Source organism: Gorilla gorilla, chromosome X, assembly GCF_029281585.2.
Source record: "Gorilla gorilla gorilla isolate KB3781 chromosome X, NHGRI_mGorGor1-v2.1_pri, whole genome shotgun sequence".
Lineage (NCBI taxonomy): Eukaryota > Metazoa > Chordata > Mammalia > Primates > Hominidae > Gorilla > Gorilla gorilla.
The window spans coordinates 36,678,897-36,750,985 of record NC_073247.2 but is presented as its reverse complement, the minus strand read 5'-3'; the positions used below and the strand labels follow the sequence as shown (position 1 = coordinate 36,750,985).

Sequence of the window (72,089 nt, the reverse complement as noted above, 5' to 3'; positions counted from 1 at the left end):
TGGAACTGTGAGTCGATTAAACCTCTTTTCTTCATAAATTACTCAGTCTCAGGTAGTCCTTTATAGTAATGCAAGAATGAACTAATACAGTGCCTATGTTAAAGGAATACTTATAACCTAATTAAAATATTAGGTTTAAATGTCCTCATCCAAGAAAAGAGCAAATGAAGGGAAATAATATTTGAATACTGTCCACTGTATTAGTCGCGATATGATGATAAGCCATCCTACCATATTTTTAAAAACTCAAGACCTTTTCGTATCAGAATTAAAAATGTTTATTTTTGCACACATTTTATGACCAAAACTGCTCCAAAAAGTGTCTGAAAGAACCAGGCTGATGAAGGGTCTGCTAACTTGCAGCTGCACTAAAGGTAATGCTGGCCATTCATTGTTACCATGGGAGGGGAAAATGAACTGGGTATTTGCATGTGGTGTTTGAACAGGCTTGGAAGTGGCAAATATGACTTTTACACTTCTGCCTGCATTCCTCTGTCCATAACACAGTATTGTGGAATGCTGAGAAATGTAGCTCTCCTGTGTACTCAGGAAAAGAAAATGAACATGGATTGGATGAACATATGGCATGATCTCAGCCATAGCCATCATGATAGTAGTATCTTTGCTACATTATTGCATTCGGTCATCATAAAAGCAGTATGATAGTAACTATGATCCATGGATGAGGAAACTGAGACTCAGAGACGTAGCTTAATTTACTTGAAGTTAAACAGCAAGTAGATGGCAACATAGAGTTCGTTATTTAAAAAACACACTAACACATACACACACAAATACACAGACGTGTGATTTAGACAGAGAGTTTTGAAACACTGACTTGATGTGAGTGATTTGAAATCATAGACCCTCCATTGAGTATATTAACTATTAACTCAAAATAGTTATTCTGAAAAAAAATCCTAAAATGAGTATAACCTGAAATTAAAACTCCAGCATCAATTTTTACAGTCATGACAAATGGAAATCTCTGATTAGCATTGTTACCCTAGATATCAGCAATAATATGAAGAGTCATAGTTTTTAGTTATTGTTATCTGTTCTTTCCACTTTGGTAGTCAAAAAAATCTTGGAATTTTGACAGCCTTCATCACAAAGCAATATACATGCCTATTTCTTGCACCTTTTGAACTTTAATGTCTTAACTTATTATTTAGTGTTTTAGATGTCACAGAGGTCCATTTAACTGCCTGAACAATTTAGAGAATAATTAGTAATTAAGCACTATTTCTTATGACAATAATAACTCTTGCAAAGCAGTAAAACAAAATGAGGTATCTGATGAAATTTATGACTTAACAAATATACTTTAAAATAGTAACATAAAGTAATATTCATCAGCAAAAATCTCTGGGCATTTCAGGACTACATAAACCAAAACAAAAAGTGGAATTTATGTACATAGCCATCACATTTGCTCCACATTGAAAGATTATTTAACATCAATTTTTTAACCCAACCACTGACCTCACAGTCCAGAAGTATAATTTCTAAATGCTTGTCCTGAGTTTTTTGACTGGATTGTTGCCATTACCTGAAACTCCTTATTTTAGATAATACAACAAGGCAAGGAGGGGATTTAAAGTGTGTCTTCTTGTTAGTACCTTTATGGTCCCTCTTCACTTCTCACATTCTATGGACCTTTATTGTTCTTAAAGGTTAAAGGTATTCATTTGTTCTACATAGTATTTTTTTTTTCTATTATCTGGCTTGGAAGGATAATGCAGTGAGCTGATTATGTGAATATTCTGTTTGAAGAATTGATAGAAATTTCATGCAAACATAACCAGTTTCCAAGAGCATGTGATTCAACACAAAATAGCAACTATAATTCAACATATAATGCTGTTAATCTGTTGATTTGCCTATCTTATACATTCACTGAGTATTGATAATATGCCTTATGCTGTCCTGCACACTGGGAATAGAGATATTTTCAAAAGATAATGTATGTTATTTAATCTTATTTGATTGTTCAAATTAAGTATCAATATTTTAAAGTATATTAGGAGCATTGTTAATTACTGTGCAAGATAATTTAATGGAATTCTAATTTGTGGTATTTTTGTTATTTTCACAATATCCTAGCAAAGACTACAAAATAGAAGACATTAATTAATTATTTTCTTTATTACCTCAGCCATTTAATGATTTTTACTTCCAGCTAAATAATCAGATAAAAAATTTAACTCAATGACAGGTAAGTATAATTATTTTCTTCTACATAAATACATTTTGGATTATACGTGTGGGATGATCTGACTTAAATTATATATATATATACATTATATTCAGCACAATACTTTCATTTTATAAAGAACAGTGTGCTATATCATTTTAAAGATTTTTGTTAAGAAATTTACTTACCCTTAGTTTTCTGCAATTAATTACAGAAAGTTCTCCCAGCTATATAGAATTATGCTATGTAAAATGAAATTCAAAAGACAAGTAACTCTTATTTGCAAAATGAATAACTCCCCATCTGCAAAGGCTAAAAACAAATTAGTAATTTGAGGGTTGGAAGAATTTTAATCAGTATGCTCACATGAATGGAAGTCAAAAGAAGAAATTTTAGCTTCTGTTTTATGCATTGGTCCAAAGAAATTGTTTCTCTAAAATAAATTTTATACACCACTGGACCACATCATGAACTAGTCACATTTGATTCAAAAATAATCTTACTATAATGGGAACTACCCCTACAATTGTCATATGCCAAACTCTTAAATTTCCAAATATTGCTTTAAGAATAGTATCATATACATGGATAGCAGGTGGCTTAGATCCGTGCAGTATTTCAGCTTTGTGGCCTAAATTTCAGTTTTCACAAGCAGCTTTTCATGCAATGAAAGTAATTGTACATGTTAATTCTAATGGGACTCCCATTACTACTCACAATATGCACTGTTTGTAAGAATGGGCATTATTATTTTGCTATCTAGTGTACACGCAGAAGGCTAAATGCCATCATAAATTATATATTACTATTTTTGAAATCAATATTTTAAAAGATTTTATTTTTTTAAATAATTACATAGAAGTGGTATTCTAGACAAATTACTTGATTTATGTAAATTGGCTCTGGTCTCCTGGTAGGTATATCATAGATTTCCAAGGAAAACTAAGAAGTTCACCATTCCATAAGCTATGTGATTATGGATGCAAGTTAAAATATGAATGCCATTACTAATTTTGTGTGACATTTTGCAAACCACATAGCTCTATATTTATTGGGTCGAATTTTAAAATGACTTATTAATCCAAGACTAGTAACACTGATGGAAAAATAACTCAAAGAAAATAATGTATGATTGTATGAAAAAATGTATTTAAATGCTCTATTATTTAAATATTATTGTAGAAGGGAATGCACATTTCTTAAACAACTTTTATCTTTTAAAGTGTGAATTCAATGAGACCAGAAAGAATACTGAGAAAACTAAAAATCAATCATAAAAGCCTTCACTTTTGTTTACAATCCTATTATGTACATAGTGATATTCAGCCACTTTTTGTTTCTTGAGCCAGCAATACACAAGCCTTTTGCCACTGCCATTTCAAACATGAGTTGAAAAATAAAATATACATTGTGAAACACTTCACAATCATAAAAGTTAAGGCTGTTTCTTGTCAAAAATAGGGGATTGAAGTGAAGTCAGTGAAAATGGTGGAGTAGAGAACTCCAAAAGTCTATTCCTAAACAACACTTCTAATACATTGGCAGAAATCATCAGAATCAGTTTTATTAGAACTCTGGAAATTAATCACAGGTTTACAACAACGAGGGAGAATGGTTAATAAAGAAAAGGTGGCACAATCTTGGTAGAAGACGTTTGTGGAATTTTAACTATCGCTGGCTTTTATAGTCGGTGGTGGCCTTGAGGGTGGGAGTCTGCATTCCACATCTGGATTCCTCATGCCAGAGAGAGCAAAACAGATGTTGTTCTCAGGGAATTGTAGTTGTTTTTGCCTGTCTGCTGACTCCCTGAAGGATGGGCTCAAAGGACTCTTTATTTTTCCTAAATCACAGCTCTTCTAGGGTGGGAACAGTTCTGGAGCAGGTGTCAAAAATCACTTAAAGGCAAATATATTAGTCACTGCCACCCTAGGCAAGGGATAACAGTTGGGGCAAAGAATAGGCAAACAAAAAGCGTGGGAAGAAAAGAGTGATTTGCTTTTTGGAATAAAGGCTTCGAAAAACTACCACATACTTCTGGGAATCTAAAAGGCCATATGCATGCCGAGAACTGCTCAAAAAATTACCCAAGAGCCCCTAATCTCTCACCTCAGGTTCACCTCTATGCTCTGTACAAGCAGGACGGAAAGTATAGGCAAAGTTGCCAGACTGAGTGTAGAAGGCATGCTCCAACTCACACACACACAAATACACACACACACACACACGCACAGAGAGAGAGAGACATCATCACTTTGGGATTAGTTATCAACATAAGAATTTGGGGAGGACACAAACATTCAGTCCATGGCAGGCACCAAACCATAGATCCTGAAAGCTTAGAGAACACCAAACAAAATAAATTAAAAAAAAGAAAGAAAGAAGAACAACTGGGCATATCATATTCAAATTGCAGAAAATCAAAGATGAAGAAAAAATCTTAAAAGAGAAAAAAAATCACCATACCTATAGAGGAGCAAAGATGTGAGTTACATTTGACATTTCCTCAGAAACCATACAAAATATATGAGTGGTGTGAAATATTTAGTGTTGAGAGAAAAAAAAGCCATCAACCTAGAATCTTACTGATATGGTTTGGCTCTGTGTCACCACCCAAATCACACCTTGAATTGCAATCCCTGCAATCCCCACATGTCAAGGGTGGGACCAGGTGGAGGTAATTGGATCATGGGGGTAGTTTTCCCCATGCTGTTTTCGTGATAATGAGTGAGTCTCCTGAGATCTGAAGGTCTAAGCATCTGATATTTTCCCTGCACGCTCTCTTCTCCTTCCTGTTGCCTTGTGAAGAGGTGCCTTGCTTCCCCATTAGTCTTCCACCATAATTGTAAGTTTCCTGAGGCCTCTCCAGCTATGCTGAACTGTGAGTCAATTACACTTTTTCCTTTATAAATTACTCAGTCTTCAGTATTTCTTCATGCCTGCATGAGAACAGACTAATACAATAAACTGGTACTACAGAGAGTGGGGTGCTGTTATAAAGATACCAAAAAATGTGGAAGTGACTATGGAACTGGGTAACAGGCAGAAGATTGAAAAATTTGGAGGGCTCAGAAGAAGACAGGAAGATGTGGGAAAGTTTGAAACTTCCTAGAGAGTTGTTCAATGGTTTTGACCAAAATGCTGATGGTGGTATAGACAATGAAGTCCACACTGAGGTGGTCTCAGACGGAGATGAGGAACTTATTGGGAACTGGAGCAAAGGTCATTCTTGCTATGCTTTAACAAAGAGACTGGAGGCATTTTGCTCCTGCCCTAGAGCTGTCTGGAATTTTGAACTTGTGGGAGATGATCCAAAACTGGAACTTACATTTAAAAGGGAAACAGAGCATAAAAGTTTGGAAAATTTGCAACCTGATGATGCAACAGAAAAGAAAAACCCATTTTTGGCAGATAAATTCAAGCCAGCTACAGAAATTTGTGTAAGTAATAAGGAACCAAATGTTAATCACAAAGACAATGGGGAATATGTCTCCAGGCATGTCAGAGGTCTTCATGGAAGCCCCTCCCATCACAGATCTGGAGGCCTAGGAGGAGAAAATTGTTTTGTGGGCCAGGCCCAGTGCCTTACTGCTTTGTGCAGTCTTGAGACTTGGCACCCTGCGTCCCAGCCATGGCTAAAAGGGGCTAACTTACAGCTCAGGCTGTTCCTTCAGAGGGTGCAAGCCCCAAGCCTTGATGGCTTACATGTGCCCTTTGGCCTGCAGGCACACAGAAGTCAAGAACTGAGGTTTGAGAAACTCTGCCTGGATTTCAGAGGATGTATGGAAACGCCTGGATGTCCAGACCAGAATTTGCTGCAGGGGTGGAGCCCTCATGGAGAGCCACTGCTAGGGCAGTGCAGAAGGGAGATGTGAGGTCAGAGTCCCCACACAGAGTCACCACTGGGGCACTACCTAGTGGAGCTGTGAGAAGAGGGCCACTGTTCTTCAGACCTCAGAATGGTAGATTCACTGACAGCTTGCACTGGGTGCCAGGAAAAGCCACAGACACTAAACACCAGTCTGTGAAAACAGCCAAGAGGGGAGCTATACCCTGCAAAGCCACAGGGACGGAGATGCCCTAGGCTGTGGGTGACCACCTCTTGCATCAGCATGACCTGGATGTCAGACACGGAGTCAAAGAAGATTATTTTGGAACTTTAAGGTTTAATGACTGCTCTATTGGACTTTGGATTTGCATGGGGCCTGTAGTCCCTTTGTTTTGGCCAATTTCTCCCATTTGGAATGGGTGTATTTACCAAATGCCTGTACCCCCATTTTATCTAGGAAGTAACGAATTTGCTTTTGATTTCACAGGATCATAGGCAGAAGGGACTTGCCTTGTCTCAGATGAGACTTTGGACTTAGACTTTTGAGTTAATGCCAGAATGAGTTAAGACTTTGGGGGACTGTTGGGAAGGCATGATTGGTTTTGAAATGTGAGGACATGAGATTTGAGAAGGGCCAGGGGCAGAATGGTATAGTTTGGCTCTGTCCCCACCCAAATCTCATCTTAAATTGTATATCTCATAATTCCCATTGTTGTGGGAGGGACCTGGTGGGAGATAATCGAATCATGGGGGCTGTTTCTCCCATACTATTCTCGTAGTAGTGAATAAGTCTCATGAGATCGGATGGTTTTATAAGGAGAAACCCCTTTTGCTTGGCTCTCACTCTCTCTTTGCCTGCTGCTATCCATGTAAGACGTGAGTTGCTTCTCCTTGCCTTTTGTCATGATTATGAGGCTTCCTCAGCCACGTGGAAATGTAAACCTCTTTCTTTTGTAAATTGCCCAGTCTCAGGTATGTCTTTATCAGCAGCATGAAAATGGACTAATATGCCAGCTATGCTGAGCTGTGTGTAAATTAAACCTTTTTCCTTTATAAATTACCCAGTCTTGGGCAGTTCTTTATAGCAGTATGAAAACAGATTAATACACTTACCCTGTGAAATTATCCTTCAGAAGAGAAGGAGAAATAAATACTTTCTCTGACAAACAAAAATAGAGGGAATTTCTTGCCAGTAGATCTACCTTGCAAGAAATCTTAAAAGAAGGTTTGAAAAGAAGGAAAATGATAGGTCAGAAACTTGGATCCACATAATGGAAGAGAAGTCATAAGTGAAGGTAAAATAAGAACTTTTTATTTTTCTTATTTTTGATTTGTCTAATAGATATCAATTTGTTCAAAATAACAACTCTGTATTCAATGATAATAGCTTATATATAAGTGAAATGAATGGCAGAAATGATAACAACAGACAGGAGGGAGAAATTAGAAATATTTTGTTATTTTAAGGTACTTGCAATATCTTTGAGGTGATATAGAATTACTGGAAAGTATACTTGGATTGGTTGTAAAACTATATCTCTACTGATTTCCTGTTTTCAAGGTTTCAGGATATAAGGTCAAACATTGATCACTTTTCTAAATAAAAGAAATGAACAAGTAAAATTTGAAATTTAAAACACATTACCATTGACATAATACCTCAACAATGAAATCTGTAGGTATAAATCTAACAAAATATGTATAAGATCTATATGAGAAAAACTATGAAATTCTGATGAAAGAAATCATAAAAAACACAAAATTTGAGAAATATTCTATTTTCATGGATAGAAATTATTGTCAAGATGTCAGAGTTTCCCATTTTTATAAGTTCAGTGTAATCCCAGTCATATTCTCAGAAAGTTATTTTGTGGATGTCAACAAACTAGTTCTACATTTCATATGTAGAGAGAAATGACCTTGAGTAGCCAACACAATATTGAAGGAGAACAGCTTCAGAGGATAGACAGTACCTGACTTTGAGACTTACTATAAAGCTATAGTAATCAAGACAGTGTGGAATTGGCAAAAGAATAAACATATAGATCAACAAAGGATAATAGCCCACAAATAGGAAAAGAAGAGCTAACTATACCCAAAACTGACAGAAGGAAGAAAACAATAAAGGTTTATTGTGAAGATAAATGATAGAGCTTTAGTTTCTAATTTCTAAACAGGGCATAATAATAGTATAGGCCTCATAGGTCTATTGTAAGAAATACATGACATGAATCAGATAAACTATGTCTGCCACATGGTAACTACCCTGTAGGTATGAATTGTTTTTTCTAAAAGGGAATAAAATGCAAATATCAGTGAGGTTTCAAAAAACCTCTCCTCTAATTTTATTAATACATCCAACTAACAAGGGGTTGCACTGAGGAAATACAGAGTATGCACATCTAACACAGGCTGACAAGAGGTGGTGGTGAGGATAGCGAGGGAAGGCTTCCTGAGTATCCTGCTGTCACACCTCAGCTCCATCACTAGGCATGGCTTATGAGCAAGGTTAAAAAAACAAGACCAGGGAGATTAAACAATAAGGAAATTTACACAAATGGACCTGGGGAGAAGATATGATCAGGTATATAAACCTCACTCTCCAAAGTGAACTTTTACATTGAATGGGGTTGTTATGGGGTGGAGATGGGGCACAGTTGGGATGGGACAAATAAGGGTCATCTTCAGAGACTAGGAAACCTCTGAGTTAGAAGACCGGTGATTCTGATTTATTTTTTCCATTGGGGGCAGTGGAAGAGGCTGCGAAGAAGAACTGGTTAGCACGTCAAGACACATAATTTGACAGAAAAACACACTGGGAAGGCTGAGGTGGAGGATCCTGTAATGTGGTATTGTGCTACATATGGATAAAATACAGCTGCTGGAACAGCATCAGCTTTCAAGGAACCCTCGTGTGAAGACAGAAAGAGCCTGAGTAAATGAATCCAATTGGCAATCCCAAAATTGTGTTTTATTTCTATTTACATTTATTTTACCCTCTTTAGGCCTGGTTTTAGAATGTTGGCTAAAGAGTTATTTTTATCTTACATGAGATATTATGAATAGTGGGAAGAGCACTTAAAGAGGAGACACAGAGACTACTTCAGGCCGGGAAGAGTGGAGACAATTTGAGATCTACACAGATTACAACAGTCCAACCTTTGTCACTTACTAGCTATGCAATATTGGGGAAATTTCCAAAACTTTGATTCTTGAGTTCTGCATCTGAAAAATTAGCTTCATTTTGCAAGGCTGTTGGAAAGGTCAGAGATAATAAATGCAAAGAACCTAGCCAACCTCTCCACATGTATTAAACCTTTAGTAAATGAAAGTTGTTACCATTACTGGTGCTGATTGCTACCTTACCTTCTAGAGTTTTAAAGAAACTATTGAGCAGTTCTCAGGGAATCTGAGGTACTTAGGACCCAGAATACCAAGAGTCAAAATTACTACTTAATAAATAGAACTAAACAACGGAGAGAAAGTTATTTAGTATGAATATGGGCCAATTGTTTCAATCTGAATGCCATTCAAATGACCTAGTAGTTGTGTAAGGGGCCATATACTATTATGTTATTCTCCTTTGTTTTGCTCCCAGCTGTATCTTCAATCAACATCCCAATTGCCACTCATTTCACAGCCACAAAACACTCAGCCCTTGCCAAATTATATTCAAGATATTACAATTTTATTGCAATGTACTTGAATTGGACTCCCTCAAGCCAAAGGAAAGCGTGCCAGCCAACTGGTTTCCAAAGATCAGCTCAAAAGAATATAACACTTATTTTTCAGTAAATCTTTTGAGAAGATATAGGTAAAACAACTACTTTGCAAACTGTGTTCAAATGCAATGGGAAAGGGTCCGGAACATCTACCTTGGACTCTACCAATGGGAAGTTTCTTTACTGTTTATCCAGGATTCGAGGGCCATTTTGCATTCCAAGATTTAGTCTCTGAGACACACTATCTAAAGGGCTGACCCTTGTTCCCCATTCCCAAAGTTCTAACTCCCCATGACATAGCAAAATTTAAACTTCAGTCACTCTCATGAATTTGCAGTTTCCCTGAACAGACTTGCCTTGAGGCATTTACACTTAACTGCCACTTTACTACACTCATGTGGACCACAACCCTCTTCATTCTTTCTTTTTATTTGTCCTTCTGGTATAGCGTATCTCACAATATTCCTTGTGATACTATTGCTCCTAGACATGAAAATCCTGACATCTTCAGCAACAGCACAGTGTATTCCAAAGAGCAGATGTCCAATTAATGTTAAGGGAATAAATGAGCCAATGAGCACTGTATCTAATTTAATAAGATTTAATTTCTCCTAAATTCTTAAATAAGATAAGCAAATCCAGATGTAAGTCATTTAATTTTACAGACCAACAGACTAAAAATAATAGGGAAGACAAGAATTGACAATCTTTTACTTTATTTTGCTCTATTTCTTTGCTGTTGTTGTTTGGACATAAGTTTATTTACATCAAAGTCCTTATAAAGGCCTAAAAATCTGATTTTGTGGCACATATTTTGCTCTATTTCTTGAACCCAATGGTTTTATTGCTGAGTAATCTCACATTTCCAGAGAAACACCTATTTCAATGCCATATTATCCTGTTCTGGATCACAAAATGAGATGGAAAGTTTCTCCAACTTGTTTCACAAAATATAAAAACTCCTACTTTTAAACTCGATACACAGCAATAAATGTGTAAACCACACGATCCATAAACTCATACTCAGAAATGATTTAAACTAATTTTTAAAGAAACATTTCAAAAATAAGAAAGAGAAGGAAAGGAAGGAAGGAGGAAGATCTTCAAGTTATCATATAAATAGGAATACAAAGTTGATATGCATCCAAAGTGAAGGAAGTGACCACTACAGAGTTTGAATGCTCTAAATCATGAGGAGAGCAAGTAATAGTCTTCAGAGGAGGATGCAGAGTGAAGAGCTGGCCAGCAGGTCAGGTTCCAGAGTTAGGGGTGCACACTGGAGAAATTCCAGGAGAAAGGTGTTGTAATGATGGAAACAGCAAGAGCTGGATGAAGTAGCTCCTGGGCAGAGTTAGTTCTCAGGGATACCATGGGCCTCAAAGCAGCAGGATCCCAGGTTAATGAAGTTTAAAGACAATCTCCAAATTCTGATGTATTCTCACACTTAACTTCCTTGTATAGGCCTGCTTTTAGTACTTTGACTACAAGTGTCTCCTTTTTTTTGCCTGAAATACATTTTGGAATAGTGAGATTAAAAGGTTCATTAAGAGACAACATGTCTGCCTCAGGTGGGAAGAGTGGAATGGTTTAGACTCTAGACAAATTCAGACCAGGACTCTTGTCCTAGCTCTGCCATTTACCAGTCTTGTGAACTTGAGAAAATTGGAAGTTTATTATCTGCCAAATGAATTTGGTAAGCCTTATCTTGTAAGACCATTAGAATGTATGTACTACATATAAACCACATGGCAAGATGACTGGAATATATTACCCAATATTTAAAGAATGGCAGTTTTTAATATTATTATTTTGATTCAAGATGATAGAATCCACCACACTTGGAAGTTTTTTTTTTGTTGTTTGTTTGTTTGTTTTGGTCCAGATGTTAGAGAATATGGAATACTCTTGTACAAAAATGTTGAATCAGCCAAAAATTATCCCTAGCAAGTAAAGCTATGTAAATATTGTCCGTGAGGGCACCTGTTGTTTAATTCAGTTGTGGGGTTGTCTTCCCCAGCTAGATGTAACTCGAGCTCCTAAAATTGGTGTCAAGGCACAAGTTCTCGTATCCTTCTCAGGTGCCTTTCCATCCCAAACCATCTTTGTTTACATTCCTTATACCCTTAACAAAATCTAGCCCTCTTTTAAGAGTTTGCCAAATTATCCTCAATATAACTAAATCAAAATGTCCTTTTAATGCACCGGGATCTAGCTCTCCCAGTTCAAGGCAAAAACTGCCAACATAGTGGCTTCTGTGCATTTCCTCTCAAAGGATTATCATTCTTATTCTTCAGAAACTCCTTGTAGAACATGTGTTTAGAACACCTAATTTGCAAACTATGTTTACCTGCACTGGAACTAGAGCACCATACACCTTCCTACCCTGCCCACGTGGAGATTTGTGTCTGATTTACCCACAATCCCAACAGAAGCAATTTTCCATTATAGAGTGAACTTTGTATTTCCCCAAAAATTCATGTAATGAAGGCCTAGCTCCCAACATGATATTTGGAGTGGGCCTTTGAGAGATAATTACGTTATAAGGTGATGTTATAAGGGTAGGGACCCCATATTAGGATTTGTGTCTCTATAAGAGGAAGAGAGACTAGAACTCACTGTCTCCCCTCCTTGTAAGGAGACACAGAAAATGTGACTTTATGCAATCCAGGAAGAGTACCCTCATTAGGAACTGAATATGTTGGCTCCTTGATCTTGGACTTCCCAGCTTCCAGAACTGTGAGGAATCAGTTTATGTTGTTTAGGCCACCCAGATTATGGTATTTTGTTTATAGAAGCCCAAGTACAGTAACTCTTGGGTTTTTATCTCTCAACTGAAGCACACCCATCGAGGGTATGGCTGCTACTCATCAATTCCAGAACCTCAGCTAGCCCACCAACTTAAATGAAAGTTACATTCCACCGAGGACTTGCAGTTTTCCAAAGACCCAAACTGCCTGGCTTAGGAAATTCCCTCTTGGTTGCTCTCATAAGGAACACCCTCATCCTCACTCATTATTTTTAATTTAACTATAGGTCATAAAGGGCAGTTAAATGATCGTAGCTCATAGGCTCAAAACTTCTATAAGCAGGGAGTGGGTATTTATCTGAGCATCTCCAGTATTAGCACAGAGGCTTCTGGAGAGCAGATGCTCAATTAATGTTTGGTCACTAGAAGAGCCAGTGAACACAAGGTCTAATTCCTAATTTATTAAGATTTTTTGTTCCACTTTATTGAATAAGCTAAGAGAAGCAAAGTACAAATCAGTTAATTTTACAAAACTAAAGATTAAGAAAAATCAGAGAAAACAAGGATTAATCGTGTTTTATTTTTTTCTCCATTGTATTACCCTACTTATTTTACTGTGTGATTACTTCAAATTTTCAAGAAAATCTTTCCTGTGATGTCATATCTTCTTATCTGAATGATCAAAAGTCCTCAGTCCTCAGTAGAGGTAGGAAGATATGCTGGACATATGGCTCTGGAAACTGCACTAGCTTTGGCAGTAGCGCCAGGCATGGCTGCATCTATGGCTTGGGCTCTCTCTTCCTCATCTCACAAAGCCTCTTCATAATGGGATGTGGAGACACTAGGGACAGTATCACTGACCTTTGCCAAAACTTCAGGACTTTCATCTTACTGGTTTCAAGATGTGCTCTTAAATCCCAAAGGAATTCATAGCGTGCAGGGTCACTGTTGAGCAGTACTCCAGGTACTTTTTAGCCTCATCAAATCCTGAGTGATGAGCTTCTTGGGCTCTCCATAGTGTAGTGCTTCCTCCCAGCATATGTTCACATCATATCTAGGAATTTCCAGATGTCTTCCCCAATGGCACAGTTGCTCTTTATGAAGATCACACTCAGAAGATTTATCAGGAGACCAGTCTTGGGTAACCCCCTGCCACCAAACACCCTCCCATTGTTGGGAACTTTTAGCTTTACAAGGTCATAACAAGGTCATATGAGTGATGGGTTGAATTGACTTCCTTCATATTAACGTAAAGGCAACCTAATGCACTCAGAAGTTCTTCTGAGGATCTCAGCATACTGATTTCGGTATTTTTAGTTGACAACCTTCAGCATATCTTCCTTTGTAATGGGCTGTTTCATTTTATACTTGTAGAGCAGGAACTGCTCCAACAACCCAGCTTTCCTGGTTTGAGGGTCTCTGCATGAGTTCTCACTGGAAGGTGGGGCCTCAGCCGTGCTTTTCTCTTCCTTATCTTGGCCATTGGGAAATTTATCAGATCTAGTGCAAAAAATGCCTATTTAAGTAGTGGTGGATGAGGCTTTCTGAGGCCCCTTCAAAGTGCTACATGACCCAGCAGTAGGTAGGCTCTCCGTAACACCTCCACAAAGAAGAGGCGAAGAGGGAGGAGACTCTTCTGCTGCCACTACTATTGCCTGAGTACCCCCATTACCCCTAGTCTTACTTTGAGTCTGGTGACATTTCTCATGGACATGGAGCTTACTTTTCTGATACCAAGACATGATGACTCTGGTTAGGCAGAGTAGGAAAAAGTGTGGACAGGATGGCTGGCAATGTGGGCACCTGAAGGAGGGAGAATGAGATGGTGTGAGCACCAGCAGCAGGGAGAGACTACCATGGCTTTAACAAAGGCCACAGCTACAGGTTTCCAAGAGCACTGCTTTAGGAACCCATGGAGCTCCTGTTCCCCTGGTCAGCCTCTCCACTGAGAACCCTGTGGATAAAGTTAGAGTGAGTTTTAGGCTGCAGCCTGCCAACCCTGCCTTAGGTGTACTGAGATGGTGGCAGGGGCTGGTAATGGGGGTTCTCTGTTTTGGAGTGTGGGGGTCTAAGTCCATAATCGTAATCATCATATCAACTGTTGGCAGGCCCTGGTTCCCCTCCCTTCTGCTGCTCTGAAGTTGACACCTCAAACCAAAGCCAGCACCTCCCTGAGACCCCAGACGATAAAGTGAAGGAGGATCTCAGTCCACCATCTCCGTCAGAGGGCACCCAACTGGGAGCTATATGGAGGTCTCTCTGTCATGAGATGCTTGGGTCTTCAGTTCTCATTCTAGGAATCCACCTGATCTCTAGGTAGTTCCTGGAAGACTTCCCTTTTGCTGACTGGTGGCTACAATCATACACCAAAGATTTCATCTGCCTTAGATTTTATATATATAAAGAAGTAGGAAGGAGCCTCAGCCTGTTAGTCCTGCCCTGGTCCTTTAGGTACTGAGTGCAAGGGTGGGGCACAGATGCTTTGTTATCTATTCAATGGTGGGTGGTCCTCCCAACCCTTCCTTTGTCTCTTGGCATGGCCCAGGGCTTCTCTATTCCCACCAGAATCTCCTGAGACTCTCTAGTAAGATATGGGTACCACCTCACCTGCCTGTGGTCTTCCAAGGCTGAGAATAGGGGATGAATTTGGTGTTCCCCTCCGACACCATGTCTTCACCTGAATTCCTAGTAATACCTGGAAATCCTCCTACTGCAGACCTCAGGCCATCTACTTTAGACAAAATCCCTCACCATCATTACCAATAAACGCCCCCATACCACAGCAGGAAATGAGTGCAAGTCATGTAATCAGTGCACAGGCATCCCAGGGTGCCAGTAGAGCAGGGGTTCCTTCAGTCCTCATGTAGGGCACTTACTTTGATTCCTGGCTGCACCTTGGCTGCTTTTCTTTGCTGACTTGAGTACTCTTCCCTTAGACCAAGGCCCTCACATCTCTGAGACCCCCTTGAAGAAGTCAGCCTGGCCCAGGGCTTCCCAAGTTTGATGGCAGGAGCAGGCTTTGTGCTACTGTACTCTTCTGAGATCAGTGGTCCCTCAGAAATCACGCAGGCTTCTGCTGTTGATTCCCTGAAGGGCATGGTACTCCTTCCTTTGCTGACCTTAGCCCTCTGTCCCCTGCCCACTCCAGGCCAAGGACCTCAGCTCCCGGTATCATCAATTAGGAAAGGAGAGCTCACATATACTTGACATCCATGTTCGGGTACTCAGGGAGCTGCAAACAAGAGCTTGATGGGATTCTCCACCTAACCTTCCTCACCTTGACTGCTGCTAGGGTTTGCTCCTTCTCCCTCAGCTGCTCTGGGTTCACGTACTTTTACTAAGACCCTCACCTCCCCGAGGCCCTAGAGGCAGAAGTGAGCACACATCTCAGCCTGCCTACTCTGCTCAGTGCCCCCCAAGACTGAGAACAGGGGTCAGGCTTTTTGGGGGAGAAGGCCCGGGGCATGCTTCTGAGGTGGGTGGTTCTCTTACTCTCATTAGGTATTCTCACCTTGACTTCTGCCTGAGCCTAAGACCCCTCACTAGCTTGCACTTGTGCTAAGGTGGCCTGCCTTAGGCCACGCCCCTCACCTTTCTGTGACTCTCGGGTGGAAGTGAGTCCTACCCATATTCCCAGTGAAAGTGTTCTCAAGGCTGACTGCAGGGGTGACATCTGTGGTGCCTTCTCTGTTCTGGAGTGGGTAGTTCCCTCAGTCTCACAGAGGATTCCCAATTTGACTTCTCTTAGAGCCTTACTTCAATGAGAGCCCTTTGCAGCAAGGCCCTGACATCCTTGGCTCCTGTCTCTTTAATGAAAAGCTTCCTGGGAAATGGCACAGTCCTGGAAAATCTTGAGCAGAATAGGTCTGTGTCCAAGTGGAGTGATGTGAAATGGGGAAGCTGAAGAACAAGGCAGAGGTCCTGGGATAGGAGGTGGCTGTCAGAAAACACACACTAATCTAATTCTCTTCATCGCTAAGACTTAATCTTTCACAGCCACTGGCAAATGTTAGGTGTTTAATAAATGACATTTATTTATGATTATTTATGATTATCTTCTTATCTGAGATTTTTTAAAAATCCAGGATATGTCAGAGAAAATGCAATGCTCTCAAACAACGCCAAATCATCCAAAAATTTGCTGTAGCAAGTAAAATTAGATTTTCCCCACTAGGGAATCCATTATTTAATGTGGATGTTGGGGGTTCTTCCCCATCTGGATACAATTCAAATCTTCTAGAATTTTGTTAAGGACTAACTCCTTCAGTGCATCCCAGCTACACTTCCATCCAAACCCCCTATATTTTCATTCATTTCTCCCCCACCAAAATCTAGCCCTCCCTTAGAATCTGCCAAATTACACTCAGGATAATCTCATTAGAATGTCTTTTTCTAGTAGGATCTAGTTCTTTCTTCCAATTCTAGGTAAAAAGAAAAAAAAAGCCAACACAGTGGCTTTTGTGCATCTCACTCTTAATTTGGGGAAACTCCCTGGAGACAATTTGCATAGAAAACGTAGCTTGTGCATTGTGTTCTACTGTACTAAGAGCAAAGGTATCTCCAATTCCTGTCTATTATGAAATTAATTTTGCCCCCAACCTCAAATTCACAGGCTCAAGTCCTAACCCCCAGTACCTCAGAATGTGACTCTATTTGGAGATAAGGTCTTTAAACAGGTGATTAGTTAAAATGAGGCCATTAGAGTACTTTTATCAAATCTGACTGGTGTCCTGAAAGGAAGAGGTTAGGACACACTAGGAAACACCGGGGATGCACACACACAAAAGGACAACAATGTGAAGAGGCTGCAAGAGGGCAGCCTTCTGCAAGCTGAGAGAGGCCTCAGAGGAAACCAACCCTGCTGGCACCTTGATCTTGGACTTACAGCCTCCAGAACTGTGAGAAAATAAACTTCTGTTGTGTAAGCCACTAGTCTAAATGTAAAGATTTCTTTCTGGATTATCTATGATCTCAAAGTAATTCATAAAAGCATGCTTTAGTGGTGTCCTGTTTACTGGTGAGGAAGGAATTTCCATATTATGGTTATGTGGTATTCAAACACATGATACTGGGCACTGTACAGATGAGGTCAACAGCAGTTTATTAATCACATATACTCACAGCCCAGGGTAGCAGTATACCACATACCACACAGGGTCACACAAGGGTTGTACTCAGGAACAGAGTGAATGAATAAGGTCTCTGGGAGGCATGATTTGTAGATCAAGAGGGAGAGGTGGCCTCTAGTTCTCATGGGAAGACGTGATTGGCTTGTGTGAATAATTCTGAAGGCTGTCAGGGAAAGAAAACAAGATCTGTGCCTGGTTCTCTTAGTAAAGATAGTTGTTTGGCTAAGGGACTTAATCTGCAAGTGCATAGTGTAGAGAGGAATTTCTAGTTAGGTCATTTGAAAAATCGAAGGCAATATATTGTAGGAGATCAGTCAGGGTGGTGGGAAAAATTGTAGAAAGACGCAAACCTTCTTGGAAAGCCAGGGGTTTGCAAAGCTTCGAAAGAAAATTTGGCTGAAGGCAGCTGAGTTCTCTTAAGAGCTTAGGTTAGATAACAAGGGGATGTAAAGAAACTGATCTAGATAAGTTAATTTACTTAGGCCTCGGAACCTGGCCTTTAATCATCCATGTGCAGGACTGCTCTCTCCAGAAGGGCGACCATGTTAATTATCCACAAGTGTGTTGTCTCAAAGCCTTTGTTATTAAATCTGTGCTGAATAAATGCCTGCAGCACCAGCAGCTGCAGCTGCTGACTCTTTACAGCACCCTCCGTGGGGTCTGTGCGTGGCCGGTCCCCTAGCCCACTCTTTCACTGGATATCTGTGTCTCAGTGCATTCTTTCATCCATCATTTGGCCAGGGTCTGCGGGTCAGACCCCGGCAGGTGGTGCCCTGTGAGAGGAATGCTGCAACAAATCATGAAGGAACCCTCCAAAACAAAGGTAAGGAGACTGCAGTCAGTAAGTCAGTAAATCAGTAAGTCATCGGTGCCTGCTCAGGATTTCCAAGTTCGAGGGAATTGTTCAGGCTAGGGTTTCATCATGGGACAACAGTTATTAGCTCAACAGAAACAGTATATAAAAGTATTGAAACAGCTGCTTAAAGCTAGTGGAGGCTTGGTTTCACAGGCTCAATTAAGGGACCTAATGCGAAGTGTTGTATCTCATAACCCATGGTTCCCAGAAGAAGGTATGTTAGATGTAGAGCTCTGGGAACAAGTGGGGAGAAATCTTAGACAACGTCATGTGCAAGGGCAACGGGTCCCAGTAACATCTTTAACATTATGGGCTTTAGTTAGGGTGGCTTTGGTCCCGTTATACACAGAAGAGCCTAAAAAGGGGAGGGAAGAGGAACCGTCACCTACCTTACTGCCTCCTTATCCCTCAGCCCCACTATCACCGGGCCAAAATAACAAAGAGGAGACAGAGGTTTTGCCTGAGCCCCCGCTTCCAATAGATAGGAAAAAAGATAAGGGATACACTACAGCTATGGGACCCTGTCTTAGGCAAGCGGCATTAGAAGGGGAGCTCTTAGCCTGCCTGGCAGTATATAGTATTAGGCCTTAATTTTGGGCTTTACACTACAGTTCAGTTTTCCATTAAAGGGTTTTCTCTCTCAACTTTGAGATGCATCATCTGAGGGTTCTGACCTCTGTTTACCAATTTCATAGCCTCATCTAGCACCCCCATGCAACTAATTTAAAAATTACAACACATTGACTTTCAGTTTCCTAAAACTCAAACTGTCTTGCCTCATGAAATTTATGCTTTACTGCTCTCAACTGGAATGCCCCCTTCTCATCGATCCTTTCTACTTTCCTGTAAGTCATAGAGGGTGGCTCAACATTTACTTTATATGACTGCAGCTTTTAGCCTCAAAGATTCTATGGGCAGAAGCTGGGCCTTTATCTGAGCAGCTCTGGTACTGTTACAGAGCCTTCCAAAAAGCAGGTACTCAAATGATGTTTGGGGAATATGAGAGAGAGTGAGCAAGAGATCTAACTTATTAAATTTAATTTCTCCTACATTGTTAAGCTAAACATATCAAGGTATAAATTTTAATTTAATTTTATAAAACAAAAGACTGAAAGGAATGAGGAAAACCAAGATCATGTTTTATTATTTTTTTCTATTTCATTATCTCAATTATTTTACTGGGGGTTCTTTTGTATTTCCAAAAAAATCCCTTTTGGTGATGTTATATTTGCTTGACTGGATGAAAAAAGCTTCAGACTTCAATAGGGTTGAGAGAAGCTGCTGAACTTGGCCCTGAGACAGTCTTGGCCACTGCAGTAGTGCCAGTTTCGGCTGCATCTCTGGCTTGGGCTCTCTTCCTCATCTTGCAAAGCCTCTTCATATTGTGATGAGAAGGCACCTGGAGCAATATCATTGACCTTGGCCAAATATTCCAGGACTTTCATCTTGCTGGTTTCAGTATAGGCTCTTGGACCACAAAGGAATTGATAGTGTGCAGGATAACTGCAGGGCACCTGGTGGTACTCCAGGTACTTTAGCCTCACGAAATCCTGAGTGATGAGCTTCCTGGGCTCTCCATAGATGTAGTACTTCTTCCCATCATATATTTGCATCATATCCAGAAATTTCCAGGTATCTTCCTTGTTGGCACAGTTGCCTTTCAGGAAGATCACAACCAGGAAAGTGATGAGGAGACCAGTCTTGGGTAACCCTTTGCCAACATGAATCCTCCCATTGTTGGGGAGTTTCAGCTTGCTGACAAGGTCATATAAGTGACAAGTTGGGTTGACTTCCTTCAAGTCAACTGCAAAGACAACCTCAATGTGCTCAGAAGCTCTTCTGTGAATCTCAGCAAACTGGTTTTGGTACCTTGGGTTGACAATCTTCAGCATATCTTCCTTCAAAATACGCTGTTTCATTTTGAACTTGTAGAGCAGGAACTGCTCCAACAAACCCACCTTAATATTTATGAAATTGCTGCATGAACTCTCAGTGGAGGGTGAGACCTCTGAGGAACATGGGTACTCCTCATCTCTACTGTTAGCCCTTTCGTCAGATCCTGTGTTAAAAACACCTGCAGAAGTCATAGTGCTGGATTCGCATGGCTCCTGGGAAGTGCCACTTGACTCAGCAGCAGATGAGCTCTGGGGAATATCCCCAAGAATAGGAGAGGAAGTGGGGAGGGGATCATCTTCCACTTCTTCACTGGCCTGAGCTCCACTCTGAACCAGAGAGTCATCTTGGATCTGGTAGTGTTTCTCACAAGTGTGGAGCTTACTGTTCTGATCCTGAGACATGTTGACTCTGATAAAGGACAGCAGGCAGGAGAATGAGTAGGAGAACGGGTCAAGAGAGCCCACTGGAGGAGGGAGATTGAGAGGGTCTGTGCACCTTCAACGTGGAAATTCTACCATAGTTATAATAAAAACAACATTTGCAGTTTTCCATGACGGAACTGCTCTAGGAACCCACTGGGATTCTGTTCTCCTGATCAATGTGCCCCTTGGGAAACCTTTGGAGGAAGTTAGATGGAACCATAGGCTTTAGCCTGGTAGCCCTGCCTCAGGCATATTAAGGTGACATAGTGGCTGCCAATCTTCTGAGTTGAGGGGTCCTTTTACTTCACATTCAAGACAATCATGCCACCTGGTGGCAGGTCATGAGAACCATTTCCTCTGAAGTTATATTACAAACCTCCCTGGGACCCATAAGAAGGATGTGAAGGGGGTCCTCAGCTTATCACTGCTGTCTGAGTGCCCACGGTGCTCACTGCTGAGTAGATAATTTTCTATCCTGGCCTTTCTGGGATCCTCAGTCCTCACTTGGGGTCCTTACATTGGCATATAGGGCCTAGGAGCCCAACTCCCTTCGTTTGAATAGTGACTACTGCACCTTCAGACTAAGGATCTCACCTCCCATAGACCTGACATAAAGAGGTGGTGGAGAGCTTCAACTTCACAACCCTGCCCTGGCCCTTCAAGTACTGAAACCAGGGTAGGGCCAGATTCTTTTTTAACTCTTCTATTTAGTGGTAGATTGTTCCTTTAGCACTTGCTTTGACCTCTGGTAGGGTGTGGAACTTCTCCTTCCCTTCCTAACGCCTATCCCCTCATACTAAAGACAAAACAACGCTGAAACATGCCCTATGGGGAATGTGAGGGTCTTCTCATCTGTTCTCATTTGTTCTTACCTGTCCTCGTTGTCCCAAGGCTGAGAGTAACAGTTGAATTCTGTGGTGTTCCCACTCATAGTGTATGTGGTCCCCTCAGTTATTAACGTACTTACTGTGGCCTCTGGAGAAACCTGGAAATCCTCTAGCTGCTGACCTTAACTCACAATCAGACCAACTTCCTTACTTCCTTGTGACATCATACGAGGAAGTATGTCACATCATGTCAACAATGCCCATGTATTCCAGGGCTGCCAGTAAAGGTGGGGCTCCGTGTGGTTCTCTTAGTTCTGAGGGTAGAGGGTTTCCTAAGTCCTAACTAGGGACCATCACCTTGACTCATGGCAGGGCCTTGGACTTTTTGTTGACTTGAGGACCCTCCCCTCAGACTAAGCCCTCATATCTCTGAAACCGTTCTTGCAGAAGTCAGCCTGACAGCCCTGCCCAAGGCCTCTCAGGGTTGATGGCAGGGGGAGGTCCTGTGCCACCTCCCTACTATAGGGTCTGTGGTCCCCTCAGTCATCACTCATGCATTTGATTCCTGGCAGGGCACGGAACATCTCCCTCTACTGTCTAAGTCTCAAAACCTTAGAACAAGGTTCCCACTCCTTGAGGTCCCAGAATGAAAACAGGAAATGCCACCTGTCTGTGCCCTCCCAGGGATGACATCAAGATTCAGGCTCCTTGGGGCTACCTCTGTGGAGGGTAGAGGTCTTCCCTCAGTCCTTACTCAGGGTCCTCACCTTGACTCTTTACAGGACTTGAGTTTCTTCTTTCAACTTTAGGTCACTCATGTAGACTAAGGCTCTTATGTTCCTGAGAACACTGAACAATAAGTGAGAAATAGCCTAACAGTCCTGCTTCAGTCTTCCAGGTCTAAAAGCAGACACAGTCTGATCTCTGTTACTCCATTTACTATGGGGTGCTTGTTTCTTTAGTTCTCATTCATCAGAGTCTTCATTTTGGTTTCTACACTTTCTATGAGAGGCTTCTGGAGAAATGCCACATCATTCCAAACTCTTCATTAGTTTTCCCTCTGCAAACGTTGCAGAGAATAGGATGTGTTCTAAGAATGATGTGAGATGGGAAATCTGAAGCACAAAGCAGAAAGCCCTGGACAGGTGTGCTTTCAGAGAGAGAGAGAAAAAAAGAAAACCATTGCTGATACATACCTTCTTGTCACTAGGCAGACTTAGCTTCTTATGTAACTTCTGTTCAAATATATCTACTTGCTACAGCGAAGAGGCTGAGCCAAATGATTTTGTGAGTCCCTAGTCTTTTGAGGTTTCTGACATTGACTTTGCAGATAATGATATTGTCAACACATATCTCTTTCTTTATTCACAACTTGCATTTATTTTGGTATTTTTGTTGCTTATTCCTTGGGCTATGTATTCCAAAACAGTATTTGGGGTTTGAAGTCTTGCTTTGTATCACCTGAGATATATTTTGAAGTAGTGAGTAGAAAATAAGTACCACAAGGTCTGCCTGAGGCTGGAAGAAGTGGGACAGCTGTGGACTCTAGATAAATTCAGAGCCAGGGTCTAGTCTAATTCTGTCACTTGCCAGTCTTGTGAACTTGAGAAAATTGCAAGTTTTTAACCTGCAAAGTCAATTTGATAAACCCCATCTTATCGAATATATATATATATTCTATGTAAATCACCTGACACAGTGTTAGGTAAACTTTGGGTCTTTAATGAATGGTAATTATTACTAAACTTAGTTTGACCCAAGATGATGACAATCTTCCCTTACAGAATTTTATTTCCAGAATATGTTAGAGAATACTCCAAATAACATAGAAATCCACATCTGCTGAAATGCTGCCCAGCCAGTAAAACTGAGTAGTGTTTCCTCATTATAGCATCTGTTATTTGGCTGTGGAGTTGTCTCCTTTAGCTGGAGGCAACTCAAAGTTCTTGTTTCGTGTTAGGACCGAAAACTTCCCCGGTCACTTTTCCATCCAAACCGCCCCTATTTTCATTCACTTCATCACCACCAAAAACAAAACCCTCCCTTAGAGTTTGACAAATTATACTCAAAGTAACCTAATTCAAATGTCTTTTTAATGGAGCAGACTCTGGCTCTCCCAGCCTATGATAGGGGTGATGGTTCAGTGGCTTCTTGGCATTTTGTGTAAAGAAAGTATCACTCATATTGCTCAGATACTCCCTGGACATCATGTGCCCAGAAGACACAGTTTGTGAACTGGGGCAACTGCACAGGTCTCTTTGCCTTCCTATCCCAGTTGGGGATTTCTTTCTTGTATATATACTATGTCAAAATAACTTTTAAGACTTGCTTCCAGGCCGGGCACGGTGGCTCACGCCTGTAATCCCAGCACTTTGGGAGGCCGAGGTGGGCGGATCATGAAGTCAGGAGATCGAGACCATCCTGGCTAACACGGTGAAACCCCGTCTCTACTAAAAATACAAAAAATTAGCCAGGTGCGGTGGCGGGCGCCTGTAGTCCCAGCTACTCAGGAGGCTGAGGCAGGAGAATGGCGTGAACTGGGGAGGTGGAGCTTGCAGTGAGCCGAGATTGCGCCACTGCACTCCAGCCTGGGCAACAGAGCCAGACTCCGTCTCAAAAAAAAAAAAAAAAAAAAAAAAAAGACTTGCTTCCCATTTCAGGGACAGCGTCTCAACTCTGAGAGGCACCATCTGAAGGCCTGGCCCATGCTCACCACTCCCACAGCCTCATCAAGCCCAACCTGCAGCTTCATTTAAATTAACTCGCATGGAGAGACTTGCAGTTTTCTAAGACTCTGAACTGCCTTCATCAGATAATTTACATTTGACTACATTAATGTGAAATCTTCGCTTCCTTATCCCCTCTTTTTACTTGTCATTTGTGTCTTAGAGATGGTACCTCATCATCTTCCTTATATGTTAGTTGCTGCTTGACTCTCAAATTCTACAGGCAGAAGTTGGATCTCCTTTTGCTTACCATCACCAGTACTATCAGGGAGCCTTCCAAACAGCAGGTACTCGATTACGGGTTGGAAAATAATAATTAAAAAATAATGAAAACAATAAGCAGGAAGTCTAATTTGTTATTTATTTTCTCATGCAGTTTGAATAAGCAAAGCAAATACAGGTTTATATAATTTAATATTACAAGCAATGAGCAAAAAGGTTAGAAAAAAACAAATTAACTACTCTACTTTTGTTTCACTATTTTGTGATCTCAACTATTTTGCTGTGGGGTTCTTTCACATTTCCATGAAAATCCCTATTCCAATGCCACGTTACCTTATTCTGTACTAAAAATAAAATGTTGAAGATCTTTCAGTTTGTTTTAAAATAACAAAACTTTTAGTCTTAAGCCTGACAAACAGAAATAAATGTGAGATCTATGACATTAAGAAACTTAGATTGTGAAATAATTTAAATCTTCACTTAAAGAACATTTTTAAAATAATAATGAAAAGATAAATCTACAAATTACTCATGTATAACAGGACAAAAGAAAGACACACATCTTGTTCCCTCCAGCCTCTACTGTACTGTACTACTTAAATGGCTCACTACTGTCTTCTAACATAAAGGGAAACTTCTACTTCAGACTTCCCTAGAAGTGGGAGGATCTGTAGGATGTGGCCCCATAAAGTGCCCTGGCCAAGGGAACAGTGCCAGCTCTGTGTGCAGCCCTCAGGCTCATTGTTCTCTCTACCTCATCTGTCAAAGCCTCTTCATACAGATTTGGAAGGGAAATGGGGAGAGTGTCATTGATCTTGGCCAAAACTTCCAGGACTCTCATCTTGGTGGTTTCAGCATGGGCTCGTGGACCCCACAAAGGAACTCATAGCACAGAGGATCACTGTTGTACCCCTGCCGGTACTCCAGGTACTCTTCTCACACCAAATCTTCTGTGACGAACTTCCGGGGCTCCCCAAAGATTAAGTGCCACCTCCCAGCATAGATCCCCACCACATTGAGGAACTTCCAGACCTCCTCTTCAGTGGCACGGTTGCCTTTCATGAAGATCAAACCCAGGAACAACGTCAGGAGACCCGTCTTCGGAAGCCCCTTATCATCACTCAGACTTCCTTCACTGGAGAGGCCCAGGTTGCTGACAAGGAGTGTAGGAGTCACCGCCGGATTCCATTTCTTTCAATTCAACACCAAAGACCACCTCCAAGAGCTCAGAGGTTCTCCTGAGGATCTCAGGGAAGTGCTGCTTGTACTTTCTGCTGACAAGCTTCAGCAAGTCGGCCTTCACAATGAACTCTTTCTTCTCCAGCAGGAATTGCACCAACATGCTCAACTTCCTGTTCAGAGGATCTCAGTATGTGCTCTGAATGAAGGCTGCTTCCTGGGAGGTGCTTGCACTTTTCTCATCTTGGCCCTTGGCAGCTACATCAGATCTTGAGCATGAAACACCCGCATCAGGAGAGCCAGTGGGTGAAGCTCCCCGAGACTCCTGAGGAATGGAGGCATCAGGAGACCTGTGGTGAGCACCCTGACAAACAAGAGAAGAGGAGGAAGAGCAAGACTCTTCTTTCTTCTCTGCAGTGGCCTAACTCCCTAGGACCCTTGAGATCCTGGGGCTGACCATGGGTCTCTCAGCATTTCTCACGGGCACGGAGCTTACTCTTCTGACCCTAAGGCATGATGGCTGTGGCCCGTGACATCAGGTAGGAGTGTGGGCAGGAAAGCTGGCAAGGTTGGCACCCCAATGGGAGAGAGTGACATCATGTCCACACCTTCAGCAGAGAGCAACCATCTTGGCTTTAACCAGGGCCCCTTCTGCAGGTTTCTGCGAAACAACTGCTCTAGGAACCCACAGGACTCCTGTTCTCCTGGTCAGTTTGTCTCCTTGGAACGAAGGAGGAAGTTAGAGTGAGTATTAGACTATAGCATGACAGCCCATTTTGGGGCTTACTGAGGTGCCAGCAGGGGCTCACACTGGGGGCCCCTGTGACGGGTTGGATCCTCTCTGTTTACATTCATGATCATCATAAAAATTGTTGACAAGACACAGAGCCCCACTCCCCTCTGCTGCTCTGAAATTGACACTAGGAATTTTCACAATACTAACGAGGAGGAAATAAGGAAGGACTTCTGCCCAACACTTCACTCTGGGGACACCCAGACCGCCTAGGGCTGACAACAGTGAAGACATTTGAGTGTTCTTGCTGTTACAGTGAGAACGGTCCCCGCGATGAGACTCCGCACCCTGACTCTTCCCACAACCTGGAAATCGCCCTCGCTGACCTGCTGCCATCTTCTTACAACCAGGGCCCTACTTCTCTGACTCTCATGGGGACAAAGTGAGAATGCACCTCAGTCTCGAGAGACCTGCCCGGAGCCCCAGGCTGGTATCAGGGGCAGAGTTTGGTGTCATGCCGTTCTGGGAAATGGAGTCCCCTCAATCTTAAGGAGGGTTATCTTCTTAACTATGTAGTGCCTGAGATTTCTCTCTCTACTGACCTGAGTCTACCAGCCTTGGACCGAGGCCTTCATGTTCTTCAACCCAATGGAAAAAGTGAATGGACTTTGGGCCTAACAGCCATGCTTGGGGACTCCTCAGGGACCAGCTCAGGGGTGGGTTGGGGCAGGGCTCTGTGGAGGACACAGACCTGGTTGGCTTTGCCACATGCTGAATGTAGAACCCCAAGGCTTCGAGCAAACATAGGCAGTAGCCAGGGAATGGTTACACAGGCCTTGGGTGAGACCCAGCACTGTGCTGGCTTCAGGTCTGACCCAGTGAAATCATAGTGGTGGTCACAGAGGCACTTGTGTAACTCAACCCGCAGCTTTAAGGTGGCTCAGAATGGGGAGAGAGAGACAGACAGAGAGAGAGAGAGAGAGAGAGAGAGAGAGAGAGAGAAAGAGAGACTGACTCTATATGTCTGTGAGAAAGTAAGGGAAGAGACCAAGAGTCTCTGCCTGGTAATTCAGAGAATCCTCTTGGATTGTGTCCAATACCATGAAGGCAATACCTCTGCAAGTCTGCAAGAATCACAAGGTTGGACTTGGGATGCTCCATAAAACAGAAACAGTTTATAAGAAACAGCTTGTAAGGAGACATTACAACTGATGCTACAGAAATTCAAAGGATCATTAGTGGCTCTTATAAGCAACTATATGCCAATACATTTCAAAATCTAGGCGAAATAGACAAATTTCTGGATACATACAACCTACCAAGTTTGATCCGGGAAGAAATTCAAAACCTGAACAGACGAATAAATAGTAACGAGATTGAAGACACAATAAAAAGTTTAGTTGCATGCGGTCTTTCATATAAATATTGAATCCAGTCATGTCAAGGAGCATATGTTTTAGATATAGAGATGTTCTTCGACTTATGATTTTTTTTTGGAAAGTAGTCCTATCATAAGTTAAAAATATCAATTGAAAATGCATGTAATACCACTTACAATGGGGTTACATCCTGATAAACCCATTGTAAAACCAAAAAAATCATAAGTTGAACCTCATAAGTTGGAGATGATCTATAAATATTTCTGCTCTTAAAATATAATTTGACACTTTTTCTGAAGGGAGTCTTTCAAGTTGGTTGAATAGACATAGCCTATACTTAACTTTTAATGTTTTCCTCTAGTTATAAAAACAGCAAGTAAACCAGAGGCTGAATAGAGTGAGGCAAGAAGTTGACCAATATTAAAAAAAATAGCAACAATAAAAACCTAGAGGATGTGTGTTCATTATTAGTATTGTGATGGTTAATTTTACATGTCAACTTGCCTGAGCCATGGAGTACCCAAATATTTACTCAAACACATTATTCTGGGTGTTTCTGTAGGGCTATTTTTGGATGAGATTAAATTTGAATCAGTAGACTGGGTAAAGCATATTGCCTTCCCCAATGTGTATGGGCCTCATTCAATCAGTTGAAGGCCTGAATGACAAAAACAATAACTTTTCTTTGAATAAGAGAAAATTTCTCCCTCATAACTTCATTCAAGCTGGGTCATCAGTTGTTTCCTGACTTCACACTTGAACTAAACCATAAGTTCTTCCTGGGTCTTGAGCCTGTATGCCATTGGACTAGAACTACATCATCGGCACTCCTGGGTCTCCACCATGTTGACTCATCCTGCATATCTTGAACTTTTCATTAGGGTCCATATCAAGCGAGCCTATCTATATCTATGTCTATGGATATATCTATATCTATATTACCTATATCTGTGTCATCTCTATATATGTTTTCCATATGTATATATTTATATTTATTTTAATAAATTTTGGCGGCTATAACAGAATACCATAGGTATACCATAGGGTGGTTTTAAACAATAGATAATTATTTACCACAGTTCTGGAGGCTGGGAAGTACAAAATGGAGGCACTGGCAGATTTGGTTTCTGGTGAAGGCATGCTTCCTTGTTCATAGATGGCCATCTTCTCACTGTCTCCTCACATGAAAGAAGGGACAAAGAAGCGCTCTGGGATTGCTTTTATAAGAGCACCAATTCCAATCACGAAGGTTCTGCCCTCATGACCTAATCACCTCAAGTACCCAACCAGCAAATAGAATATCTGTCTATCCATCTATCTATCTATCTATCTATCTATCTATCTATCTATCTATCTATCTCCTATTGGTTCTGTCTATCTATCTACCTCCTATTGGTTCTGTTTCTCTGGATAACTCTTACTAGTACAGGTATCTATATCATATTTTGAATATTTATAGCATTTTATAATAAAGTCTATGTTTCATCTCTTTTGGAAAATCTTGAAAGCTTAAATAATTAATCACAAATTTACATGATCAGAAAAGGAACATTGTTGATATTCCTTTATAACAGTTATTCCAGAGTATAAACTAGTTTATAGCAGTTTATACTCTGGAACCAAAAATCAGGTGAGCAATCACAATACCTGGTTTTAAATTCCTATCACTGAAAGGGGCATTGAGGAAAGCAGAAGAGAGAGTCTTGAAACACTGTTACCCCTCACCCAGCCTCTTCCACCCCCCACCCTTCCCCACAGTAGCCATGCAGTGCAGAAAGAGAATCTGTGCACTGTGGGGAGAGAACGCAGTGACTGGAGGATTTTACATTGAATTTGGTGCTGCCCTGTCACAGTGAAGTATAAACTGCTGGTTTATACTCTCCTACTTATATGTTAATCCATCTATATAAATATATAGGTACACACACAAACATACATACTTATTACGTGTATGTAGGTATGAGTGTGTGTGGCCCATAATCTCTGTACTCAAGTTTTTGCTCTAATGTTCTTCAACTGTTGATTAGCTTGCAGTTTGGGGACATTTACATGCCATAATAATTTAGATTTTAAATTTGGGTTATACTACTTATACTTCTGGAAAAGAATAATAAAAAGGGATAGATTTAACAACATACCTAAAACAACTTTAAAAAATAGATAAAAATGACAACATATCTATGTCAATTTTTAATATAGTGGACATCCAGCAAAAAAGACAGTGATTCCTGTGAGACTGAAAAGAAGGTGAGCCTGTAACTTCCCCAGCTTGCTGCCTTGAGCCTGCAGTGCAGGGAGGGGTAGCTCATTTGAAACCTGGCCATCTTCTGTTGTTGAGGAGATGAAGCTGACGGTGAGAGGAGGATCTGATGTCTAGAGTTCCTAGCACAAAGTATCTGAGAGGAAAGAGTTTCAGAGAGAGATAATTCAGCCTATCTTGGGGGTTCCTGTTCTCCGCAGCCAATGTAAAATCATGTCATGCCCAGAACATGAGAGAGACAGACTAGAGAGAGAGAGGGAGAGTACTCAGAAGGGGTTAATCTCTGTAGTGATGCGAGATTAGTCCTAGATTTATGAAGCTCTGGTCACACCTAAGAAACTTTAAAAGCAAGAATTATCAGGATCATAGCATTTTGAACAAACTTAACTGAGTCACAGAACAAAGTATAAGAATACGAATCTATTTAAAAAATAAATATCCAGCACACTTATGCTGTACAAATGTGAGCGAGGCCAAATTCACAATACTTGGCATACAATCTAATTGCCAGACATGCAAAGAAAATGGAGAATATGTCCACTAGGGAGAATATATAGATCAAAACATCATATTATATCCCATAAATATGCACAATTATTATCTGTCAATAAAAATAGATTTTAAAAATCAATGGATTAAAATTCATTGAGAAATGACATAGATAACATAAGCAGACAATGACATTAAAAGTTCATGTCTCTTCAATAGATGGTTGTGGGTAAACTAGATATCTATGCAAAAGAATGAAACTAGAACACTACCTCTCATCATATACAAAAGTCAAATTTAAATGGATGAAAGACTTAAATGAAAGACCTCCAACTATGAAACTACTACAAGTAAACATGGGGAAAACTCTCCGGGACATTGGTCTGGGCACACATTTCTTGCATAATTCCCCATTAGCACAGGTAAGCAAAGCAAAAAAAAAAAAAAAAAAATGGAAAAATAGGATTACATCAAGTTGAAAAGCTTCTGCACAGAAAATGAAATATTTAAAAGTGAAGAGACAATCCACAGAATTGGAGAAAGTATACTCAAACTACCCATCTGACAAGCAAATAATAAACAGAATGTATAAGGAGCTCAAACATCTCTGTAGGAAAAAATCTAATAATCCCATTTAAAAAAATGGGTAAAAGATTTGAATAGAGACATTTCTCAAAGGAAGACAGGCTAATTGCAAGCAGGCATATGAGAAGGTGCTCAGCATCACTGATAAACAGAGAAATGCAAATCAAAACTAGAATGAGATATCATCTCACCCCAGTTAAAATGGTTTATATATAAAAGACAGGTATTAAATGCTGGAGAGGATGTGGGGAAAAGGGAAGGCTCGCACACTCTTGGTAGCAATGTAAATTAGTACAACCACCATGGAGAACAGTTTGGAGTTTCCTCACAAATACTAAAAATTCAGCTACCATATGATCCAACAATCCCACTGCTGGGTGTACACCTAAAAGAAAGGAAATCAATATATTGAAGATGTATCTGAACTCCTACCTTTGTTGCAGCACTGTTTACGATATCTAAGATTACGAAGCAACCTAAGTTTCTATCAACAGATGAATGAACAAAGAAAATGTGTTACATATACACAGTGGTGTACTATTCAGACATTAAGAAAGAATGAGATCCTGTCATTTACAACCACATGGATGGAACTGGAGATCATTATGTTAAGTGAAATAAAGCAGGCACAGAAAGAGAAACATGGCGTGTTCTCACTTATTTGTGGGATCTAAAAATTAAAACAGGCCAGGTGAGTGGCTCATGGCTGTAATCCTGGGAATTGGAGATGCCAAAATGGGTGGATCACCTGAGGTCAGGAGTTCAAGACCAGCCTGGTGAACATGGTGAAACTGTGTCTCTACTAAAAATACAAAAAATTAGCTGGGCGTGGTGGTGCACGCCTGTAATTCCAGCTACTCGGGAGGCTGAGGCAGGAAAATCGCTTGAACATGGGAGGCGGAGGTTGCAGTGAGCCAAGATTGTGCCACTGTACTCCAGCCTGGGTGAGAGTGAGACTCTGTCTCAAAAAACTAAAAACAAAAATAAATAAAAATGAAAACAATTGAACTTATGGAGATAGAGAGTAGAAGCGTGGTTACCACAGACAGGGAAGGGGAGTGGGAGGAAGGTTGGGATGCTTAATGGGAACAAAATTAGTTAAAAATAATGAATAAGCCATATTTGCTAGTGCAACAAGGTGACTATGGTCAATAGTACCTGAATTGTACATTTAAGAAAAACTAAAAGAGTATAATTGGATTGTTTATAACAATCAGACGTAAAGAATGAGATTCTGTCATTTGCAACCACATGGATGGAACTGAAGATCATTATGTTAAGTGAAATAAAGCAGGCATAGAAAGAGAAACATGGCATGTTCTCACTTATTTGTGGGATCTAAAAATGAAAACAGACTTGGTGAGGTGACTGATACCTGTAATCCTGGCACTTTGGGAGGCCGAGGTGGGAGAATCACCTGAGGTCAGGAGTTCAGGACCAGTCTGGCTAACATGGTGAAATCCTGTCTCTACCAAAAATACAAAAAATTAGCCGAGTGTGGCAGCACACACCTCTAGTCCCAGCTACTTGGGAAGTCGAAGCTGCAGTCAGCCATGATCAAGCCACTGCAATCCAGCCTACGTGACAGAAGGACACCATTTCCATGATAAAGAGCCCACTGGAACCTACTCCTGCAATAACAGCATTTATCCACTCATGAGAGCAAAAGCTTCATGGCCTAGTTACTTCCCCCTAAGCCCCATCTCCCAACACTGTTGCATTGGGGATTAAGTTTCCAACACATGCTTTTTGAGGAACACATTAAAACCATATTAGTCAGGAATGACCCTCATAATGCAGGATCCTCTGAATACTGCTTATTATGATTAATACAATGAAGTATAGAAGTGACTGATGCTTGAGATTCTTTGAAGGTAGCTAGGCAAATAGGTTATTTATTTCCCCTCTTTTTAAACTGGGTGAGGTGCTTGAGGCTAAGCAACGGGTTATACTCTAGTTTCTCACATTTGCTTGAAGGGCTCTTTGGAAAACTTTAACTTAATATGCTTTGTTAACCTTTTGTGCAAAAAGTCACTTTCTCTCTATCCAATCCTTCTCCCATAGGCCTTTGGATCATCTTAAATGAAAATCTTACACAGAGTGCAAAATCTTATGCATGTACAATATCTCTCTTTCCCCTTTGTGCACATTAGCATTTTCACAGCTGGTCTCTTGGTATGTCTGTCTTGTTTTCCTCCCCAGCAGATACTCTTCTTCATGGTTCTTTGTTTAAGGAACTAGAGGCCGTTGGCCTGTGAAATTCTAAGGTGAGCCCTCAAAAATCAATGTTGTGCAGAACTAGTGCCAACAGAAATTCTGGTAAAAGAGAAACCTCGTGGTATTTGGAAAGTTGGGAATTTTGAGTGAAGCTGACCTGACAGCTTCAGGTTTCCCAGGACTCAGGAAAAGAACAATGAACTGAGAATATTTTTCTGGAGGACAAACCAAGACATATACCTTCAGAAAAATGAGTGTTCCTTTGTGCATCTGGGGAAGTGAGGCTGACTTTGGATATTGGTAAGGAGTGAGAATAGAAGTAGGCATAAGTCTGAGGTTCTAAACCTAAGAGGCTGAGCAAGAGATTTGGGAAAAATCCTTAGTCTGATTTCTTTAAAGTAGTCTTTGGCTACTCCTACCTGGTGCTGAAAACTGCCTTGTTGATATATCCTTTTAAAATTTTCAGGCCAGGCTCAGAGGCTTATACCTGTAATCTCAGTACTTTGGTAGGCTGAGGTGGGAGGATTGTTTGAGACCAGAAGTTCAAGACCAGACGGGGCTACAAAGACCCCATCTCTATAGAAAATAAAAAATAAAAATTAGGTGGTCATGGTGGCATCCACCTGTAGTCCTAGCTACTCGAAAGGCCAAGGCAGGAGGGTTACATGAGCCCAGGAGTCCGACGCTGCAGTGAGCCATAATCCTGTCACAGTGCTCCAGCCTGGGCCACAGAGACCCTGTTTCTAAAACAAACACACAAATAAATAAAATTTTCATCATGATATCCCGAAATTGCTCTGGAAGCTTAGAATAATTTCAAAAGTAGAAATATGGCTGGGCAGTGTGGCTTATACCTGTAATTCCAGCACATTGGAAGGCAGAGTTGGGAGGATCCCTTGAGCCCAGGGGTTCAAGACCAGCCTGGGGAATATGGCAAAACCCCATCTCTATTAAAAATATTTTTTAAAATTATCTAGGCATGGTGGTGTGCATCTGTAGTCCCAGCTACTTGGGAGTCTGAGGTGGGAGGATCACTTGAGCCCAGGAAATTGAAGCTGCAGTGAGCCATGATCAAGCCACTGCACTCCAGCCTAGGTGACAGAAGAGGGAACCTGTCTTCAACAACAATAAAGTAAAAATCCACAGATATACGGTTGGTTCACCTCCCAAACCAAATACTTCTTAAAGGTGACTCAGGCGTGTGTGGAAGACTGTCCCACCCTGGAAGAGGGCTATCACATAAATCTATTCCTTACTGGTTTCTTCATGTCCTACTGGATTTCTGCAGTCCCAGCCACCCAGCCTTGTTCTTTAAAACAGGAAGCCAGATTAGTTGTTGGCTTTGTGTGAACTGGCATTTCAGGGTGAACTTTCAGGAGAGTTGGAAAGTAAAAGAAAGGCTCTATCCACTGGGAAATTACCTTCTGCCACAATTTCTATGTTGAAATCATGACAAATCTTGACAGTGATAGAGAGACATCCTATAGCCTCTGAATGTGCCTTTCCCCTCTGCCCAATCTAAAACATTAAATTAGAAGTCCTATGGCACCATGATTCCATGGGTAAAAGGAATAGTACTGAGGTGGAGGAAGCCACCTGAAACAAGCAGAACCCACTCTACATCAGGAAGGGGTTCTGCCTTGGGCCAGATGCTCTTAGGGAGTAGGGGACCTCTGCTGTTTTCTCAGAAACTGCTAAGAATCCTGTTGCAATTCTGGGCCAGCCAAGCCTCTGGTAGCTTAAAGCCAGATAGAAAGGCAGTAGGTATTGTGTCCGGAATTGGTGGGTTCTTGGTCTCACTGACTTCAAGAATGAAGCCACGGACCCTCACGGTGAGTGTTACAGTTCTTAAAGGCGGCGTGTCCCGAGTTTGTTCCTTCTGATGTTCGGATGTGTTTGGAGTTTCTTTCTTCTGGTGGGTTCGTGATCTCGCTGGCTCAGGAGTGAAGCTGCAGACCTTCGCGGTGAGTGTTACAGCTCATAAAGGCAGTGTGGACCCAAAGAGTGAGCAACAGCAGGATTTATTGCAAAGAGTGAAAGAACAAAGCTTCCACACTGTGGAAGGGAACCCGAGTGGGTTGCCACTGCTGACTCCGGCAGCCTGCTTTTATTCTCTTGTCTGGCCCCACCCACATCCTGCTGATTGGTAGAGCCGAGTGGTCCGTTTTGACAGGGCACTGATTGGTGCATTTACAATCCCTGAGCTAGACACAAAGGTTCTCCACGTCCCCACCGGATTAGCTAGATACGGATTGTGGACACAAAGCTTCTCCAAGTCCCCACCAGAGTAGCTAGATACAGAGTGTCGATTGGTGCATTCACAAACCCTGAGCTAGACACAGGGTGCTGATTGGTGTCTTTACAAACCTTGAGCTAGATACAGAGTGCCGATTGGTGTATTTACAATCCCTGAGTTAGACATAAAGGTTCTCCAAGGCTCCACCAGAGTAGCTAGATATAGAGTGTTGATTGGTGCATTCACAAACCCTGAGCTAGACACAGGGTGCTGATTGGTATGTTCACAAACCTTGAGCTAGACATAGAATGCCGATTGGTGCATTCACAATCCCTGAGCTAGACATAAAGGTTCTCCACATCCCCACCAGACTCAGGAGCTCAGGTGGCTTCACCCAGTGGATCTCCCACTGGGGCTGCAGGTGGAGCTGCCTGCCAGTCCCGTGCCATGCACCCACACTCCTCAGCCCTTGGGTGGTCGATGGGACTGCCTGCCGTGGAGCAGGGGGCGGGGCTCGTCGGGGAGACTCGGGCTGCACAGGAGCACACGGAGGCGGGGGAGGCTCAGGCATGGCGGGCTGCAGGTCCCGAGCCCTGCCCCTGGGGAAGGCAGCTAAGGCCCTGCGAGAAATTGAGCACAGCAGCTGCTGGCCCAGGTGCTAAACCCCTCACCGCCCGGGGCCAGTGGGGCCAGCCAGCCGCTCCGAGTGCGGGGTCCGCCGAGCCCACGCCCACCCGGAACTCGCGCTAGCCCGCAAGCGCCGTGCACAGCCCCGGTTCCTGCCGGCGCCTCTCCCTCCACACCTCCCCGCAAGCTGAGGGAGCTAGCTCTGGCCTTGGCCAGCCCAGAAAGGGGCTCCCACAGTGCAGCGGCGGGCAGAAGGGCTCCTCAAGTGCTGGCAAAGTGGGAGCCCAGGCAGAGGAGGCACCCAGAGCGAGCGAGGGCTGTGAGTACTGCCAGCACGCTGTCACCTCTCAGTATGCTTGTTCTGGGTCTTAGCCAGTCTATGTTTCCTATTGTCCCCACCAGTCTTTAGAATTTTCTCTTTTGTCTAGGTGAGTTCCTGCAGGGAGGAGGACAGAAAATCAGTCTCTTTGCTCTGGGAAGTCAGCCAGAGATTTCTGGCAAGATAATCCTTAAAATTAACACTTCTCAGTCTCTCCCCTTTGCCCTTCCAGAGTCTCCTTACGTAGTTACTGTTGCACTTGATGCTGTAACATCTTCCATGACTCCTACTGGCACTTTCTGGACAACCCTGGCGGCATCCCGCCTACTAAAAGTTATGCTGGTTTCGAAGGAATTTGAGCTTTTAAATTATCTCATTCTACATAACCTTATAGATCCTGTAAATAGGGGGATCACAAAGATAATATATTGTGTCATGGCAGATATTTCATACAGTGTTGTTTCCTAAATCATACTAGTATCTTAGAAGTCATGCACTTCCCAGATTATTATGATCTTCAAAATGCTTTGTAAGATGGGGTGAGGGGAGTGGAAATATATATGTATAATATATATATATATAATATATATGTAAATATTTTTAAAAATTATCCAGGCATGGTGATATTTTATATATATATATAATATTTATGTGTGTATATATATACACACACACACACACACACACAGGCTTGCACTTCCCAGATTATTATGATCTTCAAAATGCTTTGTAAGATGGGGTGATGGGAGTAGAAATTTTATATATATGTGTAATATATATAATATTTATGTATACACACACACACAGAGTATACATTTTTCTAACCTTTCTTGTGAATTCCTTCCTGAGCTTCCTGTTTGAGTCATGATAGAAAAGGAACTGAATTTCTGTGTGTAGGAAATTTAAGCTTCCTGCCTGCTGGTGTTCTGGAAATTGCCTTGTGTATTCACAAGCTCTAGGAGTTTTGAGAATAAGCAAGAGGCGCTTTATCCAGTCCCACTCATCTACAAAAACCTATATTTTTAATGTTTAAAAAATGAGGCTTTATGGACCCACACATTATTGTATGTCTATAAGTGTTTTTTATAATTTGTAACTGTAAAGAGTTAAAACGCACAGTTGGAAAATCAAAAGAGCAATTGGAAATCAAGTTAACTGCAATAAAACAAGATGACTTTTGCATGTACAAGGATACTGCATGCAGACTGTGAAAATAGCAGATAAAGCTTTGATGTAAGTTAAAAATATTTTTTAACTGATAAATACATGCATAAAAGAGCATTTTTCCCATATATTTATTGGCCACTTGTATGTCTTCTTTTAAGAAGTGTCTGTTTAGGTCCTTCACCCATTTTTTATTAGGGTTGTTTGTTTTGTGCTTATTGATTTCTTTACATTCCTTTTAGATTCTGGATATTAGACATTTGTCAGATGCATAATTTGCAAATATTTTCCCTCGTTCTTTAGGTTGTGTGTTTGTTCTGTTGATAGCTTCCTTGGCTGTGCAGAAGGTCTTTAGTTTAATTAGGCCCCACTTGTTTATTTTTGTTTTTGTTTTTGTTTTTTGGTCTATTTTTGGTATTTTGTCTATTTTTTATTTATTTTTGCCTAATTTTTGCCTATTTTTTGTTTTTGTCTATTTTTCTGTTTTTGTTTTTTTTTGGTCTATTTTTTGTTGTTGTTATTTTTGTTACAATTGCTTATGGTGTCTTCATCATGAAATGTTTGCCGGGAACTCTGTCCAGAATGGTATTTCCTAGATTTTCTTCAAGGGTTTTATAGTTTTAGGTTTTACATTTAAGCCTTTAATCCATCTTGAATTGAGTTTTGTATATGGTGTAAGGAAGGAGTTCAGTTTCACTCTTCTGCATATGGCCAGCCAGTAATCCCAGTACCATTTATTGAATAAGGAGTCCTTTCCCCATTGCTTGTTATTGTAGAATTTGCAGAAGATCAGATGGTTGTAGGTGTGCGACTTGATTTCTGGGCTCCTTAACCTGTTCCATTGGTCTATGTGTCTGTTTTGCTGCCAGCAACTTGCTGTTTTAGTCACTGTAGACTTGTAGTATAATTTGACGTCACGTAGTGGGAGAACTCTGGCTTTGCTCCTTTTGCTTAGAATTGCTTTGGCTATTCGGGCCCTTTTCTGGTTTCATATGAATGTTGGATAGTTTTTTCTGCTTCTGTGAAAACCGTTGTTGGTATATCATTGAATTGGTGAATTGGTTTGGGCAGTATGGCCATCTTAACAATATTAATTCTTCCTGTCTATGAATATGGAATGTTTTTCCATTTGTTTGTGTTGTCTCTGATTTCTTTGAGCAGTGTTTTATAATTCTCATTGCAGTGATCATTCCCCTCCCTGGCTAGATGTATAGCTAGGTGTTTTATTCTTTTTGTGGCTATGTGAATGGGATTGCATTTTTGATTTGACCTCAGCTTGGACATTATTGATATATAGAAATGCTACTGATTTTTCTACATTAACTTTGTATCCTAAACTTGACTAAAGTTGTTTATCTGATGTAAGAGCCTTTGGAAGAGACTATGGGTTTTTCTAGGTATAGTATCATGTCATCTGCAAAGAGTGATAGTTTGACTTCCTCTCTTCCTATTTGGTTGCCTTTTTCTTTCTTTCTTTTTTCCTGATTGCTCTGGCTAGGACTTCCAGAACAATATTGAATAGGACTGGCGAGAGTGGGCATCCTTATCTTGTTCCAGTTCTCCAGGGAATGCTTTTAGCTTTTGCCCATTCAGTATGATGTTGACTGTGGGTTTGTCATAGATGGCTCTTATTATTTTGAGGTATCTTCCTTTAATGCCTAGTCTGATGAGAGCTTTTAACATGAAGGGATGTAGAATATTATCAACATCTTTTTCTGTATCTATTAAAATGATCATGTAGTTTTTGCTTTTACATCTGGTTATATGATGAATCACATTTATTGATTTGTGTATGTTCAACATCACCAATCATTCGAGAAATGTTATCATGACCACAATGAGATACCATCTGATGCCATTTAGAATGACTATGATTTGAAAGTGAAAAAAATAAATGTTGGTGAGGTTGTGGTGAAAAGGCAACACTTATACCCTGCTAATGGGCATGTAAATTAGTTCAGCCACTGTGAAGAGGAGTATGGACGTTTCTCAAAGAACTTAAGACAGAATTTACCGTTTCATCCAGCAATCCCATTACTGGGTATACACCCAAAGAAATATAAAACTTTCTACCATAAAGAGACATGCACGCATATGTTCATCACAGCACTATTCACAATAGCCAAGACAAATTCACCTAGATGCCCATCAACAGTGAGTGGGATAAAAAAAAATATGGCACATATACATCACAGAATACTACACAGCCATAAAAAAGAACAACAGCATGCCTTTTGTAGCAACATGGATGCAGCTGAAGGCCATTATCCTAAGCAAATTAACACAGGAACAGGAAACTACATACCACACGTTCTCACTCACATGTGGAAGCTAAATATTGAGTATACAGAGACATAATGAATGGAAAAATAAACACTAGATTCTACTTGAGGGTGGAGGGTGGGACTAGGGTGAGGATCAAAAACTACCTGTTGGGTACGATACTTACTACTTGGGTGATGAAATAATTTGTATACCAAACCACAGCAAGTTGCAATTTACCCATGTAAAAATTCTGGACATGCACCCCCTGAACCTAAAATAAAAGTTGGAAGGAAAAAAATAAATAAAACAATATTTGAAAACCAAAAAAAAAATCAAGTTATTCACATAGAACAGAAACACGAAGAAGATATAAACTATATTTCTTCTAGTCCTGCTTAGGTCCTCTACTAAGTTGAACATTAACTGCATTATTTTTCAAAAGGGTAAAGAATCTCCCTCAACCTTCACTTGACATGGGAGAAACTGCTGTTTGTAGCCCCAGAATGTGCACTGGCCATGGCATTAGCCTCAGTCCTGGCTGCAGCTATACCTCAGGCTCTCTCTTCCTCATGTCTCAGTGCCTTGTATAAAGGGATAGGAAGACACCTTGGGATGGTATCATTGACTTTGGCCAAAAGTCACCAGTTTTTCATCTTGCTGATTTCAGCATGGACTCTTGGATTCCACAGGAATTCATAGTGTAGAGGATCTCTGTTGCACACCTGCTGGTACTCTAGCTACTTTCCTGTACCAAACTTTTTTTCTGGACTCTTCATATATGAAATCACTCTCCCAGTGTAGATCCAAATCTTACTCAGAAATGTTCGGATCTCCTCTTCTGCAGTGCAGTTACCTTTCATGAAGCTTATACCCAGGAGCATCATCAAGATACCACTTTTAGGCAATGCTTTATCACCACTCAGACTCCTGTTGCTGGGGACATCCAGTTCACTGAAAAGAGCATTGACATGACTGCTGGGGTCAACTTCTTCAATTCAAGGCCAAAGACCAGCTCCATGCACTCAGAGATTCTCCTGAGGATCTCAGGGAAATGGTCCTTGCACTTTTTGTTAATAACATTCAGCAATGCTGCTTTTGTCATGGGATTTTTAATTTTACACTTCTCCAGCAGAAATTGTATTACCAAACTTCCCTTCCTGAATAGAAGGTCTCTGTGTGAGCTCCAGTGGTGGCTCTTGCTGGAGAGGTGCTTGGCTTTTCCTCATTTTGGTTCTTGGCATGTTCATCAGATCTTGTGAATGAAACATCTACAGAAGAAGTGATGATGAAGGGGGCTCTCTGAGACTCCTGGGGAATGTCAGTAGCAAGAGAGCTCTGAAGAGCACTCTCCAAAACAGGAGAAAAGGAGGAGAGGGACTCTTCCTCTCCTGCAGTGATGTGAGCACCCTAGTGGCATTTCTCATGAGTGTGGAACTTCCTCTTCTGACCCCAAGGCATGACTGTGGGCAGAGACAGCAGACAGAAGCGTGAATAAGGTCGCAGGTGACATGGGCACTTGGTGGAAGGAGAATGAAATGCTGTGAGCACCGTCAGCGGGGAGAGACCACCTTGGCTTTAACCAAGGCTGCCAATGCAGGTTTCTGTGAAATCACTGCTCTAGGAACCTATTGGGCAATTGTTCTCCCAGTGAGTCTGTCCCCTGAGAACCTGGTAAAGCAACTTAGAGTGAGTCTTAGGCTGCAGCTTGCAACCCAGCTTGGGGCCTACTCGAGTGACAGCAGAGATTAACTGTGGAGATCCCTGCGTTCTGGGGTTGGGGAGAACATTCAGATGATATTTCAGATCATTATGCTAACTGTTGACAGAGCCTGGTACCTCTTTCCTGTTCTGCTCTGAAGTTGACACTTTGAAGCCCCCTGGAACCCACAAAAAGAGAGTGGCTCAGCCTACCACCCTTGTCAGGGGTGACAGCCTTGGGGGATCCTTTCTGTCTTGGGATCACTGGACCCTCAGTCCTTATTCAGAGTTCTCATGTTGGCTCTGTGTAGGGCCTGGGACACCATCTTCTGTTCTATCGTGGCTTCACTTTCTTACTACGGAGCTCACCTCCCTTAGACCCAATATAAAACATTGGCGAAGCCTCTCCCTGACAGTCCTGCTATGGGTTTTCAAATGCTGAAAGCCAGGGTGGGGGTTGGACATTATGTTGCCCCTTCTATTGGGGAAAGGAGTATGATCATCTTAGTCTTCACCAAGGGGCCTCAATTTGACTCCTAGAAGGACCTGCAGCTCCTCTGTTCTTTGACTTGAAGGCATCTCCTCATAGCAAGGCCCAGAACTCTCTGAGACCTAGTAGAGGGAAGGGAGGGCAGCCTTATTTGGCCATACCTGCCTGGAGTCTCCCAAGGCAGAAAGCTGTGGCAGGCACTTTTGGGCCTCATGAGGGTTGGCCTCACCAGTCCTCGCTCAGATTCTTCATTTTGACTCGTGACAGTGCCCACAGTTTCTCCCTTTCGTGGCCTGATACCATCCCCCTCAGAATAAGGCCCTCATTTCTCTGTCATCCTGAGGGGGAATTGAGGGGTGCCTCTGCTCTGCCTGACATTTATCCCTGAATCTGCCAGGACTAACAGTAGGGGAGAGATTATGTGCTGCCTCCATTGTTATAGGAGGTTTCATGTTCTGCTCCTTCCTCATGGTCCTCGCCCTGACTCCTGGCTCGACCTGGTAATGTTCTCTATGATGAGATGGCCAGCCTCAGACCAAGTTCCTCACCACCTGGAGTCCCCAGACGTGGAAGTCAAAGTGATCTCGCTGGAGCTATTAGGGGATTCTGAGAACTAATAGCAGGAGAAAGACTCTGTGGGACCCAACTGTTCAGGGGTTTGTGACTCCTTGAGTTCTCACTCAGCCAGGATCTCTGACTCCTCCCGCTAGTGACATGAGTCCTCCAGGGAGAGGAGTGAGTGGCTGACATATTCGGGTTATTCGTGCCTGGGGATTTCGAGGGCTGAAATGGGTGGGGCTATGTGGGTTCCTGTCTCTTCTAGGTTGGTTGCTCCCCTCAGTCCTTGCTCAGGGTCCTCACAATGAATATTCCCAAGACCTAGAGGCCTGACTGCTTATGTACAGCCTTTAATTCCCTAATACTACCAAGAAGGATGTAAGAGTTTCCTCATCTGAGCACGAAAGCCTTATGATCACCTACAGCTGACAGTACCTAAGGGATTCTGCGTTGTCTGTACTGTTATGATTTGACTGGTTCCTTCCATCTTCATGGTCCTCAGCTTGACTGTTTGCATGACCTGGAATTTATCCCTGTGATAATCTCAGGCTGACCCCTTAGACCAGATGCCTTACCTCCTTGAGATGCCTTGAAAGGAAATGAGTGAGACTCATCATCTCAGAATTCCCAGGTTTGCCAGGGAGAGACATCAATGGCAGGGCTTCGTGTGGCTCCACCTGTTCTGGGAGGAGTACCGTCATCCCTGTTTAGGGTCAGCAGTGTGACTCCTTTAAACATCCTCTGCTGACTAGGGTTGCTCCCATTAGACTAAGACTCTCACTTCCTTGAGACCACTCCTAGAGGAACTGAGGGGGCACTTCAGCCTGAGAGTTCTGCCCTGGGCCTCCTAGGGCTGACATTAGGGTCAGGACACTGTGCATTCCCACTGTTCTGTGGTGAGTTGTCTCCTCTATCCTCCCTCAGCATCTTTACCTTGACTCCTACCTAATGAAATCTGAAACTCTACCCTCCACTGACTTAAGGCCTCACTCCTCAGATCAAGGCCGTATCTTCCTGGAATCTCCCAGTTGGAGGTTAGGAACAGGCACATCTGGCCACAGTTATTGAGGCTCCTCTGAAGAATAATAGCAGGGTCAGAAAATCCTACAAGATTCCACTGTTTTGGAGTCAGTGGCTCCCTCAGTTCTCACTCAGGTTTCTAACATTGATTTGGGGATGTGGAACTCCTTCCTCTGCTAATCTGAGTCTGCAGCCTGAAGCCAAAGCTTTTCCTTTACTGAGAAACCAGAGGGGGAAGTCAGGGTGCTTCTCCTTGGCTACCCCAGTGTCCTCACCTTAAATCCAATCCAGGCTTGTGAGGATCTCCTTCATGGGCAGAATCGGAGCTACTGCCATGAGATCAAAGCTTTATCTCCCTGGGGCACCAGTAGAAGCCTTAATGAGGGGGAACCTCAACCAGATAGCCCTGCCTATGGCCACCCAAGGCAGAAAGCAAGATATAGCTTTAAGAGCCCCTGCTGTTCTGGGTGGATAATTCCTCATTTCTCATTCAGAGTCCTCATCTTGATCGTTTTCAGAGGCTGAGATCCTCCTCCCAGTAACCAGAGCACACCACCCTTAGACCAGGACTCTTATGTACCTGAGAACTTTGAGTAAATAGAGAAATTTTAGCTTACTGCTATAGCTTGGGCCTTCTAGATCTGAGAGTAGGCAGGGCCTGGTCTTTCTGTGACCCCGATATTCTGAGGCAGTGATCTCCAGAATCCTCATTTATGGGGGTTCTCATCATGCCTCCTTTCTCTTTAAGACTGCTGGGAAATGTCACACACCTGCAAACAATTGAGCAGGTTCCCTACTGCAAACCTTGCAGACAATGGCTCACTGTCCCAGGTTCTGTATGAGATAGGGAAGCTGTACCACAAGGCAGGAGGCCCAGGACAGGTGGTGGGCTGTCAGTGAAAAAAGCACCCTGATCTATTCCTTTGCTTCACCAGCCAGACTTAGCCTATTATGTACTTTGCTCTGAGGAGATTTAATTTCTATGGGGAAAGGGCAGAGCAGGATGATTTTGGGAGCTCCTGATCTTATTGGGTTATCTAATGTTGCATATGTAGATGATCATATTGTCACTGTGTATTATTTTTTTCTTTTCGTAATTCATACTACTCATTTATTCAGCATTATGATTACTCTAGTTGTAGAATCCAAAGAAGTGCTTTGGGTACAGTGTCCTTTTAATGCTCTGGTAAGCATTTTGGGCAGTGAGAGGAAAAATGGATTAAAAGACACAAAGTCTGGCTCAGGCTGAGAGGATTGGAAAAATGTGGGCTCTAGATGAATCCAGACCAGAGATCTAATCCCAGCTCTGTCAATTACAAGCTTGTGAGCTTTTAGAAATTTGCAATTTCTTCATTTTGAAGTGAGTCTGCTAAACCCTATCTTGTAGGAATTTTGGGGTATAAGTACTGTCCATAAAACATATGGCATACTAAGTAGGAAATACTGAGTCTCTCATAAATGACAGATATCATAATATGTGTTTTTACACAAATTATTAATTTTTAATTTTCCTAACTATATATTAAGAAACAAAATTACCACATCTTGAAAATATTTGAGACAGTTTAAGCCTATGGAAGTTCTTTGAATTTAGCAGCCTTTTTTCAAAAAGGTTTTTAGTGAACTCATTCTGGCTTATATTGATCACTGCATTTCATGTGATTATTTTAAACCCAGAAAATACCACCCTCCAATCAGAGGGGTTTTTTGATGCAGTAGATAGCATGGAATATGAAGTGCACTAGAACAAAACAAACTAACGGCAGTCTTAATAACCTAAATAAATCCAGGTATCCTTTATTTGTACTAAAAGAAATAGGAAAACGAATTAGGCAAACCAAGAATTAAACAACTTTTACATTTCTGTTTTTCCTTTTCTTTCTCTTCATATTATGATGTCAACTATTTTACTGTGGAGTTCTTTAAGATTCATATGAAAATCCATTCTCTGTTACCATGTTATCTAGTTCTCAATTACAAAGAAAATGTGTTGTATGACTTTGTTTTATTAATTCCCAAACCGTAACTTTCAGATTGGTTAAACAGCCATGAATGTGAGAGCTATGTTATTGATAATTGTATAATCTGAAGCAAAATAAACCTTCACTTAACAGGAACAATGTTGATAATTGACAAAGAGATAAAACATAAATCTGCACGTTACTCATGTGTAACAAGACAAAAGAAAGATACATATCTTGTTCCCTCCAGCCTCTACTATACTGCACTACTTAGAAAGCTCACTACTCTCTTCTAACATAAAGTGAAAATTCTACTTCAGACCTCCCTAGAAATGGGAGTATCTGTAGGATATGGCCCCATAAGGTGCCCTGGCCAAGGAAACAGTGCCAGCCCTGCCTTAAGCTCTCAGTCTCAATGCTCTCTCTACCTCATCTATCAAAGCATCTTCATACAGATGTGGGTATAAACCGGTGCTGGTGTTATTGATCTCGGCCAAAACACGCAGGACTCTCATCTTGGTGGTTTCAGCATAGGCTCGTGGACCCCACAGGAACTCATAGCATGGAGGATCACCGTTGCACACCTGCCGGTAAACCACGTACTTATCTTGCACCAAATCTTCAGTAATGATCTTCCGAGCATCCCCATAGATTGAATGCAGGATCCCATCATATATCCCCAACAGACCCAGGAACTCCCAGACCTCCTCTTCAGTGGCACGGTTGCCGTTCATGAAGATCACAACCAGGAGCGACATCAGGAGACCCGACTTCTGCAGCCCCTTATCACCACTCAGAATTCCTTCACTGGGGAGGCCTAGCTTGCTGACAAGGGTGTAGGACTCGCCGCTGGAATCCATTTCTTTCAATTCAACGCCAAAGGCCACCGCCAAATGTTCGGAGGTTCTGTTGAGGATCTGAGGGAAGTGGGGCTTGTACTCTCCGCGGAGACGCTTGAGCATGTCTGCCTTCAAAATGGACTCTTTCTTCTCAAACTTCTTCTGCAGGAATTGCACCAACGTGCACGCCTTCTTCTTTACAGCATCTTTGCTTAAGCGCTTAAAAATGATGGCTTTCTGTGAGGCGCTTACACTTTCCTCATCTTCACTCTCGGCAGCCACTTCATATTTTGAGCCTGAAACACCTGCATCAGGCGAGCCAGTGGGTGAAGCTCCCTGAGACTCCTGAGGAACGGAGACATCATGGGAAGTGCTTGGACTTTTCTCATCTTGGCCGTTGGCAGCCACATCATATTTTGAGCCTGAAACACCTGTATCAGGAGAGCCAGTGGGTGAAGCTCCCTGAGACTCCTGAGGAACGGAGGCATCACAGGAGGTGCTTGGACTTTTCTCATCTTGGCCGTTGGCAGCCACATCGGATTTTGAATATGAAACAACTGCATCAGGAGACCCAGTGGGTGACACTCCCTGAGACTCCTGAGGAATGGAGGCATCAGAAGACCTACGACAATCACCCAGACAAGCGCGAGAAGAGGATGAGGAAGAGTGGGACTCTTCCTGCTTCTCTGCAGTGGCCTGGGGACCCGTGAGACCCTGCGGCTGACCATTGGTCTCTTGGCGTTTCTCACAGGTACGGAGCTTACTCTTGTGACCCCGAGGCATGATGGCTGTGGCCTGTGACAGCAGGTAGGAGTGTGGGTAGGAAGACTAGGAAGGCTGGCACCTGGATGGGAGAGAGTGACGTCACGTCAATATCTTCAGCAGAGAGTGACCATCTTGGCTTTAACTAGGGCCCCTTCTGCAGGTTTCCGCAGAACAGCTGCTCTAGGAACCCACAGGACTCCTTTTCTCCTGGTCAGTTTGTCTCCTTCAAACTCAGGAGGAAGTTAGAGTATTAGACTATAGCATGACAGCCCATTTTGGGGTTTACTGAGGTGACAGCAGGGGCTGGCAGTGGGGGCCCCTCTGTTCAGGGGTTGGATCCTCTCTGTTTACATTCAGGATCATCATTAAAACTGGAAACCATCATTCTCAGCAAACTATCGCAAGGACAAAAAACCAAACACCGCATGTTCTCACTCATAGGTGGGAATTGAACAGTGAGAACACATGGACACAGGAAGGGGAACATCACACTCCGAGGACTGTTGTGGGGTGGGGGGAGGGGGGAGGGATAGCATTAGGAGATATACCTAGTGCTAAATGACAAGTTAATGGGTGCAGCACATCAACATGGCACACGTATACATATGTAACAAACCTGCACATTGTGCACATGTACCCTAAAACTTAAAGTATAATAAAAAAAAAATTGTTGACAAGACCCAGAGGCCCATTTCCTTCTGCCACTCTGAAATTGACAGTAGGAATTTTAACCCGGAGGAAATAAGGAAGCACTTCTGCCCAACACTTCATTCTGGGGACACCCACACCACCTAGGGCTGACAACAGCGGAGGCATTTGAGTGCTCTTCCAGTTATAGTGAGAATGGTCCTCACAGTAATTAGACTCCTCACCCTGACTCTTTCCACAACCTGGAAATCACCCTCACTGACCTGCTGCCATCTCCTTACAACCAGGGGCCTACCTCTCTGACTCTCACAGGGACAAAGTGAGAATGCACCTCAGTCTCTAGAGACCTGCCCGGACCCCCAGGCTAACGTCAAGGGCAGAGTTCGGTGCAACCCGTTACGGGACATGGAGTCCCCTCTCTCAATTCTAAGGAGGGTCCTCTTAACTATGTAGGGCCTGAGATTTCTCCCTCTACTGACCTGGGTCCACAAGCCTTGGACCGAGGCCTTCATGTTCTTCAACACGACGGAAAAAAATGAATGGACTTTGGGCCTAACAGCCATGTTTGGGGACTCCTCAGGGACCAGGTCGGGGCAGGGCTCTGTGGAGCCGCCTTTCTTCGGGGGAAGGGGGTTGAAGTTGTCGGGGAATGCCCCCCAGTTCTAGGTCAGGATACCCACCAAGACAGCTGAGAAGATCTGGGACGCCTCCTTCCGCTGACGTGACACAGCACTTTTCAGACTGAGGCGACCGGCTCAGACCCCTTTATTAGGTGGAAGTCAAGAGGAACCACTTCCGGCCACGCCCACCTGGCGCTCCCTGCGTAACAGTAGCTGCAGGGCTCTGTCACTCCCCCTTGTGTTCTGTGGGTGCAGCAGATTCCAGGGAACACATAAAGTTCTTTCAGGGGCTCTTCGCGGACCCTTGGACTTCTCTATCTGTTGAGCTGAATCAGTCAACCGGAGATAGAGGCTCTCATTCCCTGAGAGTCCAGAGTTGGAAGTAAGGTGCAGCCTGAGCTCGGGAGCCATGCCGGGACCTTCCAAGACTGACAGTAGGGGTGGGGCTCTGTGAGACCCCCTTTTTGGAACGGACTTTGCCCTCAGCCCTCACTCAGTGTCATCGCTTCATTCTTGCCATGTCCCCTCTACTGACTTGAGGACACCCTCTCAGACTAGACTTCAACTTCCTGAGACTCCTCATGTGCAATTCAGTTACACCTCACCTGGCCACTACTGCCTGGGGCCTCCTAAACCTGGCTGCTGCTATTAAGTTGTGATGCATGATCGGGGAATGAAGGGAGATTTGGGGGGCACTCTTGTCTCTTCTGATGTGTGGAGCCCCTCAGTCCTCACTCAGGGTCCTCACACTGACTGCTGGCAGGGTCTCAGTTTTCTCCATTTTCTGATGTAAATTCATCCCCTTCCTCTGACTAGATCCTGTAAAATTCATAAGGAGAAAGTGAGAAGACTTCTTAGCCTGATAGCTATGTCTGGGACTTCTCTCTTGGCTGACATCAGTGTCTGTATTCAACACCTTCATGAATGAATTTCTACCATTATCTTGTGTGACTCACTGCAATATTTGCTATCCTAATTTAGTCCATTCTTTATATTATATTAAAATAATACGAATTTAAAGGCCAATCCACTTCCACTAAAGAAATTTCAGGTAGTTATTAGCACAGTGTCTGGATTCATACTTCTTCAGCCTACCCAGATGTTTTTGCTGTCGCAATATTACCCCATGGAACTGGCACATAGGGTCCAAGTTTCTGACTGAATTTCCTTTAGTGAAGCAGAAAAAAAAATGCATCGTCCAATGGCACAGTGAAAGAAGCAAAGACCAAAGTTTTAAAGCTTTTCCTCTAGCCAATTCCATTATCTGCCTCTGTTGTAGGCTACAGACCTGTCTCTACTTCAGCGCATGCCCCTACCTGCCCACACACCCATTCTTGTTCAATACAAACTGACCATCTCTCAGGGTTCGCATTTTTGTTGTTTTGCTGTTGTTAATACTGCTTTTTTTAAAAAAAAAATTCTTCCTTTAACTTTTCTATGGTTGAGTTTGGTCATGGGAAAGAACCACCCGGGTTTGGTTGTCATCTTCACAGCTATGGCTAAGGCAATGAATCTGTAAAAAATTTCAGGAGAATCAACAACTTTACAATATCTCCTCCACCGTAAATAACCATAGTACACTGCTTTATTGGAGATTTATTTTTCCTAAGTCTTTCAGTAAATTTTTATAGCTGTCTCCTTAATGAACATGTACATTTCTATTTGGTTTTCTGTTAGATATATTTTGGATATTGTTGCTGTTGTGAAAGGCATATTTCACATTACATATTATAATTAGTTATTGATTTTGTGTGACTATACTCCTGACTTACCTATGGTGATCTTTTGTACACACGTTTTCTTTATTTCCTTATACATTTAAATATTTTTGCACCAATTACGTTGTTTTATTTTTAAATTAGGAGATTATATTATCACAATTATCTCCTTTTGTTATTGTTACCTCTAATTTACTCGGTATTATTATTATAGTTGTGAACTATAGATGTATTTTCATCCAGTTGTCAGCAGTAGGGTTTATACTATACAGGTGTATATTCTTCTGGACTCTATTCGGGATGTTTGTAATGTTTCACATTTAGTATGTCAATGATAGATTTTACAAGATGGAAATTCTCTCCTAATGTAAGTTTGCTAAAAGTTACTATCATACACTGGTATTGAGGGTTTTTTAAGGCTTCTCCTTTACCCCTGCACATGAACACATGCTTTTTCACCATTTTTGGTAACATAGTGATTTCCAATTGATGGTATTTTCTAATATGGTATCATCTTTGCATTTCTTGGATGCAGGCTATTTATTCATTAATTCACTGCTATATTGGATATGCCTATATTGGATATACTATGAATTTATTAAGAATATTTTGTCTCTATGTGAATGAACTGATCTCAAATGTTGTTTTATTGGAATATCTTCATCTGGTCTTTGTGTCAAAGAAAGCAAGCCTGTTAAAATGATGGAGTAATTCTCCCAATCTTTTCGTGTTGTTTGGAAGAGTTTACATGAAGTGGTGATTAGTTTCTTCTTCACCATTTGATGTAATGGGTCTCTAAACCTGGCTGGTCCTAAAACAGTTTGAAGGTACTTTGGGTTTGGACTATAGTTTCATTTTCTACTGTGCATTCAAAGAGTTCTGTATTTTTATGAGTCATTTTCATTTTGCTAAAAATTGTTCCATTTTACTTAGGTTTTCATATTTAAAAGCATGATATTCATAATAAAATCCTGTTATGGAAATTCTCAAATATATGCAGTAGTACAGAGAATAGAATAATGAACTCAATTAGCTAAGATTTATCACTAATAATCTTCAATTTTTATGAGTAGAATATTGTTCATGTTAAAGTTTATTGGTAAGTGCACTCCAGAGGTGATATGGTGCAGTTTCATTAAGAGATAGATAATTTCTGTTGTTTCTTTTGTGATGATGTTGGCAGCCATCACTTTTATCCATTAATCTATCATGGGTTGCAAGATGGTAGTTCTCTGATTCTAAAATTCTTTTGAGTTTATTACCCGAAATTTTTCAGATAGAACCTTCTCCTTGTCCATCATTTGTTATCTTGAGATACAGATAATACTTGATAACACTTACGGTGTTCTCTATTAGTATTACATCTTTTCTACACCTAAGTTTTGTATAATTTTACTTATCTAATATCATTTATTTCTGCTTTTTTCATTTGTAATTGATAGTACTCATACACATTGTTATATAAATCCTTTCAAAGAACTGGCTTTTACTAGTTGGTTTGACTATTTTCTCATTTATCACTTTTGAATTTATCTTCATTATTCCTACCTACCTTCTTCTTTGTGTTTAATATGCTATTCATTCTCTAGCTTCTTGAATTGTTACAATGTTTCAAACTTTTTTATAGTAAATCTATTTAATGCAATAAATATCCCTGTAAGTACTGCTTGGGCTACTTTTCAACAATTATGCTAATAGAACTTTATGTGTAGAGCCCAATTTTTTTACAAGCTGAACATATATCTCTTAATGCTCTATAATATTTTCAATATCTAAATATAAATATATGTATATATATTGTGTGTGTGTTTATGCATACAAAAACTAGGGAGTGTAAAATTTATTTAGGACAGAAACAGAGAATTATTTAAAGGAGGTTTAAAGAGCCATGGTATGTTGTGTTGTGTTATATTTTACTTAATGATAGAAGACACTTGAGCAAATTTAATTACTAATGACAGAATGGATGTTTTTTTAAGTAGCCATTCTTAAAATGGCTGCTTAAAATTTTTAATGGCTGAAAGAGCTTCAGATGAGAAAATCAATACAAATAATTAGCTAACTGCAAATATTCATGGGTTATTCCAGGAAAACAAACTACTCTAAATATATAACACAGGGATGGAGTTTTAATGGGCATACTTTATTTTGTAGAGCAGTTTCCAAGTTTACAGAAAAATTCGGTGATAAATACAAAGAACTCTCTTATACCCTCTCATCGGTTCACACACAGTTTCTCCTATTATTATCACACATTAATGTGGTATACTTGTTAAAATTGATGAGCTAATATTGATACATTTTTATTAATTAAAGTTAACCATTTGTATTAGAGTTTAATCTTTCTATTATATATCTTATGGGTTTTTTAAAATGAATGACAGGTACACACTATAACAGTATCATACAGAACAGTTTCACTATACTTAAAAAAATCCACTGTGTTCCCCTTATTCCCCCATCCCCCCAGAAACCCCCCTTTTTTAACTGTCTCCATAATTTTGCCTTTTCCAGAAGGTCATATAGTTACAATCCTACAGCATGTAACCTTTTCAAATAGGCTACTTTCACTTAGCAATATGCATTTAGGCTCCTGCATGTCTTTTCATAGCTTAATAACACATTGTTTAATCACTAAACAATATTTCATTGTATGCTTGTGGGACACTTAATTCTTGTTGGTTTCTGCTAAGTTTTGACAATTAAGAATAAAGCTGCTTTGAACATTTGTATTCAAGTTTTGGTGTGGACATCAGTTTTCAACCCATTTGACTAAATACCAAGGAGAGTAACTGCTGAATTATATGACGAGAGTATTTTAATTTTGTAAGATATTGACAAACTGTCTTCCAACGAGGCTGTACCATCTTTGCACTGCCATCATTACTGAATGAGAGATTCTATGCCCTACATCCTCTCCAGTATGTGTCTTGTCAGTGTTTTGGATTTTATCCACTCTAATACATGTGTAGTGATATCTGACTGTTGTTTTAATTTGCAGTTCCCTAATGATCCATGATATAAAGCATCTTTTCATCTTTGTGCTTGTTTGTAGAGAACTGATATCATTCCTTCCTAAAGACTTGACAGCATTCACCAGTGAGCTCATTTGGGACTGTTGTTTACTCTTTTGGAAGCTTATCAGTCATTGATTCAATTTCTTTAATAGATATAGGTCTATTAAGATGATCTCAGTCTCCTTGTGTGAGTTTTGGTAGATTGTGTCTTTCAAGGAATTGGTCTATCTCATCTAGGTTACCAAGTTGGTAGGCATAGAATTGTTCATAACATTCCTTTACTATCTGTTCAATGTCAATAGAATAATCAGTGATGGCCTTTCTTTCATTTTTGACATTAGCAATTTGTGTCTTCTCTCTTCTTTTCTTAGTTAATGTGACTGGAGGTTTATTAATTTTATTAATCTTATCAAAGGACTGCCTTTTAGTTTTGCTGATTTTCTCTACTGATGTGTTCAGTTTTATTGATTTCTTCTCTAATATTTATTTTTAATTTTATTAGGATTTAATTCACTCTTCTTTTTGTAGTTTTCTAAGGTGGAAGGTTAGATTAATATATTAGATGTCCCTTTTGCTAGTATATGCAGTCAATGACATAAATTTCCCTCTGAGTTCTACTTTTGCTGCACCTCACACATTTTGATAAGTTGTATTTTTAAAATTTCTCTTGAGATGCCTTCTTTGACCCATGTGATATTTAGAAGCATGTTGTTCAATCTACATATATTTGGGGATTTTCCAGCTATCATTCTGTTTTCAATTTCTAGTTAAATTCAATTGTAAATTTAGAGCATACTTTGTATGCTTTCCATCCCTTTAAATTTGATGGTGTGTTTTTATGGGACAGAATGTGTTCTATCTTGGTGTATGTGAGCCTGAAAAAGTGCATTTTATCATTTGGTTAAGTATTATATAAAAGTCGTTTAGGTGTGGTTGATTGATGGTGCTGTTCAGTTTAACTATACCCTTACTGATTTTCTCCTGCTGTATCTGTCAATTACTGATAGAGGTGTGTTGAAGTCTTCAACTTTAAGAGTGGATGTGTCTCATCAGTATTTGCCTTATGTGACTCATTTTAACACCCTAGTTTTGGTGCATGCACAATAAGGACTGGTATATATTCTTGGAGAATTGACCCCTTTATCATTATGAAATGCCCCTCTTTATACCTCATAATTTTCCTTAACCTGAATTCTGCTTGGATTGAAATAAACATGGCTACTCCAGCTTTCTTTACATTTGTGATATAATCACATATCTTTTTCCAGTTCCTTTACTTTTAATCTGTCTGCATCTTTATGTTTAAGGTGGATTTCTTGTAGGCAACATAAAGTTTTTTTTTTAATCTCCTCTGATAATTTCTGGTTTTGTCTTTTTATTGGTGTATTTAAATCATTGTATTTAAAAGTTATTATTGGTATAGTTGGGTTAATATCTACCAATTTGTTCGGTTTTAACTTTGTGGTCATTGTGTGCTTTTTATTTTTATTTTTATTTTTTATTTATTTTTTGTTATACTTTAAGTTCTAGGGTACATGTGCACAACATGCAGGTTTGTTACATATGTATACATGCGCCATGTTGCTTTGCTGCATCCATTAACTCATCATTTACATTAGATATCTCTCCTAATGCTATCCCTCCCCCCTCCCCTTACCCCACAACAGGCCCCAGTGTGTGATATTGCCCACCCTGTGATCAAGTGTTGTCATAGTTCAATTCCCAACTATGAGTGAGAACATGCGGTGCTTGGTTTTCTGTCCTCGTGATAGTTTGCTCAGAATGATGGTTTCCAGCTTCGTCCATGTCCCTACAAAGGACATGAACTCATCCTTTTTTATGGCTGCATAGTATTCCATGGTGTATATGTGCCACATTTTCTTAATCCAGTATATCATTGAAGTACATTTGAGTTGGATCCAGGTCTTTGGTATTGTGAATAGTGCCACAATAAACATACATGTGCATGTGTCTTTATAGCAGCATGATTTATAATCCTTTGGGTATATATCCAGTAATGGGATGGCTGGGTCAAATGGTGTTTCTAGTTCTAGATCCCTGAGGAATCGCCACACTGACTTCCACAATGGTTAAACTAGTTTACACTCCCACTAACAATGTAAAAGTGTTCCTATTTCTCCACATCCTCTCCAGCACCTGTTGTTACCTGACTTTTTAATGATCGCCATTCTAACTGGTGTGAGATGGTATCTCACTGTGGTTTTGATTTGCATTTATCTGATGACCAGTGATGATGAGCATTTTTTCATATGTCTGTTGGCTGCATAAATGTCTTCTTTGGATAAGTGTCTGTTCATATCCTTCGCCCACTTTTTGATGGAGTTGTTTGATTTTTTCTTGTAAATTTGATTAAGTTCTTTGTAGATTCTGGATATTAGCCCTTTGTCATATGGGTAGATTGCAAAATTTTTCTCCCATTCTGTATGGTGCCTGTTCCCTCTGATGGTAGTTTCTTTTGCTCTGCAGAGGCTCTTTAGTTTAATTAGATACCATTTGTCTATTTTGGTTTTTGTTGCCATTGCTTTTGGTGTTTTAGTCATGAAGTCCTTGCCCATGCCTATGTCCTGAATGGTAATGCCTAGGTTTTCTTCTAGGGTTTTTATGGTTTTAGGTCTAACATGTAAGTCTTTAATCCATCTTCAATTAATTTTTGTATAAGGTGTAAGGAAGAAATCCAGTTTCAGCTTTCTACATATGACTAGCCAGTTTTCCCAGCACCATTTATTAAATAGGGAATCCTTTCCCCATTTCTTGTTTTTGTCAGGTTTGTCAAAGATCAGATGGTTGTAGAGGTGTGATGTTACTTCTGAGGCCTCTGTTCTGTTCCATTGGTCTATATCTCTGTTTTGGTACCAGTACCATGCTGTTTTGGTTACTGTAGCCTTGTAATATAGTTTGAAGCCAGGTAGCATGATGACTCCAGCTTTGTTCTTCTTGCTTAGGATTGTCTTGGCAATGCCGGCTCTTTTTTGGTTCCATATGAACTTTAAAGTAGCTTTTTCCAATTCTGTGAAGAAAGTCATTGGTAGCTTGATGGGGATGGCATTGAATCTATAAATTACTTTGGGCACTATGGCCATTTTCATGGTATTGATTCTTCCTACCCATGAGCATGGAATGTTCTTCCATTTGTTTGTATCCTCTTTTATTTCGTTGAGCAGTGGTTTGTAGTTGTCCTGGAAGAGGCCCTTCACATCCCTTGTAAGTTGGATTCCTAGGTATTTCATTCTCTTTGAAGCAATTGTGAATGGGAGTTCACTCATGATTTGGCTCTCTGTCTGTTATTGGTGTATAGGAATTGTTGTGATTTTTGCACATTGATTTTGTATCCTGAGACTTTGCTGAAGTTGCTTATCAGCTTAAGGATATTTTGGGCTGAGACAGTGGGGTTTTCTAAACATGTAATCATGTCATCTGCAAACAGGGACAATTTGGCTTCCTATTTTCCCAGCTGAATACCCTTTATTTCTTTCTCTTGCCTGATTGCCCTGGCCAGAACTTCCAACACTGTGTTGAATAGGAGTGGTGAGAGAGGGCATCCCTGTCTTGTGCCAGCTTTCAAAGGGAATGTTTCCAGTTTTTGCCCATTCAGTATGATATTGGCTGTGGGTTTGTCATAAATAGCTCTTATTATTTTGAGATATGTTCCATCAATACCTAGTTTACTGAGAGTTTTTAGCATGAAGCGCTGCTGAATTTTGTCAAAGGCCTTTTCTGCATCTATTGAGATAATCATGTGGTTTTTGTCTTTGGTTCTGTTTATGTGATGGATTACATTTATTGATTTGCATATGTTGAACCAGCCTTGCATCCCAGGGATGAAGCCAACTTGTTCTTAGTGGATGAGCTTTCTGATGTGCTGCTGGATTCGGTTTGCCAGTATTTTATTGAGGATTTTTGCATCGATTTTCATCAGGGATATTGGGCTAAAATTCTCTTTTTTTGTTGTGTCTCTGCCAGGCTTTGGTATCAGGATGATGCTGGCCTCATAAAATGAGCTAGGGAGGATTCCCTCTTTTTCTATTGACTGGAATAGTTGCAGAAGAAATGGTACCATCTCCTCCTTGTACCTCTGGTAGAATTCAGCTGAGAATCTGTCAGGTCCTGGACTTGTTTTGGTTGGTAGGCTATGAATTACTGCCTCAATTTCAAAGCCTGTTATTGGTCTATTCAGGGATTCAAGTTCTTCCTGGTTTAGTTTTGGGAGGGTGTATGTGTCCAGGAATGTATCCATTTCTTCTAGATTTTCTAGTTTATTTGCATAGAGGTGTTTGTAGTATTCTCTGATGGTAGTTGGTTTTTCTGTGGGATAGGTGGTGAGATCTCCTTTATCATTTGTTATTGCGTCAATTTGATTCTTCTCTCTTTTCTTCTTTATTAGTCTTGCTAGAAGTCTATCAATTTTGTTGACCTTTTCACAAAACCAGCTCCTGGATTCATTGATTTCTTGAAGGGATTTTTGTGTCTCTATCTCCTTCAGTTCTGCTCTGATCTTAGTTATTCCTTACCTTCTGCTAGCTTTTGAATTTGTTTGCTCTTGCTTCTCTAGTTCTTTTAATTGTGATGTTAGGGTGTCGATTTTAGATCTTTCCTGCTTTCTCTTGTGGGCATTTAGTGCTATAAATTTCCCTCTACACACTGCTTTGAATGTGTCCCAGAGATTCTGGTATGTTGTGTCTTTGTTCTCATTGGTTTCAGAGAACATCTTTATTTCTGCCTTCATTTCGTTATTTACCCAGTAGTCATTCAGGAGTAGGCTGTTCAGTTTCCATGTAGTTGTGTGGTTTTCAGTGAGTTTCTTAGTCCTGAGTTCTAATTTGATTGCATTGTGGTCTGAGAGACAGTTTGTTGTGATTTCTGTTCTTTTACATTAGCTGAGGAGTGCTTTACTTCCAACTATGTGGTTAATTTTGGAAGAAGTGTGATGTGGTGCTGAGAAGAATGTCTATTCTGTTGATTTGGGGTGGAGAGTTCTGTAGATGTCTATTAGGTCTGCTTGGTGCAGAGCTGAGTTCAAGTCCTGGATATCCTTGTTAACCTTCTGTCACATTGATCTGTCTAATATTGACAGTGGGGTGTTAAAATCTCCCATTATTATTGTGTGGGAGTCTAAATCTCTTTGTATGTCTCTAAGGACTTGATTTATGAATCTGGGTGCTCCTGTATTGGGTGCATATATATTTAGGATAGTTAGCTCTTCTTGTTGAATTGATTCCTTTACCATTATGTAATGGCCTTCTTTGTCTCCTTTGGTCTTTGTTGGTTTAAAGTCTGTTTTATCAGAGACCAGGATTGCAACCCCTGCTTTTTTTTTTTTTTTTTTTTTTGCTTTCCATTTGCTTGGTAGATCTTCCTTCAACCCTTTATTTTGAGCCTATGTATGTCACTGCAAATGAGATGGGTCTCCTGAATACAGCATACTGGTGGGTCTTGACTCTGTCCAATTTGCCAGTCTGGTTCTTTTAATTGGGGCATTTAGTCCATTTAAATTTAAGGTTAATATTGTTATGTGTGAATTTCATCCTGTCATAATGATATTAGCTGGTTATTTTGGCTGTTAGTTGATGCAGTTTCTTCCTAGCATCCGTGGTCTTTACAATTTGGCATGTTTTGTAAACAAAGCAGCTGGGAAGCTCGAACTGGGTGGAACCCACCACAGCTCAAGGAGGCCTGCCTGCCTCTATAGGCTCCACCTCTGGGGGCAGGGCACAGACAAACAAAAAGACCACAGTAACCTCTGCAGACTTAAATGTCCCTGTCTGACAGCTTTGAAGAGAGCAGTGGTTCTCCCAGCATGCAGCTGGAGATCTGAGAATGGGCAGACTGCCTCCTCAAGTGGGTCCCTGACCCCTGACCCCCGAGCAGCATAACTGGGAGGCACCCCCCAGTACGGGCAGACTGACACCTCACATGGCCGGGTACTCCTCTGAGACAAAAATTCCAGAGGAACAATCAGACAGCAGCATTCGCGGTTCAAGAAAATCCGCTGTTCTGCAGCCACCACTGCTGATACCCAGGCAAACAGGGTCTGGAGTGGACCTCTAGCAAACTCCAACAGACCCGCAGCTGAGGGTCCTGTCTGTTAGAAGGAAAACTAACAAACAGAAAGGACATCCACACCAAAAACCCATCTGTACATCACCATCATCAAAGACCAAAAGTAGATAAAACCACAAAGATAGGGAAAAAGCAGAGCAGAAAAACTGGAAACTCTAAAAAGCAGAGCGCTTCTCCTCCTCCAAAGGAACGCAGTTCCTCACCAGCAACGGAACAAAGCTGGATGGAGAATGACTTTGACGAGTTGAGAGAAGAAGGCTTCAGATGATCAAACTACTCCGAGCTACAGGAGGAAATTCAAACCAAAGGCAAAGAAGTTAAAAACTTTGAAAAAAATTTAGGCGAATGTATAACTAGAATAACCAATACAGAGAAGTGCTTAAAGGAGCTGATGGAACTGAAAGCCAAGGCTCGAGAACTACGTGAAGAATGCAGAAGCCTCAGGAGCCGATGTGATCAACTGGAAGAAAGGGTATCAGTGATGGAAGATGGAATGAATGAAATGAAGCAAGAAGGGAAGTTTAGAGAAAAAAGAATAAAAAGAAACGAACAAAGCCTCCAAGAAATATGGGACTATGTGAAAAGACCAAATCTGCATCTGATTGGTGTACCTGAAAGTGACGGGGAGAATGGAACCAAGTTGGAAAACACTCTGTAGGATATTATCCAGGAGAACTTCCCCAATCTAGCAAGGCAGGCCAACATTCAGATTCAGGAAATACAGAGAACGCCACAAAGGTACTCCTCGAGAAGAGCAACTCCAAGACACATAATTGTCAGATTCACCAAAGTTGAAATGAAGGAAAAAATGTTAAGGGCAGCCAGAGAGAAAGGTCGGGTTACCCACAAAGGGAAGCCCATCAGACTAACAGCTGATCTCTCGGCAGAAACTCTACAAGCCAGAAGAGAGTGGGAGCCAATATTCAACATTCTTAAAGAAAAGAATTTTCAACTCAGAATTTCATATCCAGCCAAACTAAGCTTCATAAATGAAGGAGAAATAAAATCCTTTACAGACAAGCAAATGCTGGAAGATTTTGTCACCACCAGGCCTGCCCTAAAAGAGCTCCTGAAGGAAGCACTAAACATGGAAAGGAACAACCGGTACCAGTCACTGCAAAATCATGCCAAATTGTAAAGACCATCAAGGCTAGGAAGAAACTGCATCAACTAACAAGCAAAATAACCAGCTAACATCATAATGACAGGATCAAATTCACACATAACAATATTAACTTTAAATGTAAATGGACTAAATGCCCGAATTAAAAGACACAGACTGGCAAATTGGATAAAGAGTCAAGACCCATCAGTGTGCTGTATTCAGGAAACCCATCTCACGTGCAGAGACACACATAGGCTCAAAATAAAAGGATGGAGGAAGATCTACCAAGCAAATGGAGAACAAAAAAAGGCAGGGGTTGCAATCCTAGTCTCTGATAAAACAGACTTTAAACCAACAATGATCAAAAGAGACAAAGAAGGCCATTACATAATGGTAAAGGGATCAATTCAACAAGAAGAGCTAACTATCCTAAATATATATGCACCCAATACAGGAGCACCCAGATTCATAAAGCAAGTCCTGAGTGACCTACAAAGAGACTTAGACTCCCACATAATAATAATGGGAGACTTTAACACCCCACTGTCAACATTAGACAGATCAACGAGACAGAAAGTTAACAAGGATACCCAGGAATTGAACTCAGCTCTGCACCAAGTGGATCTAATAGACATCTACAGAACTCTCCACCCCAAATCAACAGAATAGACATTTTTTTCAGCACCACACCACACCTATTCCAAAATTGACCACATAGTTGGAAGTAAAGCTCTCCTCAGCAAATGTAAAAGAAAAGAAATTATAACAAACTGTCTCTCAGACCACAGTGCAATCAAACTAGAACTCAGGATTAAGAAACTCACTCAAAACCGCTTAACTACATGGAAACTGAACAACCTGCTCCTCAATGACTACTGGGTACATAATGAGATGAAGCCAGAAATAAAGATGTTCTTTGCAACCAACGAGAACAAAGACACAACATACCAGAATCTCTGGGACACATTCAAAGCAGTGTGTAGAGGGAAATTTATAGCACTAAATGCCCACAAGAGAAAGCAGGAAGGATCCAAAATTGACGCCCTAACATCACAATTAAAAGAACTAGAAAAGCAAGAGCAAACACATCCAAAAGCTAGCAGAAGGCAAGAATTAACTAAAATCAGAGCAGAACTGAAGGAAATAGAGACACAAAAAACCCTTCAAAAAATTAATGAATCCAGGAGCTGGTTTTTTGAAAGGATCAACAAAATTGATAGACCACTAGCAAGACTAATAAAGAAGAAAAGAGAGAAGAATCAAATAGACTCAATAAAAAATGAGAAAGGGGATATCACCACCGATCCCACAGAAACACAAACTACCATCAGAGAATACTACAAACACCTCTATGCAAATAAACTACAAAATCTAGAAGAAATGGATAAATTCCTCGACACATACACTCTCCCAAGACTAAACCAGGAAGAAGTTGAATCTCTGAATAGACCAATAACAGGCTCTGAAATTGTGGCAATAATCAATAGCTTACCAACCAAAAAGAGTCCAGGACCAGATGGATTCACAGCCGAATTCTACCAGAGGTACAAGGAAGAACTGGTACCATTCCTTCTGAAATTATTCCAATCAACAGAAAAACAGGGAATCCTCCCTAACTCATTTTATGAGGCCAGCATCATCCTGATGCCAAAGCCTGGCAGAGACACAACAAAAAAAGAGAATTTTAGACCAATAGCCTTGATGAACATTGATGCAAAAATCCTCAATAAAATACTGGCAAACTGAATCCAGCAGCACATAAAAAAGCTTATCCACCATGATCAAGTGGGCTTCATCCCTGGGATGCAAGGCTCGTTCAATATATGCAAATCAATAAGTGTAATCCAGCATATAAACAGAACCAAAGACAAAAACCACATGATTATCTCAATAGATGCAGAAAAGGCCTTTGACAAAATTTAACAACCCTTCATGCTAAAAACTCTCAATAAATTAGGTATTGATGGGAAATATCTCAAAATAATAAGAGCTATCTATGACAAACCCACAGCCAATATCATACTGAATGGGCAAAAACTGGAAACATTCCCTTTGAAAGCTGGCACAAGACAGGGATGCCCTCTCTCACCACTCCTATTCAACATAGTGTTGGAAGTTCTGGCCAAGGCAATCAGGCAAGAGAAAGAAATAAAGGGTATTCAGCTGGGAAAATAGGAAGCCAAATTGTCCCTATTTGCAGGTGACATGATTACATGTTTAGAAAACCCCATTGTCTCAGCCCAAAATATCCTTAAGCTGATAAGCAACTTCAGCAAAGTCTCAGGATACAAAATCAATGTGCAAAAATCACAACAATTCCTATACACCAATAACAGACAGAGAGCCAAATCATGAGTGAACTCCCATTCACAATTGCTTCAAAGAGAATGAAATACCTAGGAATCCAACTTACAAGGGATGTGAAGGACCTCTTCCAGGACAACTACAAACCACTGCTCAACGAAATAAAAGAGGATACAAACAAATGGAAGAACATTCCATGCTCATGGGTAGGAAGAATCAATATCGTGAAAATGGCCATAGTGCCCAAGGTAATTTATAGATTCAATGCCATCCCCATCAAGCTACCAATGACTTTCTTCACAGAATTGGAAAAAGCTACTTTAAAGTTCATATGGAACCAAAAAAGAGCCCGCATCGCCAAGTCAATTCTAAGCCAAAAGAACAAAGCCGGAGACATCACGCTACCTGACGTCAAACTATACTACAAGGCTACAGTAACCAAAACAGCATGGTACTGGTACCAAAACAGAGATATAGATCAATGGAACAGAACAGAGCCCTCAGAAATAACGCCGCATATCTACAACTATCTGATCTTTGACAAACCTGAGAAAAGCAATGGAGAAAGGATTCCCTATTTAATAAATGGTGCTGGGAAAACTGGCTAGCAATATGTAGAAAGCTGAAACTGGCTCCCTTCCTTACACCTTATACAAAAATTAATTGAAGATGGATTAAAGACTTACATGTTAGACCTAAAACCATAAAAACCCTAGAAGAAAACCTAGGCATTACCATTCAGGACATAGGCATGGGCAAGGACTTCATGACTAAAACACCAAAAGCAATGGCAACAACAGCCAAAATTGACAAATGGGATCTAATTAAACTAAAGAGCTTCTGCACAGCAAAAGAAACTACCATCAGAGGGAACAGGCAACCTACAGAATGGGAGAAAATTTTTGCAACCTACTCATCTGACAAAGGGCTAATATCCAGAATCTACAATGAACTCAAACAAATTTACAAGAAAAAAACAAACAACCCTACCAAAAAGTGGGCAAAGGATATGAACAGACACTTCTCAAAAGAAGACATTTATGCAGCCAAAAAACACAGGAAAAAATGCTCACCATCACTGGCCATCAGAGAAATGCAAATCAAAACCACAATGAGATACCATCTCATACCCGTTAGAATGGCAGTCATTAAAAAGTCAGGAAACAACATGTGCTGGAGAGGATGTGGAGAAATAGGAACACTTTTACACTGTTGGTGGGAGTATAAACTAGTTCAACCATTGTGGAAGTCAGTGTGGCAATTCCTCAGGGATCTAGAACTAGAAATACCATTTGACCCAGCCATCCCATTACTGGGTATATACCCAAAGGACTATAAATCATGCTACTATAAAGACACATGCACACGTATGTTTATTGTGGCACTATTCACAATAGCAAAGACTTGGAACCAACCCAAATGTCCAACAATGATAGACTGGATTAAGAAAATGTGGCACATATACACCATGGAATACTATGCAGCCACAAAAAATGATGTGTTCGTGTCCTTTGTAGGGACATGGATGAAATTGGAAATCATCATTCTCAGTAAACTATCGCAAGGACAAAAAACCAAACACCGCATATTCTCACTCATAGGTGGGAGTTGAACAATGAGAACACATGGACACAGGAAGGGGAACATCACACTCTGGGGACTGTTGTGGGGTGGGGGGAGGGTGGAGGGATAGCATTAGGAGATATACCTAATGCTAAATGACGAGTTAATGGGTGCAGCACACCAGCATGGCACATGTATACATATGTAACAAACCTGCACATTGTGCACATGTACCCTAAAACTTAAAAGTATAATAATAATAAAAAAAAAAAACAATTTGGCATGTTTTTGCAGTGGGTGGTACCAGTTATTCCTTTCCATGTTTAGTGCTTCCTTCAGGAGCTCTCATAAGGCAGGCTTGGTGGTGACAAAATCTCTCAGCATTTGCTTGTCTGTAAAGGATTTTATTTCTCCTTCACTTATGAAGCTTAGGTTGGCCGGATATGAAATTCTGGGTTGAAACTTCTTTTCTTTAAGAATGTTGAATATTGGCCCCTACTCTCTCCTGGCTTGTAGGGTTTCTGCCGAGAGATCCGCTGTTAGTCTGGTGGGCTTCCCTTTGTGGGTAACTGGACCTTTCTCTCTGGCTACCCATAACATTTTTCCTTCATTTCAACCTTGGTGAATCTGACAATTATGTGTCTTGTGGTTGCTCTTCTTGAGGAGTATCTTTGTGACGTTCTTTGTATTTCCTGAATTTGAATGTTGGCCTGCCTTGCTAGGTTGGGGAAGTTCTCCTGGATAATATCCTGCAGAGTGCTTTCCAGCTTGGTTCCCTTTTCCCTGTCAGTTTCAGGTACAACAATCAAAGGTAGATTTGGTCTTTTCACATAGTCCCATATTTCTTGGAGACTTTGTTCCTTTCTTTTTACTCCTTTTTTCTCTAAACTTCTCTTCTCGCTTCATTTCATTAATTTGATCTTCAATCACTGATACCCTTTCTTTCACTTGATCGAATCGGCTACTGAAGCTTATGCATGTCATGTAGTTCTTGTGCCATGGTTTTCAGCTCCATCGGGTCATTTAAGGTCTTCTCTACACTGTTTATTCTAGTTAGGCATTTGTCTAATCTTTTTTCAAGGTTTTTAGCTTTCTTATGCTGGGTTAGAACATCCTCCTTTAGCTTGGAGAAGTTTCTATTACCAACCTTCTGAAGCCTACTTCTGTCAACTCATCAAAGTAATTCTCTGTCCAGCTTTGTTCTGTTGCTGGTGAGGAGCTGTGATCCTTTGGAGGAGAAGAGATGCTCTGGTTTTTAGAATTTTCAGCTTTTCTGCTCTGGTTTCTCCCTTTGTGGTTTTATCTACCTTTGGTCTTTGATGATGGTGACCTACAGGTGGGGTTTTGGTATGGATGTCCTTTTTGTTGATGTTGATGCTATTCCTTTCTGTTTGTTAGTTTTCCTTCCAACAGTCAGGTCCCTCAGCTGCAGGTCTGTTGGAGTTTGCTGGAGGTCCACTCCAGACCCTGTTTGCCTGGATATCACCAGCGGAGGCTTCGGAACAGCAAACATTGCAGAACAGCAAATATTGTTGCCTGATCCTTCCTCTGGAAGCTTTGTGTCAGAGGGGCACCCGGCTGTATGAAGTGTCAGTCGGCCCCTACTGGGAGGTGTCTCCCAGTTAGGCTACGTGGGGGTCAGGGACCCACTTGAGGAGGCAGTCTGTCCGTTCTCAGAGCTCAAACACCGTGCTGGGAGAACCACTGCTCTTGTATTTTTATTTTTATTTTATTTTATGTTATTTTTCGTCTTCCACTCTTTTGCTGCATTCTCTGGTTTTGAGTATTTTGTGCAATTCCATTTTCTCTACTCTTTCGCACATCAATTATACTTCTGTGTTTTTAGTTCTTTCAGTAGTTGCCCTAGAGTTTGAAATATATCACAACTAATCCAAGTCCACATTCAAAACATACTCCACCACTTCACAAGTAGCACAAGTACCTTATAGAAGAATATTCCCAATACCTACTTCCTATCTCTTGTAACACTGCTGTCATTTATTTTACTTGTTCATAAGGTATAGTCATTGAATACATTATTGCTATTATTATTTTGAACAAACTGTTGTCACTTTGATCAACCAAGAATAAGAAAATGCTTTCTTTTACCATCATTTATTTTGTAACATTCTTCCTGCCTGCATGTAGATCTGAGTTTCTGATGTATATAATTTTCCTTCTCTCTGACAAACTTCTTTTAACCTTTCTTGTAAGGCATGTCTACTGGTGATAATGTCCCTCAGGTTTTGATTTTTATTTCAGAGAGTTTTTTCTCCCCCTTCATTTTGAAGATTATTTTTACTGAATATAAAATTCTAGGCTTTTTTCTTTTAAAAGTTTATGTCTTTAACTCAACTCTCTTCTGTCTCATTTTTCTGTTTACCCACCATTCTTGCATGTTGTGCACTTTTTCCATTATAGTCCTTAGCATATTAATCATAATTATTTTAAATTCCTGGTCTGATAATTCCAAAATGTCTGCCATATCTAAGTCTGGTTCTGATGACTGATCTATCTCTTCAAATTGTGTATTTTGTCTTTTACTTGTAATTTTTTTGTCAAAAACCAAACATAATATACTGGGTGAAAGGAGCAAAGGTCAGTAGGCCTTTAGTGTGAGTTTTCATATTTTTCTGGCCAGGAATGAGTCTGTGTTTACTGCTTGCTATAGCTGTAGGTGTTAGATTCCATCATTTCCTTGGATGCCCTTGTTTTTGTCTCCCCTGCTCTTCTTAAATAAGTCTTAGCGATGTGCAGTTCTTTCAGTTATAATCTTTGGTTCTTATATAGGAGCCTTGGTGATGTAGTGGTAATGTATGCGGTGAGGGGAAGCATTCTATGATCCTGTAGTTAAGTCTCAATCTTTTGATGAGACTCTGCCAGTTCACTAAGCTATGACTTCACAAGTACTTCAGGTTTTTTACCCCTTAGGGGAAACAGGAAGTCAAGAGGACCTGTAAATGAGTATTTCTCGTCCTCCACTTACAAGGATATAGAGGGGGCTGGAATGGAGACTTTTCCTCTTTTGAAGTTGTTTAGGCCCTAGTGAAACCCTTGTCAGTTAGACTCTGGTAAATAGGTTTATCTTTAAGCGGGCCTTGTTATAAGGAACAGGTTGCTCTGGGCACGTTTCAAAATGGCTTTTTTCCTCCCCCTGCTGAAAGGACAAGGGCATTTTTATCTGATCTCCACTCTTCACTGTGAGAACCTATTAGGACCACTGGAGGAAAAACTCAAAAGAGTAAGAAGGCCCCCTAATATACTGGGCCCCAGTAGAGTTTTTAACTGTGAAGCTAGTCTACACTGAAGATTCAGTAACTTGTCAAACATAACTTACATTTTCCTATCCTGGTACCAGCTCTAGCAGTGGTTTCTGCTCCTGGGGTTCTGTTCCAGCGAGCTGTGGATTCTCTGTATCTTCTAGTCTGTCTTCATTTTGTGGGGACAGCCATTTGCTCTGTGACCTCAGTTAACTGATCGGTCTAAGAAAGGTGGTTGATTTTCAGTTTGTTCAACTTTTTTCTGATTGGTAGGATGGAAGTGACACATGTCTAAGCTCCTTACATGTTGGACTGGAAACTGAAAGTGGACAAGAAAATATCCACTGTCAAACTCGCTTTTTTTTTTTTTTTTGCATAATTCATTTCCTCTTGTCTATAGGACTAAGAGTGTTTTTTAAGCTCTTGCTTAGAGACCAACCTCAGTCCTAACCAAAGCCTGCAATGTCATGCCACATTTCCCTCTTTACAGGCCATTCAAAACATGGCAGGTTTCTTCTTCAAGACAAGCAGGATAGCAAGAGCCTATCTGACAGCAAAATAGTGTCTTACATCGTATCCGTTATTAGATGAGTGTCATCTCTACTCTGACATCTAATGTAATTGCTTGAGTGATATCCCATCACCTTTGTCATAATCTATTTTTTAGCATAAAATCATATGCCGCACTTACATTAAAGTTAGGAGTACACAAGTCATGACCACCAGAAGATGGGACTTTCTGGGGACCCATAAGGTTTTTTTTCTGTTGCAGTCTGCCCTGTAGAACCCATTGTTTCTTATCTCTACCTTATGCAAAATACATACATCCCTTCCGAAGATCCCCAAAACTCTGTTCTCATTACAGCATCAGCTCCAAATTCAAATTGCACCATCTAAATCAGGTCCATCTGTAGATGAAGAGGCTCTGGGGTAGTTGTTAAGTATAGCAGTTGGGCAAGATACACCTTTATATGTAGATTTCTGTAACAAAAGAAACAAGTTGTCTGTCAACACACCCAATGTACAATGATGAGATATGCATAGGATAACAGCTATCAACATGCTTATGTAAAAACAGGCATAATTGGAGGTACAAAAGAGTATCTAGAAAATAGCAGTTCTGAAATCCCAATGAACAAAGGTTGTCTGTTCCTTGATTAGATTTCAAAGCCTAAGAATAATTTTCTTGGGTAGTGGCTCCATCCTATGGGTTCTTGGTTGTACCTTCTGTTTCACCTTTCTTTTTTAATGGAAGGTAGCATATGTTTGCAGTTTAGTATGCAGAACAATTATTTACCAAACTATGATCAAATACACTGAGTCAAGTACAGGGAACGCCTATCTTACTTCTCTCTGGAAAATTTTGCTTTAGTTTATCCAGGATTCAAGAATAATTGCTAGAGCCATTTTGCATTCTAAGTTTTAATCTCTTGACCCTGAGACATACCATTTGAGGCCCTGGTGCCAGTTCGTCACTCCCAGAGCCTTACCTCACTAACCACAGGGAGAAACCTAAACATCAGTACCACTGAAGAAATACTGTTTCTCAAGTACCCAAACAGACTTATCTCAAGACGCTTACACTTAATTGTTCTTGCCTTGATTCCCACCTTCTCATTCCTTCTTTTAAATCATCCCACCTGACTACCATTAGATGCCACCAATTTCTACTGCTCCTATAACAGAAATCCTAGGATCTCCAACAATAACATGGTGTTTTCCAAAAAGTGGATATTCAATTAATATTTAGAGAATAAATGAGCCAATGAGCATTGTTATATACTGAATGTTTGTGTCAGTCTAAAATCTGTGTGTTGAAATCCTAACTTCCAATATGATGGTATTAAGAGTCAAGGTCTTTGAATAGTAATTAGGCCATGAGGGTGGAGCCCTTGTGAATGGAATTAGTGCACTTATAAAAATACATGAGGAAGCTTGCTTTCTCTCTCTCTGCCATGTGAGGATACCATGAGAAGACAGCCATCTGCAAACCAGGGGCCTTGATCTGTCTATATTTATTAAGATTTAATTTCTCCTGCATTCTTGAATAAGCTAAGTAAATATATGTATGTATGTATGTATATGTAAATTTTAAAGAACAATACACTGAAAATTTAGAGAAACTAAAAGTTGAACATCTTCCACTTCATTTGTCTCCATTTCTTGAGCCAAACAATTTTACTGTTATTTCATATTTCCAATGAAACACTTAATTGATTGCCACATTATCTTGTTTCAGATCATGAAGTAAAATAGAAGATTTTCCTTTTTTCTCAAAATAGCTTAGTTCCTATCCTTAGACCTAATACACAGCAATAAATGTATAATCCAAGTGACAATTCATAAACTTATATTCTGAAGCAATTTAAACCTTCGATTTAAAAAATAACATTTAGAAATTAACTGAAAAGAAAGAAAGAGAATTAAGAAAAAAGGAAAGAGTTAAGAAAGAACAAGATAATGGAAGGAAGGAAGGAAGGAAGGAAAATCTTTGTTATTTGGTAAAACAAAATACAAAAATGATGCAGGTACAGTGTGTTTCCTCCTGCCCAATAATGGCCTCTACTACTTGAAAGTTGTTTGCTCTATTCAATTGGAAATAGAAGAACCTACGTCAGACTTTACTAGGGGTGTAAAAGGCTGTTGTACATGGCCCTGGAACATGCCCTGGCCATAATGATAGTGCCAATCCTGGCTGCAACACTGGCTTGGGCTCTCTTTTACTCATCTCACAATGACTTTTCACACAGGAATAGAAAGAAACAGTGACATATCATTGGCCTTAGACAAAAATTTTAGGACTTTTATTCTTGCTGATTTAACCGTGAGCTCCTGGATACCACAGGAATTTATAGCATGTAGGATCACTACTGGGAACTTGCCGGTACTCCAGGTACCTTTCCTATGTAAAATTTCTGGTGATGAGCTTTCTGAAGTACCTACCGATGAAATGCTTTGTCCCAGCATATATATTTATCATATTTAGAAATTCTCAGACCTTCTCTTTAGTGGTGCAGGTGCTCTTCATGAAGGTCACACTAAGAAGAATCATCAACAATCTGCTCTTTGGCAACCCCTACCAGCACTCCAACTCCCATCATTGATGAGTTCCAATTTGCTGACAAGGGTATAGAGATGCTTCATAGGGTTAAAATCCGTTGAGTCAAAGCCAATGAGCAACTCCACATGTCAGAGGCTCTCCATTGGATTATGGAGATGTGGTCCTTATAATTTTTGCTGACATTTTTTAGAATGTGTGCTTTCATGATAAAAGTCTAATTTTATATTTGAACAAAGTAAACATATGCAGTTGTGCATAAACAAAGCCACCTCCTTGGTTAGAAGGTATTTGCATGAGTTTTCAGGGGCAGGTGGTGCTTGTGAAATGCTTGGATTTTCATCCTCGTGGCTGTTCACCCCTTCATCAGTCTTTGTACACAAAACATTTACAGCACTATTCATGGTGAATGGGGTGATCCGAGGGGCCTAGGGAGAGCTGTGTGTCCTAACAGCCAGCAAAGTCTGAAGAATACTCAGAAAAATAATCCTTCTACTGCAGTGGCCTATGATTTTCCCCACCTTCCCTAGATTCCGGGTACCACCTCAGGCAAATATGTGAGACACAGCTGCCTGGTGTCTCTCAGGGCTGAAAGCAGAGGTAAGAATGTGTTAATCTTTATGTTCTGAAATTTGTGGTCACCTCAGTCTTCTCTCACGCAGGTCTTCATGTGGGATCCTTGTTTTTTGATCAAAGGCTCTCTGGTAATAACACCTTCCTGCAAGCTCTGAGCTTTTGCCCAACTGCATACCTTATAAAGAATAAGTCAGGGTCTCACTGTAGATGTGAAATAGGGAAGCTGCACCAAAAGGCATAGAGCACAGGATAGGAGGACTGTCAGAGAAAAAAAACACACTGACCTATTCTTTCTCTTGACCAGTCAGACTGTCTCTATGAATCCTGTGTTCAAAAAATATATATTTCTACAGGGAAGAGGCAGAACTGGAAGATTTTGTAAGCCCCTGATCTTTCCAAGTTGTATGTAACATTGCATACTCCAGTGCAGGGACCTTTATTTTTAACCTCAAATATAGTATAATAGTAAGAAATATCTACCAAATGTGTTAGTGATTTGGAGTTTATATGTACATACATATAATCTCAAAAGTTCCACGCAAAATTACCTAGCTTATCTATGTGTGATTCATTCTGATATTTACTATTCTATTTTTAGTCCATTAGCTATACTTTATAAGATAATAAAGAATTCCAAGACTTACCTCTAAAGGAGTTTCATGTGTTAATTAGTATATCCTCTGGAGTCACAGTGCCTCAACAATGCAAACTTCTGTGCTTCATTATATAAACGCATGGTACTGTAACCTGTAGTCTAAAGTGTTGTCTCAGATTCCTATAGGAAAGCAG

The 72,089-nt window shown here is 40.8% G+C and overlaps 2 protein-coding genes and 1 pseudogene across 2 annotated transcripts; all 3 read right to left on the bottom strand.

The window, feature by feature from the left end:
- Positions 1-19,594: 19,594 nt before the first annotated feature.
- On the bottom strand, positions 19,595-20,780 carry MAGEB5 (MAGE family member B5). The gene has a single exon (XM_004063937.3). It carries the CDS (start codon positions 20,771-20,773, stop codon positions 19,736-19,738), a length of 1,038 nt encoding a protein of 345 aa, XP_004063985.1. The 5' UTR covers positions 20,774-20,780; the 3' UTR covers positions 19,595-19,735.
- Positions 20,781-25,221: 4,441 nt separating this feature from the next.
- LOC129529795 (melanoma-associated antigen B6B-like) lies at positions 25,222-26,877 on the bottom strand (annotated as a pseudogene).
- Positions 26,878-45,560: 18,683 nt separating this feature from the next.
- MAGEB6 (MAGE family member B6) lies at positions 45,561-48,804 on the bottom strand. The gene is made up of 2 exons (XM_004063936.5): positions 48,682-48,804; positions 45,561-47,432 (listed from the first exon to the last, which is right to left on the bottom strand). Exon 2 carries the CDS (start codon positions 47,369-47,371, stop codon positions 46,148-46,150), a length of 1,224 nt encoding a protein of 407 aa, XP_004063984.4. The 5' UTR covers positions 47,372-47,432; positions 48,682-48,804; the 3' UTR covers positions 45,561-46,147.
- Positions 48,805-72,089: the final 23,285 nt, after the last annotated feature.

Excerpts from the sequence above, each read along its gene's own strand:
- MAGEB5 (XM_004063937.3), bottom strand. The coding sequence starts at position 20,773 with ATGTCTCAGGATCAGAACAGTAAGCTCCACACTTGTGAGAAACACTAC.
- MAGEB6 (XM_004063936.5), bottom strand. The coding sequence starts at position 47,371 with ATGCCTCGGGGTCACAAGAGTAAGCTCCGTACCTGTGAGAAACGCCAA.